At 47.3% G+C, this 64,333-nt stretch overlaps 3 protein-coding genes and 1 long non-coding RNA gene across 12 annotated transcripts in view; 2 read left to right on the top strand and 2 right to left on the bottom strand.

Annotated features, from left to right (window-relative positions):
- Positions 1–5,975: 5,975 nt before the first annotated feature.
- LOC135249841 (ADP-ribosylation factor-like protein 3) lies at positions 5,976–13,068 on the bottom strand. 3 transcript variants are annotated; one of them, XM_064325463.1, is made up of 6 exons: positions 12,869–13,068; positions 11,153–11,296; positions 8,080–8,196; positions 7,699–7,749; positions 6,969–7,154; positions 5,976–6,533 (listed from the first exon to the last, which is right to left on the bottom strand). In XM_064325463.1, exons 1-6 carry the CDS (start codon positions 12,884–12,886, stop codon positions 6,486–6,488), a joined length of 564 nt encoding a protein of 187 aa, XP_064181533.1. In that variant the 5' UTR covers positions 12,887–13,068; the 3' UTR covers positions 5,976–6,485. The 3 variants fall into 3 exon arrangements, with proteins under 3 accessions (XP_064181533.1, XP_064181535.1, XP_064181534.1); XM_064325465.1 differs by lacking the exons at positions 11,153–11,296; positions 12,869–13,068 and adding an exon at positions 10,139–10,164; XM_064325464.1 differs by lacking the exons at positions 11,153–11,296; positions 12,869–13,068 and adding an exon at positions 9,965–9,982.
- A 1,543-nt stretch (positions 13,069–14,611) lies between these two features.
- On the bottom strand, positions 14,612–19,514 carry LOC135252012 (uncharacterized). Its single transcript, XM_064329913.1, has 12 exons — positions 19,220–19,514; positions 18,417–18,481; positions 17,977–18,084; positions 17,560–17,640; positions 17,390–17,422; positions 17,235–17,258; positions 16,862–16,921; positions 16,567–16,590; positions 16,145–16,408; positions 15,470–15,568; positions 15,270–15,360; positions 14,612–14,945 (listed from the first exon to the last, which is right to left on the bottom strand). Coding segments are annotated over exons 2-12 (834 nt in total). The 5' UTR covers positions 18,466–18,481; positions 19,220–19,514; the 3' UTR covers positions 14,612–14,944.
- Positions 19,515–26,626: 7,112 nt separating this feature from the next.
- LOC135249840 (regulator of G-protein signaling 14-like) lies at positions 26,627–53,835 on the top strand. 6 transcript variants are annotated; one of them, XM_064325460.1, is made up of 16 exons: positions 26,627–26,750; positions 31,359–31,481; positions 39,413–39,434; positions 41,123–41,289; positions 43,510–43,602; positions 44,290–44,433; positions 44,913–45,092; positions 45,621–45,747; positions 46,272–46,375; positions 47,432–47,644; positions 47,937–48,025; positions 48,347–48,473; positions 49,237–49,318; positions 51,193–51,248; positions 51,421–51,535; positions 52,535–53,835. In XM_064325460.1, exons 1-16 carry the CDS (start codon positions 26,646–26,648, stop codon positions 52,885–52,887), a joined length of 2,100 nt encoding a protein of 699 aa, XP_064181530.1. In that variant the 5' UTR covers positions 26,627–26,645; the 3' UTR covers positions 52,888–53,835. The 6 variants fall into 6 exon arrangements, with proteins under 6 accessions (XP_064181530.1, XP_064181528.1, XP_064181527.1 ...); XM_064325458.1 differs by having other exon boundaries at positions 45,618–45,747; XM_064325457.1 differs by having other exon boundaries at positions 45,609–45,747; positions 52,544–53,835.
- Positions 53,836–61,205: 7,370 nt separating this feature from the next.
- LOC135249839 (uncharacterized) overlaps positions 61,206–64,333 on the top strand; it is a 14,028-nt gene continuing 10,900 nt past the window's right edge. For both annotated transcript variants that reach the window (XR_010328796.1, XR_010328797.1), the window contains exon 1: positions 61,206–61,504. This is a non-coding gene — a long non-coding RNA (uncharacterized LOC135249839). The remainder of the gene's footprint in view (positions 61,505–64,333) is intronic.

The following is a 64,333-nucleotide window of genomic DNA, read 5'->3' as shown; positions in this document are numbered from 1 at the left end:
TGGATTCATCGCTGTTTTCAGTGTTGTGGAGGAAGGAGGAAAAAAAATGTGATTTTGTCATTGATGACAGACACACCAGGGTTTCTTGGGAGATTTGGCTCTCTTGCCTCATCGGTGGCTCTTGAAATGTTAAGCTTTTAAGCTCTGTGTATCCATCAAATTCTTTTTCTGCGTTGCCTTTTCTTCTAGAGCTGCGTTAGTTGGCTTTTACCTGCTCTTTAGCTTATCAGACAGAACCACAGCACATGGTGAGGATGTATATTTATAGTACGGTCCAAGGTCTATGATTCAAACATGGTTCACCCAGTATGGATGTAAATACCCGCAAATAAAAGCTGACAGTTTGCACTTTAAGCTCATTGCTTCACTTCAGATCCAATGCGTTGGAGTAGATGGCCAAAACTACAAACGTTGTGTCACAGTCAAAATACCTTTACAGATTGCACTGTATATACTTTATACTTTTTATTTACATAGGACATGTCTTCAAACTCAAAGCACTTTTTAAATAAAATTCAAACTGGTCAGGGAAATATTTGCACAAGGTTTTTCCTGGATTCATTTGCATGTCAGGTCTGTACTTTCCTGCCATCTGATTAGGTGGATCAGGAGCATGCTCAGTGGAATCAAAATAGACTCATCTCATCTCGGCTCCTCCCTGTTTCTAGGGATTCTTATTTTATTATCAGCCTTCCACTAAGTGTCTGTCACCTTCCCCTGTTCTTTCTGCACTTCTGTTTTTGAACCTAGTAACTGAAATAAATGGGCTGTCCACTTCTATTGAAAATTTGTATTCCTTTTTTATTATACTCCCAACTGCTCATTCGTAGCCTGATTGAAAACATCAGGTGTGCATCAGCAGGGAACACAATTTTACTGATGAACACAGTGTGCTAAAACAGAATCTTTAGCCGCTTCTTTAACAATTGACAGAGGGAAGAGAAGATCGACTCCACAAATCACACTTTCAGGACACTCCTATTTATCCAGAATATTCATGAAGAGTAGTAAAGTCATATAAAGCATAATGACATATTGAAAAGGATACTTCCTCGGCAGCTGAACATCAAGTACTGCACTGTCCCTCCATACCTGGAGCTAAGAACCTTCCTCTGTCGTTCCCCTGACAACGCAGGCTATAACAAGAGTGCGACTGTAAATATGATTGATGTTAAGGAACAGTGGCTTTTTTTAGTGCTGGTGCATTTCGCCTTTAGAGGTGTTTTATGGGCTATATAGGCTGGAGTTAATATGTCCGTTAGTTCTGACGCTGAGTCAACAGGTGGATAGCAGCTCATAGTCCAGTGGCTCCCAACCCTGTTCCTGGAGAGCTACTGTAGGTTTTCACTCCAACCCTAACAAAGCTACACCTCATTCAACAGCTAGAGCAGAGCTGCCCATCCCTGTTCCTGGAGATCTACCGTCCTGTAGGTTTTCACTCCAACCCTAACAAATCCACATCTCTTTCACCAACTAGAGCAGGGCTGCCCAACCCTGTTCCTGGAGATCTACCGTCCTGTAGGTTTTCACTCCAACCCTGACAAATCCACAACTTATTATTCAACAGCTAAAATCAAAAGCTGCTGATTAGTAGAATCAGGTGTGTCAAATTAGGGTTGAAATAGAAACCTGCCGGGCGGTAGATCTCCAGGAACAGGGTCGGGAACCAGTGACATGATCATTATCGCCTGGTGCTTTCCTCACCAGTGGGGCTGCAACATTACATTACATTACATTACATTACAGGCATTTAGCAGGCACTCGTATCCAGAGCAACTTACAAAAATGTTTTTATATAGCATTCATACAGCTGGATAATCAATCTGTTAATTTTCCAGGCGAGGCAGTTCAGGTAATCGTTTGTGCAGTGAGTACCTCACTCTCCTTTCTCTTCTCCAAACAGCACAAACTACCTGTCAATAACCAGGGCGTGCGGCTGCCACGGGGAAAAAAAGAGAGAAAAAGATTGCTTATTTGTTCTGAGGTTTAGTAAATGAGCCATCTAGACAGCCAGGGAAAAAGCATTTTAAATGTTGTGAGTGATGTCCTTGTGTGCACAGAAACAGATCAGACGGAAACGCTTTCAATCCACATATTTGCTTTACTGCTGAAGCAAAAAAAAATACAAAACAAAAAAAAGAAAGACATACATAATTGAATAAAAATCCATTACACGTGTAAAACCCACAACAAGCACGCAGGTAGTGGTTCCTTTTATGGACGCCCCTCAGTCGACAAGTATATTGATCCTCCATTTCATGGCGCGCAGTTCACACACCGTGACTCACACGTCTGAGTGACACACGGAACACGTGGACGAAAAACACGCGTGAACCGCGATCGCTGAGCATCAACAGCTGATGCGGGAAGCCACATATAACCAATATGTATATAACCAGAACCATATGACCACGTGTAGTTTGGTGCCTATAAAACTTTCACAACAGCGAAATGCTGGCGCAATACACTTGACCTGGCATTCGATCTCAAAGCATGGTGGGTGTTATCCCTTTATGATTACCATTTATTAGTATTTTTTTGGGGGGGGCGCATGGTGGTTGTCGTCCTGCTCAGATCGAGTTCCCCACCGAGGGGCAGGAGGAGCTCCGGCGGAAGGTGGCTTCCTCCCGGTCCAGGCTGCAGCTGGGGGCGGGGCGTCGCTCTTTGGGGAGGGGCTCCAGGGTGCAGCGGAAGCAGAAGGCATAGAAGAAGGCCACCAGCAGCAGGAAGCACACCACGCTGAAGATGATGACGATGAGGATGGTGTGCACGTGCATGTGCGCGTCGTACGGCGGGAACCCGGGGGGGGCGGTCGCCATGGGCATCGGGGTGGGGGTGGGGGCGGCGGCGGGCGCAGACGAGGTCGGGCCCCCCGAGACCAGGAAAAGGGCATCCGTCATGGCACTGTCCCGTCTCTCCCTCTCAGGGTCGACCCAGATGCACAGAACTCAGCTCTCTGTCCCCAAACTTCAGGCTGTGGAGAGGGAGGATCTGTACAGGAAGTGGAGAGGGAGGATTAGTACAGGAAGTGGAGAGGGAGGATTAGTACAGGAAGTGGAGAGGGAGGACCTGTACAGGAAGTGGAGAGGGAGGATTAGTACAGGAAGTGGAGAGGGAGGATTAGTACAGGAAGTGGAGAGGGAGGATCTGTACAGGAAGTGGAGAGGGTGGATTAGTACAGGAAGTGGAGAGGGTGGAAGTGTGAGAGGATATACTTGATTGATTGCTCCACCATCTGAAATGGAGCATCATTAAACAAACAGACCTCGAGTCGCATTGAGCATGTGTGTCGTTCAAAGCATACTGAAGCCCTAACTTGAGCCCTTCTCTCCAGACAAAGTAGAAACGTTTGCGCTGATGGGGACACTGTGCCCTAGGAGGTGCGGTCTCTAGTTCCTTTGGTGCTCTTCTGTAAACTTTAGTGGGAGGTCGCACTACAGTCCCAGACAGATTATATTACTCTGTACTCCCACCACAGACCCCTGTGAGGATTGATTGTACCTGCCCCCTGCATAGCTTAGCATCTTTGGTCACGGGTTGTTATTTTTGCATGTAAGCCAAGTTCTCAGTTGACCTTCTGGGCTGAATGAAGCTTAATATATGGTGAAGGGAATAACACATGCAAAGAAATTAAGCTTCTGTCATATGTTATGTTAACTGCAGTTAGCTGAAATTTAGAATTAATTACAGTGCATTAAAAATAGCCTGTATATACGCCTGAGCTATATCACAACAGTTAGCAGGCAAATAAATGAGATCCATGGCCTTGCTTGACCATGAAGGGTTTAATAAATATGCTCTATACCTTACATTGTGCCTTTAAAATAATATTGCACTCAACCTTAACCAAGAATGTGATTTTACACAGACCAAAATTAAAAGTCCTACAGATAGGACTACTACTAGCTGCAAGGTAGTTCACCATCAGTTACATTGACAGGCATCATAAACATAGCAATACTTACACTCAAGGACACAACACACAAACAAGCATGCACCCCCCCCCCCCCCCCACACACAAGCACACACACATCCCCACCTCTTTCACACACACACACTCCCCGACAAACACACACACACACTCCTTCACACACACCCCATGCACATCCACACACACACACATCTCTTTCACACACACATGCACAAACACACACACCTCTTTCACACACACACACACACACACCCTCTTTCACACATACCCCACACACACCTCTTTCACACCCACATGCACACACACACACACACACACACACACACACACTCTTTTCTCACCTCGTCTATGCTGTCCCGTCCTCCGGTGTCTCTACTGTGTGGTAAGGAGTCTCCACATCCCAAAGGAGTGGTTCGGTTCCAGAAGAGAAGAGGAGATGAAAGTCAGGGAAAAAAGGAAGTGTGTGTGTGTGTGTGTGAGAGAGAGAGAGAGAGGGGATGGGGGAGGGGGGGGGGTCTGAGAGGCAAGGTTTCCATGGCAACGCTCGCTTAGACTGAAAGTGCAGGGGTGTGACATCAACACTTGATTCTGACGGGCGACTGGGTTTGACAGAGAAATAATGACCAGGAGCTCAGGTGCGAAACTCAGCCCTGTCTCAGCTTGGAGAAGCATTCATAAATTGCTTTTTTTGCATTTGCTTTTTTTTGTTTTTTGCGTGAGGTCGGCCCCTCAGGAGATACATTTCATTTAACAATGAAGAGGGACGGGGGACGGGGGGAGACGGGGGGGGGGGGAGGAACTAAAAGTAGTGAATCAGGTAGCTGACTAACAATAAGGCACTCATTGGCTATTTTAGGAAAAAATGAACAATCCCTTAGTAAATGGTAAATGGACTGCATTTATATAGCACTTTTATCCAAAGCGCTTTACAATTGATGCCTCTCATTCACCCATTCACACTCACACACACACCAACAATGAAAGGCTGCCATGCAATGTACCAATTAGGGGTTATGTGTCTTACTCAGGGACACTTCAACACTCCCAGGGCGGGGGGATCGAACCAGCAACCCTCCGACTGCCAAGCAACCGCTCTTACCTCCTGAGCTATGCCGCCCCTTAGTGAGCGTGATGCCCACGTTTAACCCGCGGTCAGATTTACATGACCTTGTAACATCTGTCTATGATTTCTTCAGTCTCAAAATGCGGTCATCTTTAAATCTACGGTCAGCTTACCCCCAAAACCCACCCAAAAAACAAAAACAAATGATGTCCAGGAAATTTGAGATAAAAAGGATCCTGGTCCAGGATCTGTGCCTGGGTGCCGGATGCAGCTGCAGTCCGACCCCTGCCGATGTGCAGAAGATGTGAAAAGGGCTACCATTCCCTCAGGTTAGATCTGTGCCCCCTTACAGTCTAGAGGCTTGTCTATGCTGCCACCTGCTGGTCCTAAGAGTCAATGCTTTAATTTCTATATAAATGCAAGAAATAAATTTTTTTTTTTTAAAAACACAGCCTATGATTTCAGAAAAAAGTAGTGGCTATGCACGTGCCATGATTTAGAAAACTTGTGCCATGTTAAAAAAAGTGTGTGAAATTCATGCAAAAAAACCCCCAAAAACACAGCCATTCGAATCACCTCCCCAAGCCAATGACTTTGAAAATTGTTTAATTGATGATAAAGTTCATTTCTGACAAATGAAGACCAGTAAAGGCATTTTGATTATTTGTGATCAACCCAACTTGCTTTGCCACTGCAGGAGAGGGTCAAAGTCTGTCATGTGACTCACGAGGATGCAAGGTACCACTGCTGGACCAGAGGGGGGGGGGCTGTAAAACCTCGAACATTAGTGACGGCTCTTGCGTTGATTTGTGTTGTGACTGTTGTGAAACTAAAGCTGACCGTCTGCGCTTAAATCTCACATTCACTGTTTCATTTCAAGTCCAATGTGCTAGGAGTACAGAGCCAAAACAACAAAGAACATCACGCTTCTGGGGAACTGGAAGGGGCTCGGTGAGAAGATCGGAAAATTAAGCAAAAGTCTGTAAAGAAGAACTATTTTATTGTCTCATAAACCAAAAACAACAAAGCACAAACACAGACACGGCACATCTCAGAAATGGCTCTAATTCTGGTCATTCTGGCGGATGTGTGGAGTCATGCAGACTTCTCACCATTTTCTCCTTCACCTTCACAGTTGTTTTACACCAGGGCAGTTTCAAATCACATGGAGTTTGCCTCACTAACGGTCCAGAAATGGCATTACAATTTGCCAACTCTTGATGTGTGTGTGTGTGTGTGTGTTTCTGCATGAGTGTGTGTGTGTGTGTGAGCACCTGATGTTGCATGGTGCCTGATTGGCATTGTTACTTTGAAGCAGTACTCATGGGGGCACCACTCAAAATTGTTTCCATCGTCATGGTGATTAGTTAATTCACAATTACATCACAGTAATGAAATATAACCAGGAAGTGTATAAACCAAGGGGAGAACAAAAATATCTGAGGGGTCTCTTCTTCAAAGCAATGCGGTCGAAGCCGAGGTTGACCAGGCTCATTTTTTCAGATTACAGATGCTGTTACAAATCCAATTCATGCCATCCTGTTACAGAAAAAAAAGAGAGAACAGAATAAGCATGAATCAACAGAAGAGGCTACCTTTACATTTTCTTCTTGTTCTGTAGGTTCAGTCCCGTAGGTTTTCACTCCAATCCAAACAAAGCACCCTTCATTCAAACAACTAGAAGTCTTTCTTGAGCTCCCAATTAGCAGAGTCAGGTGTGCCAAATTAGGGCTGAAATGAAAACCGGCAGGATGGTACATCTCCCCCTCGCCTTGCACTCACCCCTGCCCCCTGGTGGTGGAAGGCGTACCTGCACCCCCTTACCCCCGCCTCACCCTCCCCCTCGCCCCCCTGGTGGTGGATGGTGTACCTGCACCCCCTCGCCCTCGCCTCGCCCTGCCCCTGCTCCGCCCCTGCCCTCACCCCGCCCCTGCCTCCACCCTCCCCCTCGCCCCCTGGTGGTGGACGGCGTACCTGCACCCCCTCCCCGGACAGTGCGGAGCAGGCCTGGATCTGCCACTGGCGGTCGCGGTACGTGTGCAGGCTGAGCCCCTCGGCAATGTCGCTGGCGGCGGAGGCCGTGGCCAGGTCCTGCTTGTTGGCAAAGATGAGGATGGGCACGCCCTGCAGGTTCTCCTCCAGGACCAGCTCGGAGAGCTCCTGCAGGCACAGGCAGAGCCACCGGGGGCAGCACTGAGACCGAGGTCAAAGTGAACAGGTAGTGCAGTTATCATTTAGGCTGGGGCTGCCCAAGCCTGTTCCTGCAGATCTACAGTCCCTTAGGTTTTCATTTCAATCCTAATTTGGTACACCTGGTTCTACTAATCAGCAGCTCAACAAGATCTGAAGCTGTTAAATGTGAGGTGTGCTTTGTTAGAGTTGAAATAAAAACCTACAGGATGGCAGATCTCCAGGATCAGAGTTGGGCAGCCTTGAATTAGGGTACAGATCTTTCCTAGGATACTAGAGAATTTTTCACTTTCTTGTATGCTTTTCATATGCAGTGAGTCTAGCCACGACACAATACTGTTTAATATTCTCAAAATTCAAATCCCACAGACAGTATTCACACCGCACTCTTCAAAACAAGACTGGAGAATTGATGAGAAGCACCAATGTCCTTCTCTGCCCTAGGCTAGTAATAGCACTCTAGAGACAGGAAATTTAAAAAGACGACGCAATCATTTTTTTTTTCCGACTTTACCTGCCCCGTCTCCTCAAACCGCTTCTTGTCGGCACTGTCTATGACGTAGATCTGAAAGGAAACGGCAGACTTCAGCGTTCTTTAACCCTAGCAGGTGTGAATAGAATGCTCTCAACTGAACATTCTAATGCTGATGATGTAACACTCACTAGTGGTAAAGCTACTTGAAAGCAATGTAGTTCTAGAACACTGAGGATTAAAAGAGCACAACTCCTGCATGCACTCTTTCAGTTTGTAGCACACCTAGATGACCACAGTTCCATGACCCCCAGAACTCAGTACAGAGTACTGTACGAGGATTTGACTAAGGTGAGTCAAGTTGAATATTGTTCCGGTTGCAATCATGTAAAAGCTGAGCGAGTGAGCACGCAGAACACTCACCAGCAAATCTGTGTTGTCTAAGTACTTTTTCCAGAAGGAGCGGATCTTCCTCTGCCCCCCGATGTCCCACACGTTCAGCTTCATGCCATTTGAGGCCACACACTTGATGTTAAATCCCTGGACAAAAAAACCAAACAAAAAAACACTTGAAACATTTTAGCCATCTAGCAACCGCACTTAACCAGAGTGCCTTACATAGTGTAAGCCCATAAGGATAGCTATACTGTATCATTTCAATTTATATACCTTAAGCAAGGGCACGGCAGCAGTGTTCCCCTGTGAGTCAAACCTGCAGCCTCTAGGTTATAAAAAACTGTTCCCCACCCTCATTCTTAAGAGTTAACCACAGCGGAATGGCTTGTCACAGACACCTTCTGGATCAACAGCTTGAGCTGCTCTCAAAAATGTTTTTTTTTAAACGTATGATCCATCTTATGGGGTTGCAGAATACGCAGACACAGAGGACCCCATTCACCCGCACGGTATTTCTGAAGTGTTAAATCCCCCTCGCTAATCCTATTCAACCCTCACACGCTTCCCCTACCGTCCTACTTTTCTGTCTTAAATGTCTGTCAAAGCTCACTCCATGCAATCAATGTTTTACGATCCCTGGCCCCCATTTAAAACAGACCCCCCCCTCCCCCCCACCTCTAACTCTTATCCCAGAGAGGCGCTATGCCATCACAAACAAGTTGTGTATTCATAGACATCAATTCAGCTGCTATTCAGATCCACTGAATCTACATGGTAAATGGACTGCATTTATATAGCGCTTTTATCCAAAGCGCTTTACAATTGATGCCTCTCATTCACCAGAGCAGTTAGGGGTTAGGTGTCTTGCTCAAGGACACTTCGACACGCCCAGGTCAGGGTTTGAACCGGCAACCCTCTGACTGCCAGACAAGTGCTCTTACCTCCTGAGCCATGTCGCCCCATGTACCACCTGGATGGGCTGGTAGTGGACACAGATTATCAGATTACCCCATTCATATGTTATAAAGATTAGTGGATCTGCTCTGTGGCTGGAGTTAGGCTGGTTCTCTGTGAAGGGACCCTCAACTACACAAAAAAAACTCAAAAAATACATTTACTGTTCTTGATCTGTATGCCTGTCCCATTGAGAGAGAGAGAGAGCTCTGGCCAAAACACACAGAAGAGCTGGCCAAACACATGGCCCACACACACACTGCAGTTTCCACTGCTAAAATTCCCAGCGGTGTGCGTCTCCGCAAACAGACCGAGGAGCCGAGCCACTATTCTGAGCCAAAATGGCTCCGGGGGACACAGGGTTCAAGAGGCAGGAGAGGATTAAACTGCGTGGTAATGTAACGGGGCCAAGAGCCGCGGTGCGCCAGCACGGATTAAAGCCAAGGGTGGAAAAGGCGAGGCTGTTTACAAACCAGGGGGCATGATGAGGTGGCGGGAGGGTGGGGGGGGGGGGGGGGTAACAGTGGATCCCTGAGATATAGGAACATACACGCCCACACAGTTTTGCTTGTTTTAAATGCTCAGGTTTGTTAGACTGCCTTTCACGCTACGTAGTACATTGTCTAACATTGTCAACACCCCGGGAAAACAGTTTACAAACTCAATGAAAAATATCTAAATATCTGACAAACTCACACCTCAGGCTAACGGCTCTACAGGCAGCAGTAAGAGCAGACTGTTTGGGGGTTCTCTGGGGCCTGTGTATGTTTGGGGGGTCTTTGGGGCTGGTTCCTGTGTGTGTTTGGGGGGTCCTTGGGGCTGGTTCCTGTGTGTGTTTGGGGGCTCTCTGGCCCGGTTCCTGTGTGTGTTTGGGAGTGTCTTTGGGACAGTTCCTGTGCGTGTTTGGGGGGTCTCTTCGGGCCGGTTCCTGTGTATGTTTGGGGGCTCTCTCGCTCACCTGTGTGGGGGTGATGGTGCTGATCTCACCTGTGTGGGGGTGATGGTGCTGATCTCACCTGTGTGGGGGTGATGGTGCTGATCTCACCTGTGTGGGTGTGATGGTGCTGGTCTCACCTGTGTGTGCGTGATGGTGCTGGTCTCACCTGTGTGGGGGTGATGGTGCTGGTCTCACCTGTGTGGGCGTGATGGTGCTGGTCTCACCTGTGTGGGTGGGATGGTGCTGGTCTCACCTGTGTGGGTGTGATGGTGCTGGTCTCACCTGTGTGGGGGTGATGGTGCTGGTCTCACCTGTGTGGGGGTGATGGTGCTGGTCTCACCTGTGTGGGCGTGATGGTGCTGGTCTCACCTGTGTGGGTGTGATGGTGCTGGTCTCACCTGTGTGGGTGTGATGGTGCTGGTCTCACCTGTGTGGGTGTGATGGTGCTGGTCTCACCTGTGTGGGGGTGATGGTGCTGGTCTCACCTGTGTGGGGGTGATGGTGCTGGTCTCACCTGTGTGGGGGTGATGGTGCTGGTCTCACCTGTGTGGGGGTGATGGTGCTGGTCTCACCTGTGTGGGCGTGGTGGTGCTGGTCTCACCTGTGTCGGGGTGATGGTGCTGGTCTCACCTGTGTGGGGGGTGATGGTGCTGGTCTCACCTGTGTGGGGGTGATGGTGCTGGTCTCACCTGTGTGGGGGTGATGGTGCTGGTCTCACCTGTGTGGGGGTGATGGTGCTGGTCTCACCTGTGTGGGTGTGATGGTGCTGGTCTCACCTGTGTGGGGGTGATGGTGCTGGTCTCACCTGTGTGGGGGTGATGGTGCTGGTCTCACCTGTGTGGGCGTGGTGGTGCTGGTCTCACCTGTGTGGGGGTGATGGTGCTGGTCTCACCTGTGTGGGGGTGATGGTGCTGGTCTCACCTGTGTGGGGTGATGGTGCTGGTCTCACCTGTGTGGCGTGATGGTGCTGGTCTCACCTGTGTGGGGGTGATGGTGCTGGTCTCACCTGTGTGGGGGTGATGGTGCTGGTCTCACCTGTGTGGGTGTGATGGTGCTGGTCTCACCTGTGTGGGGATGATGGTGCTGGTCTCACCTGTGTGGGTGTGATGGTGCTGGTCTCACCTGTGTGGGGGTGATGGTGCTGGTCTCACCTGTGTGGGCGTGATGGTGCTGGTCTCACCTGTGTGGGCGTGATGGTGCTGGTCTCACCTGTGTGGGGGTGATGGTGCTGATGTCTTCGGAGGCTAGCTTCTTGAGCAGCGTGGTCTTCCCGGCGTTGTCCAGACCCAGGAGGACGATCCTCACTTCCTGTTCCGCGGCACCCTTCAGCTTCTCTATGACTGAGAAGAGTCCCTGAGCGACACAGGAAGTGTGTCACTGATTCATGTACAAGCCACGCTCATTCATTCACTCATTCATTTACAAGCCACGTTCAGGCATTCATTCATCCAGTGAGATCACAGACGATCGCGTTCGTTTGCTCTTTCTCTTAAACATGCTCACGCAGATGCGTGTGTGTGAGTGCGTGTGTGTGTGTGTGATCAAACGTGCATGCATGTTCATTAAGATGCCGAAAGAAAGATTTTGCGGGTGCACCAATGTTAGATACTTTTTTTTGAGATGACCAACGAACGTCAAAGTAATTTTCTGTCCCAATTGACATGCTTTATTTGGCAGGATCACCACGGTTACAGGTGATTATCTTGATTTGAGGAGTAAAGGCACGGATTTCAGGAAAAACGATTACGCCTGATGAATATTCGTGAATAATTACCTGGTACTTGACAACGGTGTGTTGGCATGCAGCTCGCAGGTGCTGAAAGTTCTAAACGCCAGAGGAGCACTTCACTGCATTTTGTGAAGCAGTTCGTCAGATATTTAAACGAAATTGTAGCCTCTTAAGCTGTTGACCTTAGTAAATTGGCGTTGCGGTCACGGGGAAATCTTTAAAAGGTCAATTGGGAGTCTATTCTGTCTACCTGTTTTTGCAGACTTAAAGTAATCCTTGACTCCATTTAGAATGGCAGAGATGTTTATCTGTGGGCCTGTTCAGGTAATAGACCGCTGATTAATGTAATGAAGTGTTGGCTGCTGGTGAAAGGGCACAGAGGGTTCATCATTTCAAAACCAAAACACAACCGTCGCAGAGCCAATCAAGGAATATGACTAAACGGTTAAATATAAACAGACGGACCAAGATTGGGATTTGTACATTCAGAGCCTGTTCTATGCATAAGAGAAATGGGCAGTCTATGCAAATGAATACACCTTATGATAGTGCATGCATCCATGATAGTTTGCGGCCCCCCCCCGAACACCCCCCCTCCCGGTTTGCAGTCTCGCCTAGGGCAGCAGAAACACTGAGTATATTACTATTCTTAAAGGAAACCCCAGTGTCTTCTGGGTTAGTTCTTTGAAGGCAGAACTAAATGCTAAATGTTAAGCCCAAAAGCTTGTGAAACTTTGCTAGCTTATGGCCCTCCCATGACCCCCCTCCCCCTATATCCTTAGTCCTCAACGAACAGATGGCGTCTCTTAAAAAAAAAGAAAAAAATCAGCAAGCTTCTTCCAAGAGCAGCAGTCAGAAGGTCACACCGATCTTCACCGGTCTCAACTCGCATCAAGAAGAGTTCGTTGTTGTCGTGCAGTGTTCCCGACCCCAGTCCAGGGGGAACGCTAGTGCGTGCTAAATTAAAAATCCTCAAACATCATGTGGAATAGTCATTCTCTGCAACAGGATTGTCTGTTTTTCTTGAATGGGAGGGTAAGTCGTCACTAAGAAGAGTCCCATTTGAAGTGTCGAATGAACAACCACTGGACAGCTCTTTGCATTTCAGGAATTGAATTTACATTTGGAAGGAAAAGCAGCGCACGCAGATGGGTACCCCAGAACCAGGGAGGGGTACCCCGTCTCTAGCAGCTTACCTTCTCAGGTGCTCCCATCTTGTGCAGTGTATTTTGGTCAGCAGGTGGAGAAGGTGCAGCTACATTCTCCAGCAAAGACTGCAGGCGTGTCGCTCTGTAAGGGGTCCCCCCTGCCCCCCCTGTAAACCTGGCGTGGGTTCCTCAGGTTCCGACGGCCTGTTTTCAGTTCAGTGTGCCAGGCTGGGACTGAGGTGTCCGCAGCCTCCACCCCCACCACACCACCACACCCCCCAACCCCCCCCCCAGGGAAAGTGGGCGGGCCTGGGCTGGATTAGGAGGCCAGAATTAGCTCCCGTCTTTTACGTGCACTGACACACCCCCCCCCCCCCCCTCCCCCCACCTCATCTCCTCGCGTGATGAAGATTTACCTGGATTATCCTCACACACCACCTGTCACTCAGCGAAGTGGGCGGGGAAGAACCGTAGCCTACTGCCGCATTCTCAGAATGAAGGACCTCAGTCCCTCATCTTCTTTTCTTCTCATTCCCAGAAGTACTTGAGAAGCCATTTCATCCATCTTCCGTAGTACACTTATACATACACTTACATACACTTTACACATTTAGTATTGAATCTCATTCCAACTGGTGGACTGTTGACCGACCTTTTTTGTGAAGGAGGCTGCGGACGACTAGAAATATTAAACATTCAAATAGCAAATGTTTGTTGTGTGCAATATGTACATTGGGGAGTCTCAAATCTGGCCCTCAAGGCCAGCAGTGCTGCTGGTCTTCATTCCTCCCCTCCAATCAGGGCTGATTTAAACCGGGGACACAAGGTGAGCTAAATCTCTGGCCAATCAGTTGCATTTATAAATGAAGTACCAGGGAGAAAATAAAAATATAGTCTTAGAGCACCCACTTATGTACCTTAGACAACTGGAAGGCTCTGGGGCCTGTATCACAAAGCAGGATTACTGAGTCAGCTGGATAACTGCGCTGAGTAAAACCTGGAGAACCCTCCCAAATCTGGAACATGGACATGGAGGTAAAAAGAGTTGTTCCGGGTTTTCGCTCAGCGCAGTTACCCAGCTAACTCAGTAATCCTGCTTTCGTGACACAGGGCCCTGGAGTGGTCACACTCAGGGTGGGGAGGGGGACGGGGGCAGAAGCTGTGGTTTCAGTCCGCTCACCTGTGAAGCACGTGAGCACTTTTCCCCACTATAAACCGCGGTGTGTTACGGTAAAGCTATAGGGCTACTAGGCCCAGCATGCATCTCACTGGGGTCAACTGATAACCTGCGGGTACCTGCTGAACACATAGGGATCCGTCTGCCAATCACACCTGAACACCGGTGCTCTCAGTAGAACACTGTTTCTGTCACCTGAACACTGCCATAAACCCCTGAACATTATCCCTCTGCTATTCACATCTGAACACCATCTCTCTAAGCAGAACACTGTCCCCATCACCTGAACACTACGTTAAACCCCTGAACCTTTTCCCTCTGCTATTCACGCCTGAACACCATCATCCGAACACTACCTTAAACCCCTGAACATTATCCATCCGCCATTCACACCTAAACACCATCTCTCTAAGCAGAACACGGTTCCTGTCACCTGAACACTACCTTAAACCCTTGAATGTTAACACTCAGCCATTACACCTGAACACCATCCCTTTAGGCAGAATGATATTTTTGTCAAATGAACATTACCTTAAACCCCTGAACATTATTTCCCTGCTATTCACACCTAAACACCATCTCTCTAAGCAGAACACTATCCCATCACCTGAACACTACGTTAAACCCCTGAACCTTTTCCCTCTGCTATTTACGTTCTGAACAGGTGCAATTCAGCTCTCCTTCGTGCTGTTCTGTCTCAGTTGGTGTGCAGGTAATGTTCAGACAGCAGAGAGATTGGAAGAGATTTTATTCACAGCTGGGTTTCTCTATTACCACAAAACCAAAGCCCTACCAAAATACAGTGAGTCAGAGCTACAGGGATAGACATCTGCACAAATTCACAAGCCACTTATGCAGTAACAGGAACTGAGGATAAGAAAGGGAACTTAGAGAAAAATCGGTCCGGATGATGGGAAGCTTTGGTGTCCTCTGTTCCTGTCCCAAAATCTGAGGAGAGAGAAGAAGAAAATACAGTTGGACAGAAATAAAAAAATAATAAAATAAATCACCAGGGAAAGTGGCCGTCTGTTGATAAATAACAAGTATAAACCAGAATGGTAAGGTCAAATTATAAGAACATTTAAAATATGAGAGCAGGTCATTCAATTCATCTAGATTTGTCATTTTGCCCTACGGCCTAAAGAGCCATTCTAAGAGCCAACTGCTAATTCTGAGACACCACAAGCGTCAGTCCGGGCACTCGCGTCACGTGCAAAAGGAAAAACGTTTAAAAGTTTAACTCCGACTCCCCCCCCCCAGCCGCGTGTTCACCAGGAGGCCGAGGTGATGGAGTCCAGGGTGACGGGGTCGTAGATGTTCTCTTCCGTGTGGGTGTCCGGTTCCCTCCTGCTCCTGTTCTGCTCTGGGGACCGGGAAACGCGAGGAGTTCACGGATTTAGATCATGAGAACGCACGCGTGTGCTGCGTGCGTGTGCTGCGTGCGTGCGCGTGTGCTCGTGTGTGTCACTCACCCATCTCCCTCTTCACCATCACCTTCATCCCCAAAGCCAGCAGCAGCAGGATGACCACCGCGGCCACGCCACAGACGATGATGATGAGCGCGCCGCTGTCTTCAGCGGTCAGCGTGAGAAACCAGAGACGTGTGAGTGGAAGATCTTTGCTCAACTGTATGCTCTTGACGTGAGAAAGCTTTAAAAGGTCACCAGGGGTCTCTTCACCAGTAACTGAACAAATTATGCAATTACTGTCAACGTTATTTAAGCTTAAGTTCGTATTTAAGTTTTAATTTAGATGCAGAAGGAAATCAACAATCCAAAAAAAAAAAAAAAACTTAAAAAAAAGTAACAAACCAGTGACAGTGTTTGGTTGGACAATTTAAGGCCAACAACCTTTCAAAGGCTAAAGTCATGTCCTACCAAGCACCACGCTTGGCTTCCTCAGTGAATGTCCGTAGGGGACCTTCTAACACATTTCTAATTCTTTTCTCAGGCGAAGAACTCTACATTATTCTTATAAAGAGTAGCTAACGCTTTTTAAAAAATAGCGTCCATTCATAACGCTGGATGTATACCGAAGCGATACAGGTTGAGTACCACGCTCAAGGGTACGACAGAGACTGAAACCATGTGACCTTCAGGCCACGAGGCCGGGTCGCCGACCGCTCAGCAAGGAGGGGGCACGTTTACCTTTAACGACGACGAGCTTGCTTTCCGAGAAGAAGAACCCGCAGTCGCTCAGCACGCCGCAGAAGAACGCCGCATCGTCTTTCCTGAAGAGCTTGGGCAGGAACAGGAACTGGCCAAGAGGGTTCTCAAGTAATTCGCCGTTCCGGAACCAGGCGAACTTCACGGACTCGTTGGTCTGGGAGGACAGGTTGTAGCTGCAGGTCAGGTTTAGGCTGGCGCCCTCGTCCACAGTGAAGGAACCTGTGGTCACCTCCACCAGGAAATCTGAAGTGGAGGAGAACGGGGGGGTCTCGAAACCAGTGGCAACTCAGGGGGAGGGGGGTGGTGGCCCATACCATCTGCCTTTTGGCAGACGAGTTTTATTTTATCTTTTTAAAGCACAGGTGCCCCAGGTCCATGATTGATAAGGGAATATTGCATACCTTTAATGCAATCAGGAGTCAGTTCTGAAAAGAGAAGAAACATCTTGTGGTTACACAACTGAATGTTTTTGTGCATGCACCAAGCTATTTTACACTTTTATGATTTTTTATATTTTTTTCAATTTAAATCAAGGACAATTTACAGTTGAGAGGCAGAACATGACTACTAGATACAGCTCCTTAATGGTACCTACTAACACACACTAGGATAGGCATTTCAATGCATTGCTTGACACACTGCTATGAATCCATTTTGATCATACAGGAACTTTCAATAGTGAGGCGTAGTACTGACCTTTGGTGCATTTTGTTTCGTTGCTGTCCTGTCGTGCATTCTCACACAGTTCGCACCCCTCTGAAACAATTTTAAAAAACAGCTCAGTTTATCAATTTTAAAACATGCATTTAAGCTGAGATATTTGTGACGTTTAAGACAATAACTAAATAAATAAGACAATTAATTTGTTGGAAAGCGAATAACTAACTCTGTCGAAACTCATTTAACTAAACTGCGATTTCGGCTTTACAGAGCTTACCGGACTTAAAACTAGTACATGTATCCATTATACAGCTGAATATACTGCTGGGCTTCAATACAACATGCGAAACTAGATGTACTGCATTGTATTTTGTTTATTTTTAAAAAAGAGAGAAAAAAATCTGAATACCTTTTAGGCAGCTATTTTGAATTACTGGGGAGGAGAATGGCATAGTGTTAGAGTGCAAAACATTTCTTGAGCGCTATACTTCCACTAGCATGGCTAATCGTATTAGCATTACGATACCTTATAGCAAAAACAGCAATGCAGTAGGACAAACTCACCAGATTTGCAAGTATCTTGCTGTTGGCAACCAACTGTATTAATTTAAAAATAAATAAATAAATAAATAAGAGAATACAGTAAAATATATATATAAATGAATAAGGGAGCAGTGAGCTACAGTGAACAGTGCATAAATGAATGAATGAATGAATGAATGTCAATGTGGTACCTTTCTGTTCAGCACAGTAAGGAAAGCAGAAGCGATTCCCTGTGACAAGTGTACAATTTCCGGCTGAACCAGTCATTGGCCCTGTATGTAAAAGTTTATTAAACATCTCAAGACATTTTGTTTTAAGAGATTAAGAGTGTTGACCCAGCCTGGCAACATAATCATGGCGACCAAATGAACACATGAACGCATGAATGAACGCATGAATGAATGAATGAATGAATGAACGGATGAATGAATGAATGAATGAATGAATGAATGAATGAACGGATGAATGAATGAATGAGCGAATGGATGAATGAATGAATGAATGGGCGGATGAATGAATGAATGAATGAATGAATGGATGGATGAATGAATGAATGAATGAATGAATGAATGAATGAATGAATGAATGAATGAATGGCGATTTAGTACCTTGCTGTTGTTCGCAGTGCGGAAGGCAGGATTTGTGGCCTTTGATGGATTGACATACGTCGGCTGAGCTCGTTTTATCGGGTACCACCTGCTCTTCAGTGACCAGCCCTGTATGTGGGTTTTAATTAAACATCACAAGACTTTTTTTGAGAGAGTTGGAGTCTTAACACCAGTCTGCGATGTGTTATGTTGTGATGTGACGTAACATATCGTGTAAGGTAACATGTAAGTTAATGTAATGCAATGCGACCTAACATGACATAACATGATATTGTTTGATTACAGATCTAAAATTGTGGAATACAATCAAGAAATCTGTGCCATTATGGAGGGCACTGTATGAACTTACTGTATGCACATACATACATACATCCTGTACATACAGACATGCATACACAGATACATACATACAAAATCATTGAGATGAAATGATTCCTTACATAGAGAAAGGCCGGCAATAAGATAAATGTAAAGTCCAGTGGCTGTCATGCTTCACAGGAGAAATCTGCCAGGCTCAAACAGAAGAAATGAGCATTCAGATGGAACACAAGTACTCACTTAGTCTAGTCCTCTGTACCCCGACGTTACTGTAATGTATCGCATTTCAGAAACAGCCAGCACTGTTTAAATACTTTCAGGGAGTGTGATATGGAATTAAATTAATAAATTAATGAGTCATAAGAACTTACAAGTAAACGAGCACTGCAGCTGAACAGCAAACAGGCGAATCACAGGAAACGACAACATGACAATAGTCAAAAAGCTGAGTGGAAATGTAAAGACAGTCTGATAAACCTGATCACAGCGTGTGTGTCGTATCATTTACTGGCAATGCATCAGTCAAAAATACATTTACTAAGAAACCAGCCTCGTCACAGATTATACATTAAACACACACTCAGATACACAATTAGACAACATTTTCGCCATTGGTGTGTACTTGCACTTAAACACCAGAAAGATTCCCTATAAACTGCATCTTTTTTACCTTTCAAAATCCTCGTGCACTACACTACAGGCTCCATGAAGCAGGTATGGGTGGCAACTGTCCGAGAACAGGGGAGCTTTGTTCTCTAAAGGAAATCGAGTGGCTATACAGACCAAGATACTGATGCAAATCAGTGTCCAATAATAACCGATAGCGTGAATATTCCTCCCTGCCTCCTGTACAGTCTTTGATTATGGATTTGTAGGCATGTATATGTATATATACACACATATATAAATATATATACATACTCACCCGCCAATTTATTTGGTTACCTCTCTGGTACCGGGTAGGACCCCCTTTCGACCTTGGAACAGCCATGGGTTCAGCAAGGTGCTGGAATCATTCCGGAAGGAATTTGGTCAGTGCTGATAGCATCACACAGTTCCTGGTGATTCTTCGTTGGCTGCACATTCGCGGTGTCAATTGCTCACAAAGGCCGTCTGTCGGACTGAGATCTGGGGTGACCTTGCAGGCTGATGGAGGGACCTGAAGTCACTGTCATATTCATGGACCCAGCCGGAGATGACGCACGCTTTCTGACACGGCACCAGACCTAGGGGAAAATACGCATTTGTTTAGGATTGGAACACTTTTCTGTGCTCTGTTGATCTTGCCTGTGTGTAACTGAGCCTGCCTATATGGCCAGAAGGCGGGGTTTGCTCTTCTTTTTCCAGAGTATTTCATTGGTTCCAATACACCAGACAAGATCAGTAAAGCGTACAAAAAGTAGTTGAATCCAAAACAAGTACGTATTTGGCCCAGGACTGCATGGCACATTATCCTGCAGGGAAGTTCCATTTGGGGAAGAAAAGGGCTGACTGGTGGCCATAAAGGGGACGTACATGATCAGCAATGATTAGGTATGCTGTGGCATTCAAAACGGTGCTCAAAGGGCCTGTCCCCACACCATTACACCACCACCACCGTCAGCCTGCATTGTTGACAATGCTCTACGAACATCTGCAGACTGCTTGGCTCTCATTGCAAAGAGAGGACAGAATAGAAGCTTCATTGTCCATTGGTGATGCGCAAATTTGCATTTGGCTTGACAACAGCCGTCAACATTAATTCCGTAAACAGACAATAAAGGAACATGAAGCATCCATCCATCACCACTATCTTAAACCCTTTGAAGAGCAGGCCTTTTTGGAACGTTTTTTTCCTTTTCTTTCTTTTTGTTTTTTGAAAGTCAGTGTTCTAGAACCCCATTGCTTTCAGTCACCAGTTGTCATTATTACATCAGCATTAGAGCGTTCAGTTCAGAACATTCTCATATCGCGTGCTTTTCATCTTTTTGTGATCTTGCACTTTAAAGGGTTAATATCAGCAATCTATCTGCTAATTGCAGAATCATTGGAATGAAAGATTTCGTAACAATGTGACGCTTTTCCAGCAGTCTAGTTTAAAAAAAACATCTTTCGGATGATAGTTTTTTTTTCCAAATTGACAGGAAAGTGGATTGGAAAGGTCATTTATACTGTTCAGTGATTTCTGTCATGTAGTTGCTACATTCCATAGGCATGTTCTTTAGCTGCATCTGTGGCATCTTGTTGGCTGTGTCTGGCAATTTGCCAGAGGAACCTGCACAGAATGGGGGGGGTGAGATTATGATCTCAGACCAGGGCACTATTGCTGTCCTGGTCTCCGGTTTTTTGTTATTTTTGATGTTGTATCGGACCCCCAGAAGCTCAGGGGTGGTGCTGCTCCTAGACCATAGGTTTTTGTAACAGTAAGAGTGTTAAAAGATAGGACTGCTCTCCACAACACGCTTGCACACAGTTTCCAAAGTGCCTTGACTCACAGGGAAAGTTACTTAGCCTCCTGAGAAGTTGTAAGTGCTGGATGGACTTCTGAAAATAAGTAACCTGTGACACTGAGGGCCAGGTTTTAACGACACAGAATAAGTTTAGTCCTGGACCACATTTAGTTTTGTATGGAGAATCTCCATTCAAAACTGAATTTAGTCTTGGACTGGACTTAATCTGTGTCTGTGAAACCCGCCCTTCGATGGTAAGTATCAAGTCATGTGATGGTAAGGTAGAGCCAATGTATTTATAATTTGTTATCCCAGCATGGTGACTGGGTGTGACCAGCTGCTATAGATCAGTGACACTTTTGTTACGCGTTCTGTGACCACGTGGTGATCTCGTCCCTACCAAAACGTCAGTATTCTCCTGTTGTCCACTAGATGGTGCTGTAGGCTCAGAAAGGAAAAGCTGTTAAAAAATCACAGGCCACAGCCAGGTAGCTGTCGAACACTTGCAATCGAAGTAATTTCACCCTCAGTTTCTGTTCTGTAACGCTGAAAGCTTTCACTTTCCATGTCTTTTTGTTGTGTCAGCAACATGTACTACATATTGATTTATTCATTTTCGTAGATTTTAAAATCAAGTGTTTGAATAATGGCAAAATTTTGTCCCACTCTGTAAAACAGTTTTTCTGATTTGGAATTGCAATATAATTCCCATCAAGCTTTTCACCAGTGGCTCATAGACATCATAGACAAGGACTGTACCATGAACTATGCAAGCATGACGCGTGGGAATCAAAAATAGATTCACACACCATCTTTCATGATTAAATAAAAATGATATCAACATAATAGGTTACATTGTTTCTGGTGCAGTTTAGGAGCTTAGAACTTTTTTTTGGAGCTTTTAGAAATTAATACAATGAATAAATTTTAAAAAAAACGCACACACACACGTGACGTCCCATCATTTCAATTTCACAAGTGAACGTCGAAATAAATAGGATTCATAGCCGACTACTCGTATGAGTTTAGCCAGTTGGCCGGGGTATTTTCTCTGAGACAGCACTGCCTACATAAACGAAGGCCCCGCCCCCGAAAACCAATGTCGTCACGTTCAATACAGAATATGAAGTCAGTCTGAGAAGTTGGATCTGAGCTAAACATGCGAATTGAGCATTACCTTTTGAACGTTGACATGTCAACTTGTTTGATTAACTGATGCCAAGTACCCACACGTGTACGCACATGTGATTGATATCGAAGTTACAAAAATAGGCATAAAATGTCACATCAAGCGCGAGTGCCGATTTACGCGCACTTTTCATTTTCAAGAGGAGTTCTACAGATTCCGAAGATTGCGTCGGATAAACCCTTTTATCCTCTTGCGTGGGATTAGATGACGCACTAATTGCATCGCAGTTGAGGTGCTGAGATAGCAGGCAGTTTTCCCGTTAGCATTTGGTTGAATGGTTTGGGCATCCAGAGTGAATGTGTCATTGCAGTGCAGTAAAAAAAAATAAATAAAGAAAGAAAACGCCGTGATGCACATGCCAACGCTGCCAGCCAGGCTTGGCTGTATATCTGCCGCTCAACGAGGCCGGATTGCACAAGCGTGACGTGATTAACGTTTATGGCTAACCCTGACAGGCTGTGCGGGTCTTTGCGTAATGTTCTGTGTCTGAAATTAGGCACCGACGCCGCCCGTGCGTTTTAAGCGCCTCTGACGACGATGTGGAGGAAGCCGGCTGTCAGGCGTTTTGAGGTAGGTCTACCCTACAGGAAACCCACTAATATATAAAAACCCGCCCCTCTGTCTCTATTTTGTAGGTCTTGTGGATGGCACATTGGATTGTAGCTTTCCTTATAAAAGGGGCAGCTACACATTTCACTTGTAAAAAGGTCACGAAAGCACACCTGCTCAGTGCACGTGTGAGCCAAACAAACGGAAAATTTACAGGTTGCACTGTAGGTCTGATTGAAAAAAAAAATAGAAGCATATCTTTATTTTTTAAATGGATTTACCGCGTACAGAATTGTCACTGCCCTGAATTAATATTACAAAGTAAGTTAGTAAAAAGCAAAAATCATAGGCTAAGTAAGTTAATGTTCCGTGGACACGAACAATGTCTTCGCGATACATTTAAAATCGGATTATATGACTGAAGGACACGCCGGTTCCATGGCTAATAGCTGAAAAGAAGTGTTTTGAAGACCAGCGCCAGCAGTTCATCGCAGTGAATAGCAGTGCTCGGGGCCATTGCTAGTGGGATGAAAGGCGGACACGCGCCTCAGTTCTCCGAACGAGAAAAATAATTAAAATCAGGTAGCCTACGTAGGTTAACAAATCAGTTAATCCGGGAGCTCCTCCGCGGGAGGAATTTGAGGGGCGAGCGACGGCTGGGGCTTATTAATTGAATGTCCTGCAATAAAAATAAAAAAAAACTCTCTCCGGCTTTCAGAATCTCGCCTGCTCCACTTTCTGCCCTAGCGGTCTCTCTCTCTCTCTCGCTCGCTCACGCGGGTCATTAGCTGTGGGCGGCGACGGGGGCGACTGCCAACTGTGAAGGACAGGCCCTTTCTGCGGTGACGTCACCTGACATTTCACTTTCACCGGGAAACACGTCCGTCCACTGCCTGAGGCCCAAAGAATTTTAGGTACGGCTGTAAGGCTTTCACTAAAACGTGAGGCTGCGTTGAGACATACAGTGGCAGTACAATTGGTCCACAGTCCTAGGCTTGGTGTTGGGGGGGGGGGGCTGTCTGTGGGTGTGTGTCCCAATACTTGAAAAATGCCACCTCATCTCTTCCGTGCCCCGAAAATGATCTTAGTGTCCTCCCTCCCGCCAGTGTCCCAGTATTGGAGGAGACGAGTGGGAAGCTCACAGAACTGCACTGGCGAAGCGGCTTCAGACTTGTCTCCTCCCCTCCTTTCCTCTCCATACTTCAGGGTAGGACATGAGTGGAAGTGGGGGAGCGGAAGAAAGGAGGGGAGAAGAGGAGTGGAAGTGGGGGAGTGGAGGAAAGGAGGGGAGGAGAGGAGTGGAAGTTGGCGAGTGGAGGAAAAGAGGGTAGGAGAGATGTGGAAGTGGGGGAGTGGAGGAAAGGAGGGTAGGAGAGATGTGGAAGTGGGGGAGTGGAGGAAAGGAGGGTAGGAGAGGAGTGGAAGTGGGGGAGTGGAGGAAAGGAGGGGAGGAGAGAAAAGTAACGGGACGCGCCCAGGTAGATCGAGTCCACATCAAGGCTGCGTTTCTGAAGCTCGCTTCCTGGCCTTGTTGGGAGACGTTGCTCACTAGCGCCAGTGCGTTTGGCTCCAGTATGGGTGACTTTGTCCATGTTTTTACAGTCTACGGCACCACCATGGACTCCAATCCCCCTGTTTTTTAAATCAAACAGGATTTACTGCAACTTCACCAACGGCTCATCAGCTGCCTCGGCTGAAGGAGAATTTTAATATCAGGCGCAGAGAGCAGAAGTTTACTTTGAATTTCAAGGGAAAACATTAGCGGGCACTATACTTATGACAGTTTATTGTTTCGTGCTTGAAACTGCGCGGGGTAGTATTTTAGACTGATGAAGCCATTGTGTTGTAATAACACAGCACTGACTCACGGTCTGTTGACTGACATGCGCTCGCTCTCTCGCGTAATTGTGCGTCTCTTCTGAGCTGGGTGAGTCATCGAAGTGATCCCTTTTAAAATAACATCCCTCTGGGGGGGGCGGGAAACGAACACTGAGCTGAATGGCGAATCCCTGGTGAGGCAAACCTGCAGATGCTGACATGGAGAGTGTAAAATGCCCCCCCCAAAATATACCATGTAGGAGCCATTATGTTGGTTTATAAACAAAAGGACAGAAACTGAACCTATTTTTACCACTACACACTATGTGGGACTGGGGCTGTTTTTCATGATTTGGGCTAAGCCCCTTAGTGCCAGCGAAGGCAAATCTTAATGCAATAATGTGCTGGACGATTCTGTGCTTCCAACTTTGTTGCAGCAGTTTTGGGTAGGCCCTTCCCTTTCTGTCTTTCAGTATGACAATGCCCCTGGGCGCACAGCAAGGTGCATATAGAAACGGTCGAGATCGGTGTGGAAGAACTTGACTGGCCTGCGCAGAGCCCTGACCTCAACCCCATCCAACACCTTTGGGATCAATTGGAAAGCCAGCTGCGAGCCAGGCCTAATCGCCCAATCAGTGCCCGACCTCACCAATTCACTCTTCTGGCTGAATGGAAGCAAATCCCTGCACAATGCTCCAACATCTTTAGTATAAATCCTTCCCATAAGAGTGCAGGTTGTTATAGCAGCAAAGGGTGGACCAACTCCGTATAAATGCCCATAATATTGGATGAGACTTTGATGTCAGGGGTCCACACACTTTTGGCCATGTAGTGTACTGTAGACTAGATGTGGCGAAACGGTCAGGTGATCTGACTTGTCACGTTTCAAGCTCACCCAAAACGCTTCGAATTGGAGCAAACTTATCTGACCGATAACGACACCCGCGTCCACACAGTACTGGCCGGCCTGCAGCGAAGCTTGTTTAATATCCTGAGGTAAACGCACTGTACTAACATTAAGCTGTCAAGCTATACAAGACCTAGGGTCTGGCCCTCATTGTGAGTGGACAGAACTTGGGTCATCTGCAGTTCACACCTGTCAATCAACTTTATGCCAGAACATCAAAAAGAGAAGAAAGGTGAAAATTATTCTTGATGAATCTGTTTTTCTGAATTAAATTTTGAAAAAAACCAGAAACTCTCAACTCTCTGGGACACTGTGAAGAATTAATGAAAGATGAGGGCTTAAATGAATAAAATCTCCTTTCATAACATATAAAAGTCTAAAAAGACAGCTTAAATCTCTCTGTAAAACTAATTTACATTTTCAAAAAGGTCACCATCAAAAGTACTACAAATGAAAGAGATAGTAAAAACTAAAAAACACATATAAAATGTTTAAATGCAACTTGGGATATGATCAGAAATGAATATTGCTGAATATTTAATTTAAAGCACCCATGTGCTTTAGGCCCATAATCAATTTATCAATCCATGCAGGCATATAGAAAATATTGCAGGCACAATACATCATATAAAACACAATACAAGTGCTATCAGACTGGATATAAAATGAACAAAAAGGGTTTCTTCACATTACACACTTCGTCTCTATTACAGGTTGAGGTACAGTTTAGTCATGTAGCAGAGGCTTTTAGCCAAAGCAACTTACACAAGTGCATTTTACAAGGTACGCAAACACCACAAGAGCTAGAGCTTTGTCCTGCTTCTCCATCGTACATAACAGATAAAACAAACATTTCTAGCTAACAAAGAAAATGAAATGCATTTCTTTTCATAATATTTTAATATGATTATGAACTTGTTTAAATGTTTTGACACTATTGTGTTAATAAGAGAGGTTCTGTATGAAAAGTGAATGCGTGTGTGTATGTGTCTGTGTGTGCTTTTGTGTGTATCTGTATGCGTGTATGTGTGTGTGTGTGCGTGTGTATCTGTATGTGTGTGTGTGTGTGTGTGTGTGTGTGGGTGTGTTGGGGGGGGGGGGGGGAATGGTTCCCATGCGGCGCCGTGGTGCACCAGCTAAATATTTCTGCCCCCTTCTTCCTCCCCCTCCCCTCCCTCCCCTCCCCCTCCCTCCCAGGCCAGTGTCAATGTTTGACCAGTAAATTGCCGTAATCTCCAGCGGGGGCCGCGGCGCGTTTATGGCGCTGCCGTGTTTGCTCAGCGACGGGTCGCTGCCGGGTGCGCCGCACTGCTACTCCCGCTACACCCGCCCCCCCCTCCAGCGCTCGGAATCCGGCTCTCACGCCGCACCACGCTACGCCACGCCACATCTCCGGGCGCTCCTCCGTCGGCGCGGACGCTCCTGACCTGGGGACGGGACCACAGGACGACGGGACGGGATGACGGGACGCCCGGCCGACGCTCGAAAATCCGCCATGGAGACCGCTCCGCCCCAGCACCATCGGTGGCTGAGCCGAAAACCTGCGGGGGAACCCAGGGAGAAGGTACTCACCCTGCCTCTGGACGGCTGTCCTGTGCCTAAATCTACTGCAGAAAATTAAAGAGGTGCTATTGTTTTAATCTGTAGACCTCTTTAATGTTCTGCTATGCTGTGATCTGAACTTGTCACTATCAAATTGGATGCATTTCTGCATCGTGTTTTGAGTTTTGGAGGCACAGCAGTGTATAAATGAAAGTATGAGTATTAGCTTTTTATTGTTCTCTGCCATGAGTCATTGGAGGAAACTCATCGCGATCGCTGCAGCAGTCTGTACTCATAAGCGGAACTACGGAATGGGGAACTAAATTTTGGAAAGGGGGTACAATTTATAAGCCGGATCTTCAGGTCAAATCTGATTGGTTATTGCTCCGCGATGTTGTCCCGCCTCAGGGTTGAAGTTCATCGGGCATCGTCACACCTTGTAATGCCTCCGGCCTGCCCCGGGCCACCAGCTATCCCAGCATGCATTGTGGCCATGGCCACATGCCTCATGTCTGGGGTTAGACTGCATGATACTTATATATCCTGCTCAACCATCATCTTGCGTAAAATCCTTTCAGTGTTAACACTCAGGCTGCTGCTGGGGGTCTCACCCCGTTAAGGCACCGATTCGGTACACGGATGGGCCCGCTGGTTTTGGTATGTGAGCCGGTCCGTGCCAGCGCCACCCGACTCCAGCAGGCTCACTGCCATTGCCCAGGGGTGGGACGGTTTCCATGACGACAGCATGTCATCCTTGCACCCCAGCGACCCCTGCTGGTTGATTGGGCGTCCAACAGTCGGTGTGTCGAGCTGCAGTGAAGCATCTTTCTGACTGTAAGCCTGATGCTGTGCTGTGATGAGAAACAGTCGCTTAACTGCGCATGCTTGCCTGCGGTTTCCTAAATTAGCGGTTCTCACACTCGGTCCTGGGGGACCCCTGTGAACGATGGTTTTCATTCCATCCCCAATTGCAATGCCAGAATTAAAACAAACTGTTCACTTTTTATTAATTACACTCTCCATGTTTTGAGGGATTATTTACTGAGTTTGAGAACCACTGAACTGAACTGATAGTGGATGTTCAGGCAAGGAGCGTGGATAAAATACTAATTTCTTTCTCCAGTTTCTCCAGAACTCAGGAGAAAAAGCATTTAAAAAATAATAAAAGTAATAAAAAGCAGGGCATGCGGAGACAAACTGTGCCTTTTATAACAATCTGCTAGACCAGGGGTGCACAACAAGGGCCAATCCACTTCAGGATTTTGTGCCAAATTAAATCATTAAATGATTGCGCTCTTATTCATTTAATTAGCTCACAGCTTGATCTGGCATTTTGTATAAGCACCAGCTACAGCTGCAGACTGCAAGTTGTATCCTAAAGACTTTACTGTGCTCCAGTACAGGAGTGACTCGGCGTAGTTTATAGAGCCGTCAGAAAGCTAAAACAAAGGTAATTAGTTGCAATCGCTGTTCGTCCCAGTGGTTCTCAAACTCAGTCCTTGGGGGGTCCTCTGTGTGCATGCTGGTTTTTGTTGTAGCCAAAATCTTAATTAATCAAGGTGGTTGAAGAAATGTGTTTGAATTCTTTCTGAATTTTTCTCAGTCTTATTAACAGAATGCAGGTTTGGCTTTGTCTTTGGGTTCTTCATTTTCTACAAAATTGTTACCAGGTGTCCGCACTTTCACCAAACAGGAGCCTATTGATTCACCTCAATCTTTAATTTGATCCCTTCATTTTTAAACCTCATTTAGTCTAATCATTTGCAGTATAGCACAATAAGCACAATGTGAATATGGGAAGTTTCATTCTTCATGGCATGAATAGCTATTTCTGAAATAATGTGGCTTTAGAGAGGGTAAATGGTCCCCCTAAACAGAGTGTAATTAAGAAAAATGTATTTATAACAGTGTGTGATAATTGCAATTGTGGTTGGAACTGAAACCAGTGCACACAGGGGTCCCCCAGGACCAAGTCTGAGAACCTCTGGTCTATGACATCACAATGCTTGTTCTGTCGAACACTTGTGTTGCATAGCGACAGCAGTTGCTCTGATTCCTGCATTCTCTGGTCTCCACAGAGACCAGCCTTTTGGCTTTTTATTTTTTCATTTTTAAACTACAGGTTCAGAGTCATTCAAGCTTAATTTACAGGTGATACATCTTCCCAGGAGGACAGAAGTATTGTTATTAACCAGAGAGAACGAGGAAAAATGTGTAGAGAGTTGTAATTAACCTCCTGGTGCATCCAATCAGATTATTAATTTATAAAGCCACTTTATATGAAAGCGAGATATTTTCTCATCACCGTTTAGGTTTAGTGTCTTGCTTAGTAGCACTGCTGTGAGTGACTTGTCTAATACCTGAGCCTCCAGCCCAGGGGTTAGATGGCTTAGCCACCGTATCACTTGCAGTTGACACCAGACTGTTGTTTTGACATGTCCATCGCATTGCCAAGGGAGGTGCTGAACTCATTTCTCCTTACTTAAACAGCTGTCTGGAGTTATTTGGGTTCAGTGCTAACCGTGTGATAACAATCAATAAAGAGGCCATGATTTCAAAAGGACAGTTCCAAAGGACCAAATGCGCAAGGAAATGCTTTACTTCAGCTGTAAATATGTGGGAATCGTGCTCGCTGAAATGTTGTGCTGAATTATTCCAATGAAATTACCGCCTGCCACAGAAATGTACTGTGTATAAAACACGTCGCGCACACAGTTAATGGAGACTAATGGAAGTTATGTTATATGGTTGGAAAGGTGGAACATCACTCCCTAACATTCGGTTCCAAATGCCTGGATTTTCAATTAACAATTCATCAGCCAGGACCTAGAGCGAATTAGTGAAATCAGCTGGCTGAGTTAATGGGTGGAAGAAAGTACATGGCAGGACTTGTACCAGTGGTCTCCAACCCTGGTCCTGGAGAGCTACAGGGTCTGCTGGTTTTCATAGTGACTCTGCACTTCATGAATCAATTAGAGCAATTGATTGCACAGTTAACTCAACTCACCTGGCGTCTTGGGTCTCAATTGGGTGCTGATTTTAAGGTGAAAACAAAAACCAGCAGAACCTGTAGCTCTCCAGGACCAGGGTTGGAGACCACTGCCTTATACTTTTCTGAGCCCTGGACTTTCCACCTCTGCTTGAAAACCACATACCTTTAATGCACTTTGCTGTGGTGAAGGAAAACATACCCATAAACATGTCAATTTGCAGACTTAATTCTGAGTCGTTATGCAGAAGCCTTTGTTGCAACAGTTCCCCACCGTTACAATTTATTTCCCCTAAAACGGAATCGGTTTAAGCATACACATTACGTAAATACTAAACCGATATCCAAATATGTTCTACATTTAGCAATACATCGACGTTGTTCCCAAGAGGGGCGTCTTCCACTCGGCCTACTCTCCAAAGGATGACAAGAAATCGTGTAGCTTTGCGTTCAACGCGCACACCAGAGCTAAACGGACATACGCGCGCACGCGACCTCTATGCCTTGGACATTAGTTGATGATCTGCGCAGTGCGCCGTCGAGTCACTCAGTGGAACACGCTGTCGTTCTGTTGCACATTTTAATCAGGCATTTCTCTGCGTCTTGTTGGAACACGCAATTTTTTTTATCGACTAATGCATTTGGCTACATTTAATTAAATGATAGGTTACGCGCAAACCTGGAAATAAGGAAGTTGTTTATTATGCCTTCAAAAATAACGAAAACGGAGGCTTAATTTAGAAACTTAGAAATACGGCGATTAATTACCCCCATGAACGACTTTGCCTGCCGTAGATTCGTCATCCTCCATTGTCTTATTACCTCCGATTTTAGGTATCGAAATTATTTCTGGTTTCTTTTCTGGGAAAGTGAAAAATGTGTCAATAGTAAAATTTGAAAAGTCCGGCTCCCAAATAGTTTCTGTGAAACGTCCAAATCCGTTCGACCAGCTTAGATTTTCTAAATCTATTTGAGATGCAGCTGTTAAAACGGATTATCCAGGTAAGATTTTCCAAAATAAATAAATATAAATGTTAATGCAGTCGGAATTGTCGTTTATAATTACATTTGAATTTTGTCGTGACTAATGGATCATTGAAATGGGACCAATTACAGCGGATGTATGTATGAGTGAGTCATCCTCGCACAATTAGGCCCTATTTCCTCCTTTAGAAAAGAATCCATGAGTATATATTTTTTTTAAAACTGAGATTGTATACAGGTATTGTTGATATAATTGCCTTTGAATTCCCATTTTCAAAGCCCACATCGCTCCCTTGTAATTGTCGTTGAGGGGGCACTGCAGTAGGGTCTTTGTGGCGATCATCTCATGAGAGCAGGGGTGTCCAGTCTTATCCAGAAGGGGCCGGTGTGGGTGCGTTTGCTTCAGCCCAGCATTATGACACCTGATTCAACTAATTAAACTAATTAACTAATCATGGTCTTCAATCAAGACCTTGATAAGTAGAATCAGGTGTCATAGTGCTCGGCAAGAACGAAAACCTGCACCCACACCCAGCCCTTTTTTTTTCTTCGATAAAAGTGGACACCCCTGCATCGGAGAATCTCTGTCCTTTGAGACCCCTTGACGAGCCATGGCCGCATCGCTAAATTTGGTGAACTTGTCCTGCCGTTCCTCAGAAGGTCGTGACCTTCCAGGAGCTCTCCAAAGGCCTGTCCCACTTCGCCACGCGGGCGTCCCTTCGCCGGAAATTCGGAAAGTGCCGGAGCTTCGCCGTCAGCCAGCCGCTGAGTCGCACCAAGGTGAGTGGCGCTGCCCGAACTCCACCGCCGGAAAACGCCGCTCTCCTCTCCAATTGGTCAGATACAGTGGATGTCATGAAATGATCGATGACCTTTGACCCCTTGTTTATCAGTAGTGGCCCGCCTGCTTTGTGTTGATGGAGCAGGGCGTGGGGGCTGAGGTGGAGGTGGAAGTTGGTGTTTTGAGGGTGGGTTCATTCAACCAGGCCTGAATCACCATCTCCTCAAAATGGGAGATGGGATGATAACCTGAGGGTGTCGAAAGGAGGAAACTGCAAAACATCGCCCCCACCAAGAGGTGCAAATGACTTCCATGCAAATTATGCGGTGAAGACTAGTCATTATTTAGCCTCTGTTGTTTATTTAGCTGCTTTGGATAGAACATTCATGAAGCAAATTGAACAACAGTCATGTCAATGAGTAAACTACTGCCACCAAAAAAAAAAAAAAAAAAGAAGACAAAGAGGGTTAGCAAATAGTAACCACACTTCCCCTTGGTGGTGTGTTGCTATGGTAAGACTTCCTGTTCTGACAGGAAGTGACAGAGGGTGCAAAATAAGTTTGAGAAAAGCACTGGGCGTAACCTCTTGACGCACACACGCACACACCTCTGTCCTTCTGGGGGTTGTGGGTTTCACGGAGGCTGCGGCCATGTCCAAAAAGATGAAAACCCTTGACGTTCCTGTTTATCCCGTAAGTACAGTTTGGGGACGATGATTGTGTCTTTTTTTGTGTGTCTTTGGGTATTCTGGAGGAAGGGTGGACGTTCGGGGTAAGAAGTTTATGTGCTCCGCACGTTATCATAACCATATCAATGGTAACATTGCTTGGGGTGGATGTTTGTTCTTTAAAATGTACTTCGATCGAAGGTAATTTGATGTCACCACAAAAACATAATTTGGAGGTAGCTTTTGGATTTGAGGAAGCCTTTCAAAGGTTGTTTAGTTTTTTTTTTTTTTAATATATTAACTTATGTTGCATGGAAGAATGCATAATGCCCCTCTCCTCGAATTCCAATAAGTGTTGACTGCCTTAGCCTCTTGTTAATGTTGGGAAGAAATCTTGGGAGGAACCCAGCTATAGAGGGAGAGCCCATCCACCTCTGGCTGGCCTGGTGTGAAGCAGCGGTAGAATGGAATGCTGCAGAAGTGCAATGAGGATGGCTTGAAAGAGTGTGGGAAAATGTAGGCAGCGTTGCTCTGGAGTAAGACTCGTTTAATATCAGTGAAACCTATTGTTGGAAGTGCACTTGTTACTTGGCATCATTTTAATATCAATAATGAATTCCGTTGATTGGTTTTCAGGGATTCTGCTTCTTTTAAATAGACGGATGGAGTTTGTATGCTTTGTGTCTGCGAGTGTGAGCTTTCTTATGTTCAGAAAGTTTTTCTTGAGATGCTTGGTCTTGAGATGCTAGGTTTTTGAGATGCTCGGTCTTAAGACTCTTGGTCTTGAGATGCTAGGTTTTGAGATGCTTGGTCTTAAGACTCTTGGTCTTGAGATGCTAGGTTTTGAGATGCTAGGTTTTGAGATGCTTGGTCTTGAGATGCTTGGTCTTGAGATGCTTGGTCTTGAGATGCTTGGTCTTGAGATGCTTGGTCTTGAGACGCTTGGTCTTGAGACGCTTGGTCTTGAGACGCTTGGTCTTGAGATGCTAGGTTTTGAGATGCTTGGTCTTAAGACTCTTGGTCTTTAGATGCTAGGTCTTGAGATGCTTGGTCTTAAGACTCTTGGTCTTGAGATGCTAGGTCTTGAGACGCTAGGTCAATGACAGGGGTTGCTCTACTGGTCTTTAACAGTGAAGCCTTGCTTCCAGTGGAGCTGGTCAGGAATTACTCGGTCCTTAAGCAAGTGAGTCAGTTTGTGAGCCAATCGTTCAATCACTGTTGTTACATGTTACTTTTGTCATGGATATCGCCTTCCTGCGGTCACAGCCAAAACAACACCAAAGAAAGGGTCTTTTTTTTTACATCTCCTTTATTTTGGTCTTTGGGAAAAGGCCCTCCTGTTGCGTACGGTTTTTTTTCCAGACTCACTTGCGTTTATCGCCATAGCCGTCTCTTCAATGTAATTGAATAAACTACAACACTGCTCTTGTGTATTCCTAATGGGAGAAGAAGAATCGCGGTGTAGTTTGTGGTCTCTGTCCAAAAGGGTGTTAGCCTGAGCTTAGCACTTGTTAGCACTTAGCACTGTGGCCCCCCACAGTCAGATGCTGTGGTGTTTGTAATGGGGTTTGGACTGATGGACGTAGCCAAGAGGTCATATTTGGATGTGCAGTGTTGCTCATATAAATAAATGGTAGCGACAATTAGCAAATCTTCCATTCATTTTGAAGGGCCATGCTATGGATTGTGGGTAATTTTGGTACAAAGGCGTGCTCAATCTTTAACCAACCAAAAAAATAAATAAAAGTGAATGAAAGTCAATTGAGAACTTCATTAAGGGCACCAGATAAACCCTGACTCTTTATGCATGAAGAAAACCTGTCTACCTCAATGTGGCGGTGAATCATGAGGTATGCCAACTAATATTCATCCAGCTTCGGTTTTGACGTCATGTTCCTCTTTTGGCACTGAAACTTTTTGACAGCAGAAGGCCACAGCGCATGGCGCCTCATACTAACCGGTTGGGGACCTGAGCCACCAAGTGCGACAGATGTTGTAAAATGCTACGCTAGCGCTCCTGAATTTTGAGCGCGCCGTCGTACGCTGCATCCGCTCCCGTTGACACGTCTCTCTGCATCGTCGGGGGGTGTGTCCGATGCAGCTCTTCGGGCGTCTCTCGTTGGATGTTGGGGCAGAATTTGGGCCGTCTTCCTTCCTGCCCGATGCAGTGGACTTATTTCCTCTTTCCTTTTTTTTCGGGTGTCCGAGGAGATGACATCTGCGTCCGTGTGGCATCTGCTCATGATGTGGCAGCGTGTGTGACTCACATCAGTGGCGATATCGAGAAAAAAAGCCTTCCTTTTATTTCGCAGAATTTTACGGGGGGTTTTTTTTGGGAGGGGGGGGAGGAGGGTGCGGGGGCGGGCCAGTTGTCCTTATCGATAGTGTTTGTGTCACATCCACCCTAAACTTATTTGAGGAGCTGGTGGTGTTTATTCCGCTCTGTACCTGTCGGTCTTAGAGCTCCGCCCCCATGGAGTGATGTCATAATCACCTGGTCTCTGCAGTACAGTCAGATTATTCAGAGCGTAAAGTCCCGTTTGTGTTGATGAGGTAATGATGTCGGGGCAGGACTATAAGCTGTCTTGAGTGGCGGTCAGAACAGCAGAGAATCTGACTACCTTCAAGCGCAGACTAAAGACTCATCTCTTCAGACTGCACCTCTCCCCACCCCTCCATAGCCTCTAGTTTAGCTCAATGTACATGGTTAGGCTAATGCGATCACGTTAGTTTTGTATTTGGCAGGATTGTTTGTTTGTTTGCTGAACAGGTTACCCTACAGGGTTGGAGTCCTGATCTATGTGGTCACTTCTGGCACTACGATCTTTACTTCACTCTAGTGTGTTTTTCTGCACCTCTGCACCTTGAACTGATGCACTTGTTGTACGTCGCTCTGGATAAGAGCGTCTGCTAAATGCCTGTAATGTAATGTAATGAGTGGAAATTTTGGCTCTGTTCTTTGAGTTAGCCCTGTGTTTCTGCACACACTTGTTGCGAATTTGACCAGGATGTTAGGGAACGTTGTGACAAATTCAATGGCCAAATAGAGGGGGGGGGGGGGGGGGGGGCACATCAGTATTGCTTTGTGCAGCCTATTTGTTTTGAGAAGGTCAAACAGGCCATTTCTTCTTGTGTTGCTCACTGGCATCGTAATTTATGCGATGCATTTTGGTGAGTGCTTAACAAGAAATCTGGAAAACACTTTTGCATTCAGCTGCGAATCCTTTTGAAGGGCAAAAATTTTGATGCAGTCTCCTCCCCCCCCAAACAAACACACACACACACCTCCTGTAGGAGAAGCATTTTGGGGGTGAGAAGAGTTAACCCTAAAGTGTGAGGTCACAAATATGTGATTAGAACATTCTTAACTGAACATTTGAATGCTGATGTACTGTAACAATCACTGCTGGTATTTGAAAGCAATGGAGTTCTAGAATTTTGAAATTTCTTCTTTTTTTTTTTTACCTACTGTTCAAATGTGTAAGGAAACAGAGATTGATGACAGGTTGTGTTGCAGTCTGACCTAGCATGAAAGAACCCAGGTGTCTGTCCATCAGGGCATCTGTTTATGACAGCCTGAATTCTATTTCGAGAGCGCCTTGTTCGTCACTGTCAAGACAATGGAGCCCCATTAAAAGAGATCGAAGTGGTCATGTTGTGCTCAGTCTGCGTCTTGTGATACCAGTAATAACCTCCACATCATTGACACATAACCTATATTGTATTTGTTCCTAAGCTTTAACTTGATCATAATACTCAGTATGTTTTGCCAAAATAATTTACATAACTGTGTTTGCATTGCATTTTGACTCAACTAAAGCCAAACTCTGAACATTATTGCATCGGCCTACTGCCTCTACCTATGTCTTCAAACCCCCTGTCTGCTTACCTGAGCACTTATCACCCACATGCGCTTGCTATGCACCTGCTGCTGTTGTGTTTAGAAATGGAAAAACTACATGAGAAGGTAATTTTTATTATCCTGTTCCTAAATTAATTTTTTTTTATTTTTAAAAAGGTAGCATATGTATTTACATTGTGGCCTAATCAACTGAGCGTGTGTGGGGTGTGTGCATTTCATTTAATCCGTAAACTAATTTTGAAAACAGTGCTCTGAAATTGTTTACTGCTTCATCGTATAAAGGTTTGAAGCAGAAGTAGGTGGGTTGCTGACACAAGTGAAGAAATCTTGCAGCTGAAGGAGAAGCGCAGAAAGGAGATGTACTGTAAGGGTTTGAATGAGAACAGGAGTGTCAGACCCGCCCACATCCTGTTTGAGAAACGGTCTCCCTTGAGCCTTTTGTTGATGAAGCTTTTTCAGAAAAAAAAAACCTAAAATTGCACAGCTGCTGTTTAGTGTGCTCCTTCTTGCATGTCGGCACACTCTGCAACTCGCTGCTGATAATCAGTGTGCTCTGTGTTCGGCTCGTCGGGGCTGAATAGCTAACGCAAAACACTGTCTTCGGATGGTAGGCGCGGCGTCTTGCTTCTCTAAGGTTTTTTTTTTTTTGCACAGTGACAGATTCCTGCAGAAGGAAATGTACAGTACATGACCAGTGCAGAGAAGAGAGAAAAATTTAGGTTGACTCTTTTATTTGGGGGGACAGTTTTAAAGCAAACTCTGACTGAACACAGATCACTGCTTATCACGGCGTTACTTGCCTGCATGCTAACGACTGCTACCAGCATCTCATTTCCAACATATTTTGTTGTGAGTGATGCAGTCTGGTTGTGGTTTATATTTTATGATGGCTGCCCACTTTTTATGATTGTTTATGATTGATTTCTGCTATTATGGGATGTCTTCTGATGGCTCGTTCCATCCTGCCTGGGACTGCAGTTGAAAACTGGCCAGTTGGCTAATGCTGGCACGCTTAATGTTGATTAATGCGTATCGTCTCTGTAAAAATCCATCCATCCATCATCTACACTCGCTTATTCGTGGTCAGGGTCTTTGGAGCCTATCCCAGCATGCACTGGGCAGGAATACACCCAGGACAGGTGGCCAGTCCATCACAGAAGCACACACAACATTCACTCACACACTCATACCTCCTGTACGAGGAATTTAGAGTCTCCAGTTCGCCTGCCTGCACGTCTTTTCGACTGTGGGAGGAAACTGGAGTACCCAGAGGGAACCCACGTGGACACGAGGAGCACATGCAGACTCCACACAGAAAGCCCCCAGGTCGGGATGTGAACCCAGGACCTTCGTGCTGCGAGGCGACCGTGCTACCCATTGCACCACTGTACCACCCCCCTGTAAAAATGCATTTTTAAAATAAAATGAAGATAAAAAAGATGATGTGGCCGTCTTCGGCACCAGTGGGAGGCAGTGCCGTGCGGTATAGTTGCCTGGGAGCTGTGCTTGTGGAGGTTGCAGGTTCGAATCCCAGGTGGCTACCCCTGTTGTACCCTGTTGAGCCTGTGAGCCGGGTGCTTAACCTGAACCGTTTCAGTAGATCTACATCTGTACAAATAGACTGCATGTAAACGTGTGCGAGTCACTCTGGGTAAGAATGACTGCTAAATGCCTAGACACGCAAATAATTTGATTAAAAACAGAACTAAAGTATATTGTATAAGTTGTAATTTGTATATTTTATTGTTTTTTTGAGGGGCCAAGTTTAAAAGCAGACCTATGCCATGTTTAATCCACCCCCACCCCACGTCCCTGACTTGTGGTCAATGTGCGGAATAACCCCCATCAGGTTTCCATATAATGGGAAAAATGCCTGAACGTTTATTTATTCATACAGTGATAAATATTTAAATGATTAGCATCAAGCACTCGCCCACAGCTGTAACCGCATTTTCTGGCATTGGTGTTTGAGTGCTCCATTATGCCTAAGCATACAGACGCCTGCAAGGATAACCTAAGTCACCAAACTGTCTTTGGTTCATTGGCTGAATGGATGCTTTTGTGCTGATCATGTGCATCTGTTATTTAGTTTAAATTTAACGGCTGATTATTTTCGGTCCCAAGTATTCTATCACTGTTGCAGCTGTTCATTATCTGTATCTGTTCGAATATCAGAATGTTGTCATTAGTTGAAGTGTACTGTAGGGAAGAGGATCATGGGATTTGTAGTCTAGGCGGGCGTACCTAGAAAAGGAAGGTATTCGATCCAGGGTTCCCCCCCCCAGTAAAATAGTTTGCAAAGGGGGAAGTGGGTAAGCAGAAGTGGTGTGAAGTGGTGAGCTGTGGTGTTTGCACGGTACAGCCCACACCTGACCTGATGAACACACGACTCCATGATGCCAGTTCTCTTAAACCGCTCCACCATGCCTTTTGGCCCCTTCCATGGAGATCTGAGTCTGAGGTTTTATGGATTTTTTCTCTCATGTTTACAGAGGTGCGGCGTCTCTGTTGTTAACGCCTGGGGGAAGCCCTGTGATCGACTACTTTGGTCTGTTATACAGAGACTAATATATTTATGTACTGTATCAAAGTGCTGTAAGTATTCATGAATAATTAATAAATAATGATTAATTTATGATTTAGCGTGAATTAGAATCAATAGTAAATGCACACATCTAATACCTGACAGTGTGAAATATCTATGTATTTCTTTTCTAATGCTGTTATATCAAATAGTTTTTTATAAATGTGCTGTTAAATGACTGTGAAATGCTTTTGATATGCATTAAATATTAAGGCTTTCCTTTTATTCATGAATATTTCCATTGTATTCAGATCATGATTTGTCACCCCTCAGTCTAAATGGTGCCAATGCAAATCGGCCCTTCTGAGATGAGATTAAATTCAGAAATGACACGGGTTCTGGGTAAGATGACTAGCTGTGCATTTACCGGAAGGAATCCTGATTAAATTTTTTCCCCCCCACTTTTTAAACAAAAATGGCAACTTAGATTTAACTTCAAAGTAGCGCTTAGTGCGATCTTATTTAAACATTAATGATTTTTTTTTTTTGTGTGTGTGTGTGTGTTGGCTTACCATTGCAGTGACTCACGGTCTTTGGTCTTCTTTGCAAACTGTTTTGTTTTGTTATGACCCTAATCAAACACTGTTGACTTTTTGCACTCTCTCGCAAGATGACCCTTTACCATCGTTATGGGGTCACTTTAAGGAATGTCATCAATTTTTTTTTTTTTTTTCAAAATTTGGGTGTTTTTCCACTGCATTTTGACTTGGAAAATTATCAATTTTTTTAATCTGAGCACAACACGGATGCTAATTAACGCACTTCTCTATGTTTCTACCCCCCCCCCCCCCCCCCCCCCCCCCCCCCCGCCCTGCAGGTGCTGGCTGCGTCAGACGGAGGTAAGATGGCCGCCGTCGTCTCTCTGCTGGGAGTGGGCGTGGGTTTGAGGGTGTGGGGGGTGCACACACCCTGCACCCCACTGTTCTGTGTGCAGCATGCTACTGGATGTGCTTTTAAACGCTTTTCCCTCCTTTTTTTTCCGTCATGAATTTGTTATGGAATTCAAACCACATTCACAAAATTACATTGCAGTTCATTAAAAATGACTCATTTGAATCACGATTGCAGCGTTGACCCGTTTTTAGACAAGCCTTTGTTTTAAAGACATAATGGTAATCTTGGATTTTTTTTTTTTTCGAGACAGGGGAGTTCATTGATCCCCGTGCTGCTCAACAGTTGCATGTGCGGGTGCTCGTTTGACCAGTAGAGGTCGCTGTCGTGTGACAAAAATGCTGTCATCCCAGCTAACTGAATTCCTCACCTCATCTGCGGGCCACACCAGCACCAGGTGTGTGTTGGTCAGCAGTGGCACGGTCCAGATTTGGTGCCAGGCTGTGCGGCCCGTCCATTTGCTGGAGTGGCACCTTAACAGAATGAGTCTCCCAGCAGCCAGCTCCATTTCTATAAGGCATCTTAAACTTACGTTCTCGTTCTCTCATTTTAACCCGTTCACCCATATCCGCACTTGCATACAGGCATGTAGACAAAATTCTCAACAAAAAAAAGATTAAAAAAACCCAAAGCCAACAGGGCAGATAAATTCTCTGCAAGACGTTATCTTCAGGGGAAATGATGCCTGATCAGTTTGGGGCATCTTGAGTTCTGCTAGCGTTAGTGTACGCGAGTGTGGCCACAGCTGCTCTCCCGCTGCCCTAATCTGATTCGCTGTGGCTCAACTTCCTCAGCTTCCTCAACTTTTGCTTACTCTGCTCTTCTCTTACGTTGCATGCAGTGTGCAGGACTGAAGATGAGCATCGTTCTGTTATGTGTTGGTTTTTAAGGCCTGTTTTTTTATTGTCCTCACTGTCTCACTTTGTGCAGCTCATTGAAACGGCCACCTCTAGCGAACCGTAGACACAGTGAAAATGTATTTCCCAGCTTCGCTGCAGTGAAGTACAGTGCTGGTTGTCCTGTTTACGTTCATATTGCACTTAGACATATTAAAAACATGCGCGTGCAGCATATGCGCTGTAAGGTGTGGACACACGCATGCACTGTGAGATGTGCTCATGTATGATCAGCTGTAAGGAGCGCACATCAGCCTGGTGAGCAGTGACACTGCTGCAGTTTGCCCTCTGGCTGTGATGTGGTCAGTAGCCTGGGAGGCTGTGATGTGGTCAGTAGCCTGGGGGGCTGTGATGTGGTCAGTAGCCTGGGGGGCTGTGATGTGGTCAGTAGCCTGTGCGTCGCTAATGTGAGGTTTGTTAAAGGCTACAGTTGAAAGTGTGTGTGTGTGTGTGTCTCACCTGGTGTGTATTCTCAGTCGGTGTGTAATCTGTCGGTGTGTAATCTCAGTCAGTGTGTAATCGCACTGGTGTGTAATCTCAGTCGGTGTGTAATCGCAGTCGGTGTGTAATCGCAGTCGGTGTGTAATCGCAGTCGGTGTGTAATCTCAGTCGGTGTGTATTCTCGGTCGGTGTGTAATCTCAGTCGGTGTGTAATCTCGGTCGGTGTGTAATCTCGGTCGGTGTGTAATCTCGGTCGGTGTGTAATCTCAGTCGGTGTGTATTCTCTCTCTGTACATTAGAGCTGAATGTTGCGGAGGCTGAGCACCGGGGCAGCAGCCACAGCCTCAACAGCAACTCCAGCCTTCCCAGCATGCAGTGCGGCCACAACCCCGTGGGCACGGTGGCCAGCTGGGCCGTCAGCTTCGAGAGGCTCCTGGAGGACCCAACCGGTGTGCTCTACTTCACGGTGAGCTGACCCCTCACCCCTGACCCCTGACCCTTCACACCAGTACAGGGATAAACCCACAGGCTGTGTACCAGTGTCTCTACTTTACTCTGATCTACTCTACTCCACTGTACTTTACTCTCATCTACTCTACTTTTACACTACTCTACTATCCTCTCTACCCTATTATACTATACTCTAAGTTACTAACAGAACTTCCCAAATGAGCGTTGCAGTATTCTAGGTTACAGGGTGCTTTTTTCTGTGCTATAACTCAAAAGGTTGTGGGTTTGAATCCCAGGTGGGGGTTTTTCCCACTGCGCCTTTGAGTGAGATATTGAACCGGAATCGCTTCAGTGGAATATCCAGCTGTTTGAATGGATTGCCCTGGATAAGACACCGTGTGAAATGCTAGAATGTGAATGTGAGACGAATTGTGTGCACAAAGGGGCATCGTCCAGCCCGCTGGGAGACGGATCGATTGTGACAATCAATCACAAGCCATTTGTTTGGGCTTTGCACTGTTACGCTGCCCACAACACACGTCAGCCAAAAAAAAATAAATAAATAAATGGGAAAAACAAAAGAAATATTTGGCGTGTGAGTCTTGTACGATAGACTAATGAATAAAGGGGACACGCTGCCCATTTCTGGTTTCCTGGAACGGCGAAAGGAAAATAAACAAAGCTCAATAGAGAGCTTTGGCATTTCTTTCTGCTCGAAACCAATCCTCAGCTGGCCTGCGCCATGTGGATTCTGCTCATGATCATTTTTTGTGTATGTCAGCTTAGAAATGAAGGGGCTGCTTCCCCCCCCCCCCCCCGTCCTCTCTTCCTAAACTCATTGTCGAGTCGACTCCCTCAAGATGAGGGGCATGGCCACAGAGAGGTTGCCAGTGTGAATCATGCACTGCTGTGGCACTGTGTGTGGGCGGCTGTAATTTGTCTGCATTTGTTGGCCGAGGGGTTTGCGGGGTCGGAGGGGGGGGGGGAGGGCTGATGGGGGGCGAGGGGGGGAGGAGGAGATGAGATTTGCGTGTCTTGATTAGGCGGCGCCATGGCGACGGAAACCTGGTTTCCGTACGAGCACGAACTCTGAATTCATTAGTGCCCTGTCATGACTCAACACTTCGATCCGTTTCATTTTACCGTGGTGTAAAAAAAAACATTTAAATACGGCAACTGTTATTAATTCCCTTCAAGTGCAAATGAGCATCAAATATTTAAAGAAACTGTCCCCAGTAAAGCTCACCAATTCAGGCATTTTATTTTTTTAATTATTATTATCATTTGGTTATTTATTATTATTATTATCAGTGGGAGGATGTTAAATTTGTTCATCTGAGTTCCGGAGGGTGAAAAACAATGGTTCTAACACTTAGGCATCCGTTTATGGGTGCGAGAGAAGTCGTCGGCCGGCCTTGTGTGATTTCCTCTTCGGCGCTGTTCAGCGAGACGGCATGCAGCAAAACTGTTGCGTGGCTGCTCTGACGCACCGATGCAAATGCACCATGCAAATGCACCATGCAAAGGCGGGTGGTTTGCGTGGGGCCGGTCGGTTTATCCTTGTCGTAGTTCAGCCACGCTTTGTTACAGATGCAAAACTGCCCGCTGGAGGAAGATCAGTTTGGACCTGCGGAAAGCCGACGTTGGCTGCCGACTGATTTGCGACTGCCGTGGCATTACTGGACAACCTTTGGCTGCCGAGAGATTGGCGGTTATTTATGTCGGCTCGTATAACAGAAAACAACGTGCTAAAATTACCCTCCGGTTGCTTTGCCACCCTTCACGTCCAAAACCGCACCTACCAGCTCACGATAGCTGGCTGGCTTTACATTCTATACAACAATTTATTTAATCATTTTATTAAATTAGCAGACTCTTGTCTGGAGCAACTCACACGGCATACATTGTTTACATGAAATCCATTTGTGCAGCTGAATGTTTTGCTGAAGCAATTCAGGTTAAGTACCTTCGCTCAGGGGTACAGCAGCAGTGCCCCACATGGGAATCAAACCTGCAACCGCTGAGTTGTCAAGCCTAGTTCTCTTATTGTTATGCTACACTGCCACCCCCTGCTCTTATCTGGGACCTTTTGGAAATTGAATCAGGGTGCTTTACGTGTGAGGGGACTGAGTCGATGAGACTTGGCATTCTGGGTGCGCGTGAGCGCGACTCGTCTGGCCGTTTTGGATCGGCTATCGACTGATCGGGTCTGTCCAATTGGTCTGCCGTCCTGCAGGCATTCCTGAAGTCGGAGGTCAGCGCGGAGAACATCCTGTTCTGGCAGGCCTGCGAGAAGTTCCGGCAGATTCCGGCCAATCAGAAAGAGGAGGTATGACGATGCTATCAATGACGCTATCACAGAATTCCAAGAAATTTAAACAGGGTGACCGACATGTAAAGATCTGTGCTTAAATAGATCTTACTTTTGTATAAGATCTGAATTAGATGCTGATAATATTGTACACACACATCAGCAGATGTATTATTAACCGTACACTTCCCTGAGCTTATGCACTGCTTTTTTATTATACAGATATTTTAAGATCAGAAAGGTTGATAGTGTAAATGACGTTATCTATGAATGGTGCTTTAAAAAAATTTAAAAAATTCTAACTTGCGTATCTGGTAATTGATCATTTCCTCTTTGTGACACATAATTCAACAAATTGCCCATTACCCAAATTACCATGACAATAATAGGCTAATAATAAAACGCGAATGGTAATTCTGTTGTTGACAACAACTGGAGTGCTGTCGCTCTGGTTGAATGAATCCGATAGGTCTCTCCGAAACTGACATTTCATAATGAATGTATAATTAGCCTAAAATACACGTTAAAATGTGTGAGCAAGCGACCTAATTTGTAACTAGCTAAGTGAAACTTGAAGCTGAGAAATAAATTAATTAAACTCCTGTCTCTAAAAGTGGCTTGAGCAGTCATGCATGAGCAGAGTTCATGAAAATAACCTCTTTTTTGGTTACTTCCTGGTGGACTTGAACACTTCCTTCCTGTCAGCTGATGCGGGAAGCTCGCTCCATCTACAGTACCTACCTCTCCAGCAGTGCCTCCAGCGCCATCAACATCGATGACACGGCACGGACCGAGGAGGGGGCCCTGGAGGACCCCAAACCCGAAATGTTCAACAAGGCCCAGCAGCAGGTGCTCCCATGGACTGACAGACGGACAGACAGAGACAAATGGACGGACGGCCAGATGGACGGACGGACGGACGGATGGCATTATATGACAGGAAGTGCTAAGAGAGATGGTCTGACAGACAAGTGGACATGTTTTGCTTAGAAATGCGACAGACGGGACTGAGGCAGACAAACAGATGTACTCGTTACGCAAGTCCTGACAGCTGGTAATAAAACTGAGAAGTTGGCTTCAAATCCATTCTATTTTTTTTTCAATTCAAGAAATTCTCCATAATTCTCCCTGGGCATTTTTTCCGTTAATTAATTTAATGTCAGTTAGTTAATTTCCTGAATTGCTGAGGTGCTGCAGCAAAGAAGAAGGAAGTCTGAAAGGGCAGAGTTGGATTGTGGCTTGTTTCCCTTTGAATGAAAAAATAAAATGCGGGAATTCCCCAGTCCTGAGACGCTCTTGTTCTGTGGTTTTTTTTCCCCGATGCGCAGATCTTCAAACTGATGAAGTTCGACAGCTACACCCGATTCGTCCGGTCACAGCTCTACCAGAACTGCATGCTGGCCGACGTGGAGGGCAAGCTGCTGCCGGACCTCGGCACCGGGTTCAAGAGCTCGGCGTACAGGAAGAGCGGCCTGATGGACAGCCCCTCCCCCGGAGACGCCAAGAAGGTAAAGCCGGAAGGTTGCCACGGCAACCGGCCGCTGAAGAAATAATCGCCCACTGCGGACATCTGCAGTTTACTGGCTTAAAAAAAAACAGGCAACTACCGTTAAGTACCATAGATGCTCTTATCCTAAGGAACTTGCACATTTTATATTTTCTTACATACGGTACACTTATAGACTCAGCTGCTTAGTTTACTGAAGGCAGCTCCTTCGCTGGGATTCAAACTTGCGACCGCTAGGTCACAAGTCACAGAAGCTAGAGATCTTTCTCAGCTGCTAATTTAGTAGATTTGGGCGTGCCAAATTAGGGTTGGAGTGAAAACCTAGAATACTGGTTAATAATGGACCGTCCCTGCCCATCTCTGCCTGTCCCTGCCTGTCTGTGCCCGTCTGTCCTCGTCCCTGCCCATCTATGCCCGTCCCTGCCCGTCTGTGCCTGTCTGTGCCCCTCTGTGCCCGTCCCTGCCCATCTGTGCCCCTCTGTGCCCGTCTCTGCCCGTCTGTGCCCGTCCCTGCCAGTTTTCCCAGCAGAAGAAGAAGGCCAGAGCGGGCAAGTCTCTGCCATTCAATGTCGAACCCGGGTCTGACCGCAGGAGGGGTACCCCCGAGGGCAAGGCCGCCCATGACAAGCAGCGCGAGAAGAGAGGATCGTGGGGAGGTATGACATCATAGAGGGCGTGGCTAAATAATGTTCTAACCAATAATGCTAAATCATGGCACTAAATGGGGCTTATGGGGGGGAGCACTGGCTGAGCTGAAATCACACTGATCTCAGCCCTGAAATCACACTGATCTCAGCCCTGAAATCACACTGATCTCAGCCCTGAAATCACACAGATCACATCCCTGAAATCACACACATCTGAGCACTGAAATCACAATGACTCTGCCCTGAAATCATACTGATCTCAGCCCTGAAATCTCACTGATCTGACTCCTGAAATCACAATGATTTGAGGCCTGAAATGACACACATCTGAGCCCTGAAATGACACACATCTGAGCCCTGAAATCACACACATCTAAGCCCTGAAATCACCCAGATCCAAGCCCTGAAATCACAATTGTCTGAACCCTGAAATCAAACCGTGTCACCCTTGCTGTGGTTAGCCTTTGGCGGTCAGGGCAGGCTCTGTGTTGGCGTGTGAGTGTGTTTACGCAGAGCTGCTCTCTGACCCCCAGCGGAGCTGCAGGACCAGCATGTGACCGTCTCCCGGAGAGAGTCCCAGTGCTCCGTCAAATCAACCAGCAGCGTGGAGCTGGGCTACCTCAGCGTGAGAGGGGAGGTGAGGGTCTGAGCGCCTGAGTCACAGTGGGGTGTGTGTGTGTGTGTGTGTGTGTGTGTGTGAGAGAGAGAGAGTGAGTGTGTGTGTGTGTGTGTGTGTGTGTGTGTGAGAGTGTGTGAGAGAGAGAGTGTGTGTGTGTGTGAGAGTGTGCGTGAGTGTGTGTGTGTGTGTGTGTGTGTGTGTGTGTGTGTGTGTGTGTGTGTGTGTGTGTGAGAGAGAGAGTGTGTGTGTGTGTGAGAGAGAGAGAGAGAGAGTGTGTGTGTGTGTGTGTGTGGGTGTGTGTGTGTGTGTGTGTGTGTGTGTGTGTGTGTGTGTGTGTGTGTGTGTGAGAGAGTGTGTGTGTGTGTGTGAGAGAGAGAGAGAGTGTGTGTGTGAGTGTGTGTGTGGGTGTGTGTGTGTGTGAGAGTGTGTGTGAGAGTGTGCGTGAGTGTGTGTGTGTGTGTGTGTGTGTGTGTGTGTGAGAGAGTGTGTGTGTGTGTATGTGTGTGAGCGAGAGTGTGTGTGCGTGTGTGAGAGTGAGAGAGAGTGTGTGTGTGTGTGTGTGTGTGTGTGATTCAGTAGATGATGTGTTTGTCCAGGTTCTTGTAATATTGTTGTCCTTGTTGAAAAGAGCGAGAGTAAGAAACAGAGCAGGAGAAGTGGCAGTGCTCCAAAACCAATTTAGCTCATTTAGCTCCCATTTTCAAGAGCCATTCTTATCATCCTCAAAATATAATAAAATGTCATTTTTGCTGAGCAACCAGAACAAACAACCATCTCTCTCAGCCTCACTCCCTCTCCTTTTCCCCTCTCCCCTCCATTCTATTTCTCTCTCTCCCCCCTTCTCTCTCTCTCTCGCTCCCTCTCCCTCTCCCTCTGTATCTCTCTGCCCCCCTCCCCCCCCTCTCTCTCCCTCTCCCCCCTTCTCTCTCTCTCTCTCCTCTCCCTCTGTATCTCTCTGTCCCCCTCCCCCTCTCTCTCTCACCTCTCCCTCTGTATCTCTCTCCCCTCCCCTCTCTTTCTCTCTTTCTCCCTCTTCCTCTGACTCTCTCCCCCCCCCCCCCCCCCCCCCCGCAGAATGGGCGTTCCAGCCCCCGTTCCCTGGAGCAGGAGCGCGCGGGCGGGGCGGGGCGGGCGGAGAAGTACTGCTGCGTGTTCCTGCCGGACGGGACGGCCTCCCTCACCCCCGCCCGGTCTGGCCTCTCCGTGCGGGACATGCTGGTGGGGCTGTGCGAAAAGAGGGGCTTCCCCCTCAGTGATGTCATCATCTACCTGCAGACCAAGGACAAGGTGAGGATCGCCTGCCACACACACACAAACACACACACATCCCTGTAATCTCCTGCTCACACACACACACACACTTATAGGGACCCTATTCTCCTGTGAACACTCTTATAGGGACCCTATTCTCCTGTGAACACTCTTATAGGGTCCCTATTCTACTGTGAACACTCTTATAGGGACCCTATTCTCCAGTGAACACTCTGATAGGGCCCCTATTCTACTGTGAACACTCTTATAGGGACCCTATTCTCCAGTGAACGCTCTCATAGGGCCCCTCTCCTCTCTCTCTCTCCAGGTCTCTCCCCAGCAGCCCCTCTCTCTGGACCAGGACAGTGCGGTGCTGAGAGACCAGCAGGTGACCCTGGAGCTGCGGGTGACCTTTACGTGAGTCCGCCGGCCAGACCTAGGGCCCTGTTAACGTCTTTATAACGCCTTCATTTCTGTATTCTTTCCTCCTCCTCCGTCCTCTCTGTTTCTCTGCTCTCTCTCCCCGGAGGCTGTGTGGGGGCCAGGCTGGGTTCTGAGACTCTGCCCCGTTTGAATGTCTGATGCTAATCTGAGAGCGGCTTCTCGCTGCCGCTGTGTTTAGCTCCTCCCGCTCGCGGAGGTCACGAAAGGTCGAAGGTTTGACGCTGTCCCGTCAAACGCGTTTTGGGGAAAATGAGTTTTTTTTTAATACGGTGGCGGTCCTGTGCCCCCCTGCAGGCTGGAGGTGGCCCTCACGGGGAAGTCGATGGGCATCATGGCGAAGTCCAGCAAGACGCTGGCGCACACGCTCGCCTCGGTGCTGCAGAAACACCAGCTCCGGCCGCAGGACGCCGTCGTTACCATGGTGAGAGGGAAGTGGGCGGGGATTGGGGGGGGGAGGCAGGGCAGGGCCGGGCGGAGCGGAGAAACTCTTAATTCGTTGTAATTCACTGTTTTCAATTCGCTGTATTTCTACAGCTCTCTTTTTACAGAGACGCTGTCACAAAAAGGCTTTACGGTGGAAATACGAAAAGAAAATTGGTGGGGGGGGGGGGGGGAAAGAAAAAATTGAGGGCAAAAAAACAGCCTTTTTGACAAGCCTTTATTTCAGCATGAGCGAGCGCAGAATTCCCGAGATGAGACTGTCCCCCTTCATGCTCTGTAAGCAGAAATAATGGTAAAAGGATACTCGCTTTGGAACGCAGATGGTTAGACACCTCTGTTGTATTCGTTTTTTTAACATTTGCGACTTGGTCTTTAAGACCCACATGGGAGGTTTGGCTGTTTTGTACTTTTTCAGCGATGTTCCCTTTTTTTTTTTAATACGTACGTCATGTCTGCCGATCGTTAGAACCTATTCCGTTCTGTCTTTCATTCCGATCGCCCCTTCTGGCTTTATCTCTTAACCACACCAAACAATTTTCAGCCTTTTTGATGTTTCAGAACGACTGAAAATATTGGTCGGTCTGGGTTCGGGAAAGGGCAGCGGGAGTTGAAAGGAAAGTGAGATGGAATAAGCTGTGGAGTGACAATGCCGTTTTCACAGACGACCTTTTTTTGCTGGCGCGCGGGTTCCCTGTGTTTCGGCAGCTCCTAACCTTGCTCTCCGTCTGGCTCTTTCACTCCAGAGCGGGAGCAAGGAGCCCCTGAACCTGAGCATGTCCGTGTTCCCTCTGGCCAATAAGAGGCTGGTCCTGGACCGTGCCAAAGGTGAGCCCGCAGCGCCGCGTCCTCAATTATTCAGGCTGTTTACCTGCGTGCAGCTGGCAGCGGGTCGAACCCGAGCCGCGGTCGACCGACGCGCGAAATTAACCTCGTCGATTTTCTTTCCCTCCTCCAGAAGTTAGCTAACCTCGCTCCCGCCAGTAGCAGGGTAGTGAATTGGTGCACTGTGTTACTCTGTGTTGCGCTGTGTTACTCTGTGTTGCGCTGTGTTACTCTGTGTGCGGGGTGGACGCCGGCAAAGACTGGTGCTCAGGGCATAGGCGGCTAGGGCGGTCGAAATAAAAAATAAATAAATAAAAATAAAAATGTTGTGTCCATGATGGCTGGCGAAATAGGGTCCCTATAAGAGTGTTCACAGGAGAATAGGGTCCCTCTAAGAGTGTTCACAGGAGAATAGGATCCCTATAAGAGTGTTCACAGGAGAATAGGATCCCTATAAGAGTGTTCACAGGAGAATAGGATCCCTATAAGAGTGTTCACTGGAGAATAGGATCCCTATAAGGGTGTTCACAGGAGAATAGGGTCCCTATAAGGGTGTTCACAGGAGAATAGGGTCCCTATAAGAGTGTTCACAGGAGAATAGGATCCCTATAAGAGTGTTCACTGGAGAATAGGGTTCCTATAAGAGTGTTCACTGGAGAATAGGGTCCCTATAAGTATGTTCACTGGAGAATAGGGTCCCTATAAGTGTGTTCACAGGAGAATAGGGTCCCTATAAGAGTGTTCACAGGAGAATAGGGTCCCTATAAGGGTGTTCACAGGAGAATAGGGTCCCTATAAGGGTGTTCACAGGAGAATAGGGTCCCTATAAGAGTGTTCACAGGAGAATAGGGTCCCTATAAGGGTGTTCACAGGAGAATAGGGTCCCTATAAGGGTGTACACAGGAGAATAGGGTCCCTGTGAGAGTTTTCACAGGAGTGCATTCAATTTTTAAATTGTGACTTCAGTATAGTTACACTGGGCTTGCACAGTCCAGAGTTGTCAGAGAGCAGTTTGGGATCGATGCCAGCAGACCACAACGACACACAGACAAACGCCGTCACCGTCTGCCTCCCCTGTAGCCTCTGTTGGAATGCTAATGAGAACGGTGACATCAGGTGAACATGAATGCAGAGTGCAGTGTAATTTAAATTTGAACTTTTGAAATGATACGCAGGGGGAATGAATTTGTTTCTGATGCAGCCGTGTTGTTCTTGCTCTGTGGCAATGATCGAAATGCTGGCATCGTTCACTTGGCGGTTGATGCGCGTTGAAGTGCCGAGGATGGCGATGCTGAGCGTGAGCTATTCTTGTCGCGGGCGACCTAATGATTGTAGGAACACTACCCTGTCATCATCATTTGACACATTCTCACTGAGAATAGATTTTACCACAGAAACAAGAGGGGAAACGATCTAATTTGCAACAGGTAGAGTCCCCAGTCTCTGTTAAATTAGGTCCTGGGCTTTAAACAGGGGTGCTGTGGTGGACATCTGAAGGTCATTGAAAGTTCTCTAGGGGGTCCTTAGCCAGACTCGATATGCAATGTAGGTTTGGGAATATATTTCAAAATATAATAACATATTTATATAAAATTCCCCAAACATATAAAATAAAAAATAAAAAATGTAAACCTTTTAACTTATGGTGGGAGTCCCCTGGATTCCTTTGAGTCTGGGTAGAAGTCCCTGGATTGGAAAAGTTTGAAATCTTTTGTGTTTGATTGTCCTCAGGGTATTGAAGGGGTTCATTCCTTCCATTGATAATGCAAGAAGTTACAGTAACAACTGGATTAGGCTGAGCCATCTCAATAATTTCCTATTAGCTGTGGGTGAGTTCTGATTGACTAATTAAGAGATTTTCTGGTTTACTTTTACAGCTAAAGAGCAGGCCAGTTCCCCAAAGCTCACCTCCCAGGCTCTTCCAGCATCTCAGGTGAGTTTGGGGCCACAGGCCACAGGTGGAAACAAAAAGATATATATAAATATATAAATAATAAAACATTTAAAGAAATTAAAAAAACAACAGTCCCCGAGGCTCAGGCCAGGCCAGTCGGCTCTCCCCGTCCGTCTCCATGGTGACGGTGTTTATTTTTAACCCCGCCCAGGAGGGACCGGCGGGTCCAGATGGGGCCGAGAAGCCCCTCCCGTCGGCGGCGGTCAGGAACCGAACCGCATCCAAGTCCAAAAACGCCGCGCTCCGGAGGGCGTGCGACATCGACGGTAGGTTTGGTGAGGCGGGACGTCCGGGTTCGCAGGCCCGCAGGTCCGCGGCTGGCGTCGAGATCGGCCCACACACGCTCAGTCAGGTTTTATTGCCTTACGTAAACGAGCAGCATTTTTTAAACAATCTCCTCTAATTCCCAGCCCCCCCCCCGTCCCCCGCCCCCGGCCCCCGGCCCCCAGTGTCTTGCTCTCCAAAGCAGGAGTAAATGTAGTCGACGATAAAAGATTTGTCTTCCTCTTAAGAGCCCCTGCGTAATTGTGGCTTAACCTTTTGATCCTTCTTCTAAATTCGGTTTGATGCGACGCCTCGGGGAGGGTTGAGCGTCCAGCAGTGCATTGTGGGATTGAGAATCCCACAGCGATGGCTGTCTCTCCAGATCAGTGGATGGGATGGGAGTCCATAAACCAGTGAGATAGAGGATGGAGAAAGCCAGGCCTTCTAATAAAATACTGTTTATCAGGGCTTCATTTTATGGATAATCATGTTGGTCTTTTTTCGTGGAGGGGGTAAACTGAGTATTGACCGCTCTCTCAGTTACTTTTACAATTTTGCACCACAAAAATAACAATCTTCGGTTTATTTGGTAGGACAGTGTGTGCTCATGAACCCCATAATGTTTGTAGCTCCAGTTCATTTCTCATCACTGACTTGCTTGGGCCAATCCAAAACAGCTTTCCCTGTTCCCAGTGAATAACACTGATTGGTTCATACAATAGCTCCTCCCATTTAGGAGTGCGCTTCTTTTAAAAAAATCTTTTTGTAATAGGAAGTCACAAGACAATAGCTTCTCTCATTTTTATTATATTTTATAATATTTAATTTGTGTTTTGTGTGCTTTTATTTCCTCGGGGTTAGATAGTTTTGCCCAGGATTATATTGAGAGGTTTCTCAAAATGAGATGTGAAATCTCTGCCATAAGTGAGAGTCTCCTGAGAAGGGGGAGGAGATAAGACTGTGGTCTGAAGGCTACCTCTCTCCTCTCCCCCCCCGGTAAGGGCTGATAGATCTCATCTCCAAGACGCAGTGCTTCCGCGTGGAAGACCAGCGGGGTTTGCTCCGGAAGGAGGACCTGGTGATCCCGCCATTCCTGATGCAGCCCCGGGACCAGGGCGGGGAGGGGCGGACGGAAAAAAGCCGGGGGGAGACTCCGCCCCCGCAGCCCGCCGAGGCTCCGCCCCCAGCCTGCGCAGACTCCGCCCCCGCGACAGCCGCTACCTCCGAGGACCGGTCAGAGCTGGGGAAGCCGGCGGACGGGGCGGAGAAGACGGTACCGGAGCCGGGAACGACGTCGACGGGTCCGGCTCAACGGACCGGCCCGCCCGTCTGCTCCCGGGAGACGACGGTGTGAGCGCGCCTCACCCGGAACGTTTAAATTCTTCTCCCTGTTTCATCAGCACATCCGGGGGGGGGGCTGGGGGGCTGGGGCTGGGCTCTCAGGCTTATCTGGAGGTAGGCCTCAGGTGACTGCCTTCCACACACCCCTACCCTCGATGGACACCTTTGATCACAGACTATGATCTCCCACCTCCTTTTCTTGAAGAGAAGAAGAAAACTACATTTTGGGCAAAAATGCTAAGTTTATGGAGGACATTGGGTGGGGGGTGGGGGGGGCAGAAAATCTATTTTATAAAGGTATAATTTATTAATCAACTGGTTCAGAGGTCAAAATGTGGTTGTGAATTACAGCCCCATGTCACTATTTATTTGGATCAAAGCTGGTGGTAGGTGCTTGCAGTCCTTCTCCTTTTGCGCGCGTCTGATGTCCTGCAGACGTTTGTTCATTTCCTCACTTCCGTATCGGTAAAGATATTCAGGCTGTTTCTAAACGTGGCGAGAAATCCGCTGTTGAATTGATGTTTGTATCCTATTGCGTATGTAAGGGAATGTGCTGTCGATGCGAATAAGCACCCAGAGGAGATTCTTATGTACAGCGCAAGACCCTGTAGCAAAGAATCATTTTGATAAACACTTGGCTTTCCATTTGCCTTCTATTCTGACAGGACCTACCTGAGAGAGAGGGACAGACCTTGCGAAGATGACTCAGTTTTGATCAGAATTTTTTGTCACTGTGTTTGCTGTTTGGAGTGCATTGCTGTTGCATTTTGGGTTTTTTTGGGGCTGTGTAAATTATCGCACTGTTTGTTAACACTCACGTGGGTGCTGTGATCGAGCGCAGTGGGGTATCCCTCTCTCTGTGTCAGTCTGCTGTCCTAGTCCGACGGGGGCCTCGATGAATTTCATTTCTTCTCTGGCGCTGGATCCAATAAACGGACGCAAAACCTGGAAAAATAAAAAACCTTGTGTACTCTCTGGGGGTGACGCTGAAGGCCTGTGTAAGATGGCCGCCGCCCTCCGTTGTCCCGCAGCGTTTGAAGTTCGGCTATGCCTAATTAACCTGGCCGGCCTCTCTGTAGCGGGACAGGGGGGGGGGCAGCCGGGGATGGGCCTGTGATGTCATCAAAGCGAGACGTTCCTCACTGTGTGTGTGTGTGTGTGTGTGTGTGTGTGTGTGTGTTCCGCTGTTTCCAAGGCAACGCTTTCCCGGCAGATCTCGGCGGGACGGCGAGCCCGTCCGGTGACAGGGGAGGGGGACGGCCGATTCCCCGCGTACGGTAGCAGAATGTTCAACGCTAAGCTGGCGCCCGAAACGGAGCCCCACACGCTGGGGCTCTTCTGACCGGCAGTAACGATTTTGGCGCTCTCGTCTGCCTCCTCACGCTCAGAAAACGTGCGTCGCAGTCACGTCTGATCTCAGCACACGCGCGACCCGTGTGATTAATTCGGCGCAATCAGGTTGAGTTTCTGCGGAAGTGCGGTACATTGGGTTGCCACTGCAGTGGAGGGGGGGAATGGGGGGGGGCAGGCATCTGTTCTTCACAGCAAGAGATGTGATTGTCCTGCCCTGCCAAGCCGAACCGGCGCTTCCCATTATCTCTCGTGACTCCATCAGGGGTGGCGTGGCATTCTGTTGCTGAGGATCGTGGGAAGGTTCAGCGCTCTGAGCTTGTGCTACTTCGAAAGCGGAGCAAGCAGACCGCGATCCCTCGATTGACCAGTGTGGGTCGCTGGTGAGCAGTGAGACGTGGTCGTCCCGGCCAACTGAATCCCAGACCATGGGGCCCATCCACACACTGGAACAGAGCCTTAACAGACACCAGTACACACACACACACACACACACAAAGACCCATACATACATACATGCATCCATATGCCTGATTCAGTCCTTTAGACACCAGTGGGGAAAAAAACAATTTTCACCTGTATTCAGAGAGAAGAAATGGGGGGCGGGTGGAGGGTTGGTGATGGGTGAGGGGGGGGATTGGTGGTGGTGGTGGGTGGGGCGTGGGGGGGGGAGTTGGTGGTGGTGGGCGGTGGTGGTGGAGGAGGACCGCTTGCCGTGCCTGTAAAATTATGAATGGGCTGGAGAGAGAGAGAGAGAGAGAGAGAGAGAGAGAGAGAGAGAGAGAGAGAGAGAGAGAGAGAGAGAGAGAGAGAGAGAGAGAGAGAGAGAGAGAGAGAGAGAGAGAGAGAAGAGAGAGAGAGAGAGAGAGAGAGAGAGAGAGAGAGAGAGAGAGAGAGAGAGAGAGAGAGAGAGAGAGAGAGAGAGAAAACGGGAGGGAGGGGTACAGAGAGAGAGAGAGAGAGAGAGAGAGAGGGAAAGAAGGTGAGGCTTGGTTTTTTTTCCCCGCTCCGCGTGCATTCGTCAGGCTTGCTTCCTTCTCCGGTGGTCGTTGCCGCTACCGCTGCCGTTTCCGCCGCCCAGCCGTCTGCGTGTGACCACCACCATCGGCGCACAGAGCGGAGAGAGAAACGTTCCCGCCATTCCCGCCGCGAGGCTCAGGCACGCACGCGCTCACGCACGCACGCACGCGCTCACACACGCAGCGTTCAGGTACCGCACGCCCAGGTGTTCCAGCGCCACGAGCTCAGAGAGAGAGAGAGAGAGGGAGAGAGAGAGAGAGAGAGAGAGAGAGAGAGAGAGAGAGAGAGAGAGAGAGAGAGAGAGAGAGAGAGAGAGAGAGAGAGAGAGAGAGAGAGAGAGAGAGAGGAGAGAGAGAGACAGAGAGAGAGAGAGAGAGAGAGAAAGAGACTTTGACTTTTAAAACCCCGTTTATTATTAATCACACAGTATTAATCATTTTTCAGCCCCAAAAACAAAACCCCAACCAAACAGAAAAAAAGAAACCAACTCCAGCCCCACACACAGAAAACACTTAAAACTAACACCACTATCCCCGTGTCTCCTATTCACACCTTCAATTCTAGTGTATTGCCCACTACTGCACACAGGACCTGCTGAAAACACCACTTATCCTTGAACACAGGCAAATCATTCATCAGCAGATAATACTCAAACTCCAGCCGTATCCTTGCTCGGAGCAGAAACCGCAACCACATTAACACCTCTGTTGGGCCTGCTCCCCTTAGCTGGTGCTTCCGGGTCACCCATATGGCCAATTTGGCCTGGCCCAACACAAAATTGACCATCTGAATTTTCCCCCTCATATTCTTTGAGTAAATCATACTATAGATAAATAGACATTCCCCAAATTCAACCCCCAGTGAGTGCAGTAAATTCTTTAAAAACTGAAACATTGCTACCAGTCTGGGACAGTCTAGAAATAAATGTTCTACAGTCTCCTCCTGACCACAGAATATACAATTCTGGCTGATACTCGGATCAACTCGGTTCAGGAAACGGCCTGTGGAAACTGTCCTGTGGAGTATTCGCCACTGCAGATCCCCTGACCTCTTCTGCAAAGGAGGCTTGTACAGAGTCCTCCATGCAGGACTCAATTCGCCCGCAACAGCGAACCTTTCTGCCCACTTCGAGGCAGGCAGAGACGCGAGAGAAGCTGCGTGTGTCACTTTCACACACCACTGATACAGCAGCTTCCTCGGCGCCTCCCGGACACAGACCACCCCCCAGGCCCTCCCCCCCAGGAAAGGTCCTTGAGTGGGCTGGACTGAAGGTTGTATCCAAAGTTCAGGACACAAAACTTCTGAGCCAGTCAATCCACCTCTAGCCAGTGCCTCCTCCACCACCTCCCGCACGTGAGGATGAATACAACTGGCCAGGCCGCCCAGCAACCTGTCACATCTCCTAACAGAGTGGACACCCAGATCCCTTGCCAACTCCACAGCAGTTTTCCAGCGCCTGTTCTGAATGTCCAGAAGATGGACGAGTCTTATTACCCCACCTCTAGCAAAGGTGTGGAGGGACAGTCCAGACTGTAACGCCGCTTCAGGAAAGAGGGATTAAAAACAGACACTCCTGGAGCACAGAGTCCCTTGTGACTGCTTCCTCCCGCCCTCTACCTTCAGCAGCCCCCAAGCCTTGAGCATGCTGCAGTAAAAACCAGGGAGCCCCTCTGTGCGGAGCCTGGAAATGTCCATTCTGAAAAGCTGCCAATCACAGCCCAAACCCCCCACCTTCCTCAGGAAAAAGAAGGCTCCTGGCCCCCAGCTCAGCTCAGCAGTATACAGCAGTCTCTTGGCCGCCTGTAGCCTAAAAGCCGCCACTCTGCTGCCGACGTCGACCAGACCCTGCCCCCCCTCCTCCACAGGCAAATACAGTATTGCTGGGCGCAGCCAGTGGTTCCCGCCCCAAAAAAAGGACAGCAACTCTGACTGAATCTCTTTCAGTAGTCCTGGGGGAGGATCCAGGCAGGAAAGTCTATGCCACAGCATGGAGGCCACCAGGTTGTTTATCACCAACACCCTCCCCCTGAATGACATCTGTGGTAGTAACCATCTCCACTTTGTCAGCCGTGCCTTGATCCTGTCCAGCATCCCCTCCCAGTTTTTCAGCATGCTCTGCTTACTCCCTAGGAAGACACCTAGCACCTTCAAGCCTTCCTTGCCCCACTGCAGGGGCTGGGGAAGCAGTGGGGGGGCGACCCCCTCCCACCGCCCTGCCAGGAATGCTTCACATTTCCCCCAGTTCACCTTAGCATTAGAGGCTTTTTGAAAGACCTCTAAACTTTCACCAATGGCATCCACATCCTGTTGGTCTTTTATAAACATTGTGATGTCATCAGCGTAAGCGGACACCTGTACCCTGTGTGCAGGCTGAACAGCAGTGAAAACCATGCCGGTAATTTTCCGTCTTACCATGCACAGCAAGGGCTCGATTGCTAGGGTATAAAGCATCCCTGACAGTGGACAGCCCTGGCGAATCCCTCGCAAAATTGTTATGGGATTGCTAAGAGCATTGTTCACCTTCACCAGGCTTGTTATTTTATTATACATGACCTTTATTAGATCCATAAAAGAAGGTCCAAAGCCAAAAGCAGCCAAGGTCTGGAACAGGTACCCATGATGCACTCGGTCAAATGCTTTCTCTTGATCGATGGAGAGTGCCCCAGATTGATGTTGAGAGCCTCACATAGAGACAACACATCTCTGATTAAAAAATGTTATCGCAGATCATCCTGCCCGGTACAGAGTAGGACTGATCCTTGTGTACTATGTAGGATAAACTCTCACTGAGCCTATTTGCAATGGCTCTGGATAAAATCTTATAATCGGTGCATAACAATGCTACCGGACGCCAGTTCTTTAGGTCTTTTAAGTCCCCTTTCTTTGGCAAGAGTGTAATTACTGCTCTCCTGCAACTCTGAGGCAGCTCGTGGTCGCTTACAGACTCTCTTACCACCTCAAAAAAATCAGGCCCAATCACCGACCACAATCTTTTAAAAATTCCGCAGGCAAGCCATCCAGTCCAGGAGTTTTTCCCGGAGACATCTGCCCTACAGCCCGAGTAAGCTCCTCCAAAGTCAATGGAGCTTCCAGGAGAGAAGCCTGCTCTTCGGGCAACACCGGGAGATCCCTGTGAAGCCTGGCAGCCTCACTCTGCCCACTGAGTTCCGGAGTAAACAGGTGGCTATAGAAATTAAAAGCCGCCTCCAGCATCTCACGTTGGTCATGCACCTCCTTCCCGTCAGCCAGCCTCAAACAGAGCATTCTCCTGCTGCCCAATGACTTCCTCTCCAAATTGAAAAAAACTTTGTAGGACCATCCATGTCCTTATATTGAATGATCCGGGCACGAACCATGGCTCCCTTAGCCTGCTCCTCCATAATTTTGCCCAAAATGTCTCTCTTCTCTCTCAAACCATCCACTGTCTGGGCATTATTCCCCAGGCTTAAAACACTCTCCATACTCAAGATCTCTCTCTCCAGCTCACCCACCCGTTTTTTCAAATCCCCAGTGCTATTTTGTGTATATGCCTGACAAAACAATTTAATGTGCACCTTTCCTAACTCCCACCATTGCCCCAAACTCTTATAACGTGGTTTCTCTGACTGCCATGCTTCCCAAAAAAATTAAAATTTTCCAAAAACTTACAATCATCTAGCAATTTTACATTAAAATGCCAGTATGATTTCCCAGGAACACCACCTGTGCCCCCCAAAAATAAAGAAATACAAAAATGGTCTGAAAACATAACTGGAGTTATCCAGCTTCTGAGTATTTGATTACTAAAAGATTCTGTACAGTACCACCTGTCGATCCTGGCCATTGAGACCTGATTTTGATTAATTTTCCTCCAGGTGTACTGGCGTGCCACCGGATGCTGTGCTCTCCATATATCAACCAATTCCTGAGCTTGTACAACTCTAGTCAAATTGGTTGCTGAGCGTGAATGGGGCTCCCCGTGATTTCTATCAATTGCAAAATTCTCTGTACAATTAAAATCTCCCCCCACTATAACCATTCTAGTTGAGTCACAATCCGCCACCACTTCCTCCAATTTATTAAAGAATACAATCTTCTCTCGATCTCCGTTGGGTGCATAAACATTTATCAAAACCACCTCCTGTTCATCTATCTTAGCTACAACTTTTAACAATCGCCCTGGGACAAACTCGTCTGATGACACCGTTGTGATATTGTTCCCCGATATCAACACTGCTACCCCAGCACTTGTGTTACTCCCATGGCTAAAAACACTAACCCCTTTCCACTCATTCCGCCACTCACACTCATTCATACCGTCTGCGTGTGTCTCTTGAATAAAAGCAATGTTTATTCTTTTTGGTTCGATTAACCCAAACAGTTGCGTTCTCTTAGAAGAGTTTCTGCAGCCGTTTACATTTAAAGAAGCTACATGAATCCCCGCACTCATTGATATAAAAAAGCAAAGTGCCGCAAGCAGTAAACGAAACGAGAGAAAGTGGGCCATGTCTACTAGTCTATACTGATCTTCCTTTTCTTCAACAATTTCTTAGCCGCAACTATATGTTTCTTTAGTCTGTATCGCTTTCTATTATCAAGTTCTTCAAGCGTCGCCCTTTTCAACGCGGTTTGAGAAGACATGACAAACCGTGCAACATCGGAAAAATGCTTTTCCAAAACGACGCTCTTTCCTTTCGTTTCATCTAAAACGACACCAGCCGCTCTACAGAAATTAGTTTCCCCTTACCTCTTAGAGCAGACCCAACCTCGTCCGCCTGGGAGGATTCAGAAAAAAGATCCTCGTCATCTAGGGACATCTCCTCGTCCGGGTCAGCCTCTGTCCCTTCCCTACTCCATTCGCCCTCCTCGGCCGCAGCGGCCACTTCCACCGGCGGATCGAGTCCACCAACAGGCCCACCACCAGCCTCGCCGCTTTCCACCCTAAACATGCTCTGTTCATTTAACAGCGGAGCATCACACCCCTCGGAAACCGGGGTTTCCAGCGGAACCTCCGCTCCTGGCCCTGATACGTCACCTCGTTCCGGGTCGCCAGTCCCGCTAGCTTCCCCTTCACCCTTCCCCACAGTCCCCTGTTGAGCCTCAGCTCCTTGTGGATCATTCCCAGCCCGTTCCCCTGTCCCAGCAGTGGACGGGCCCGGTTCAGGCTCAGGGCCGGCCCGCTCATCTCCTCCCTGCCTCGCTTCCTGCTCCCTAGTACCTGCTGCCTCCCTCTGCGGGCACGCACGTCTTACATGCCCATAGGAACCGCACTGAAAGCACTTCATTGACTCAGTGCTAGCAAACACAACGTGATTTATCCCGTCAATTGATAGATTCCACGCGACATCTATAGCGGAACCAGGTTTATTTAAAATCAGAAACACCTGTCTCCTAAAAGACATTACGTGTTTGACTTTTTCGTTTTTACATCCTAACGGGATGGGTTTAATTGCGCTCATAACTTTACCATACCTTGACAAGGCATTTAAAAGCACTTGATCTTCAACATATGGCGGAACATTTGATAAGATCACTTTCGTTACCGGCGAAGACAACGGCAACGCCTCCACAAAACTACCATTTATTGATAAACCCTCTGTAACCACTTGGTGTACGAGGGTCTCAGTTGTAAGAAATACGACAACCGCTTTATTCATCCTGGACGCGGTTTTTATATTCCCATGGCCCACCTTTTCTCCTATCGCAAGCAGACAGTCTTCTACCGACGCAGAATTGTTTGGGAAACACTTAAAACCCTGACTCCTACTAAGCAACCCCATTTTCACCCGAAACGAGAGAGAGAGAGAGAGAGAGAGAGAGGGCTGCGCCTGTGGAATTTAGAACACTAAACCGCCCAGCAGTGCATCCAGAGAGAGAGAGAGAGGGGAGGGAGGGAGAGTGAGGGAGGGAGAGGGAGAAAAACGGGAGGGAGGGGTACAGAGAGAGAGAGAGAATGAGAGAGAGAGAGAGGGACAGAGAGAGAGAGAGAGAGAGAGAGGGAAAGAAGGTGAGGCTTGGTTTTTTTTTCCCCCCCTCCGCGTGCATTCGTCAGGCTTGCTTCCTTCTCCGGTGGTCGTTGCCGCTGCCGCTGCCGTTGCCGCCGCCCAGCCGTCTGCGTGTGACCATCCCGCCATCGGCGCACGGAGCGGAGAGAGAAACCGCTGTGAGCTCGCTGTTCCCGCCATTCCCGCCGCGAGGCTCACGCACGCGCTCACGCACGCAGCGTTCAGGTACCGCACGCCCAGGTGTTCCAGCGCCACGAGCTCAGAGAAACTGGAAAGGTAAGGCGACTGTCCGCTGCTTCACGTGAGGGCTGTGATGATGATGATGATGATGATGATGATGGCGGTTGTGATTTTATTTATAATGATATAATTATAATTTTCACTGATACATTCACCTAAGAAAATTGAGATCACCTTCCATCTCTTGCGCTCTTACTCTGATCGTATTTGAAACTTTTATCTTGTCAAGTAGTGCCTCCTCAAAATTTGTTTAAAAAAAAAAAAAAAAGAATACATGTACTGTGACCATAGACAGTAGCGTTATCGTGTGTGCAGACAGGTGAGCTTGTAAGAGCAGTGTGTTGCTGGGAAGGGCTAAATGACTGTGGTGTGAAGCAGGTATTAAATAACATGAAGGATGTCCTTGGGGTTTCCACATTGATAAAATGAGCTGTGTGTGTGTGTGTGTGTGTGTGTGTGTGTGCGCGCGCGCATTTGTGAGTGTGTGTGTACATGTGAAGTAAGCTTTTGACTTGTAATAGCTGTTAAGGGTTAATTTTGTCGATGCCTCTAATCATAAATCCTTTCCTGTCACATCAAGCCCCCCTCCCACACACACACACGCACACGCACACACTCGCACACACACACACACACACACTCGCGCACACACACACACACACGTACATTTTCACACACACACACACACACACACACACATAACATCCTGGGCACCTGCCAGGTATGCCTTCAGAGGAGATGTCTGTGAGTATTTTTACTCACGAATGTGTCATTTTTTAAAATGAAATGCGTTCCACAGGTGTTGAAAAGCTCCTCTGGCTAAACCCGTGTCCCGCCATCAATTCCCCACAATGATGTACTCGTCAAACACAACCAGCAGGTGGCGCACAGCCAGTCCAGTCACGTGCTCAGATTTTAGAATTAAGAAAGGGACGTCGCGTGCCTCTTGTGGATTAATATTTCTCAGATCGCCGCTCGCTCGGTCAGGGATAAAGAACGTTTTGAAAGCGGGCGTGATTTCCTCCGGTCTCCTCGCCAGCGGCGCCGCGTGCGATGTTTTTGAGGAATGCGCACGGCTGTCCGTCGCTGCTGCCCCTCGCCGTGGCGACGAGCGTGTCCGCCGCGTGCATCCGCGTCCCGCACGCTGTGGAAGAGAGAGGGGAGGGATGGAGGGATGAGGTGGAGGAGAAGGGAAGGGGAAGGGGGAAGGATGGAGTGGGGTTGAAGAGAAGGGGGAAGGGGATGGAGCGATGGGGTGGGGTAGAAGAGAGGGGGGGATGGAGCGATGGGGTGGGGTAGAAGAGAAGGGGGAGGGTGGGAGGATGGAGTGGGATGGAAGAGATGGGGTATGGAGGGATGGGGTGGAAGAAAAGGAGGAGAGAGATGGAGGAATGGGGTGGGGTGGTACAAGAAGGAGAGAGGGATGAAGGGATGAGGTGGAGTACAAGAGAATGGGAGGGGGAATGGGAGGGGTGGGGATGAGTTTGGGTGGAAGAGAAGGGAAGGATGGAGGAATGATCTGAGGGAGAAAGAGAGGGAGGGGTTCCTGAGACTTGACAGGTAGCACACAGTGCTAGCTTTACGCACCTGTGAATAGCCGCATTCTGCATTGTACTGCGCTTATCCATGTAATTAATAACTGATTGTTCCAGTAATAACGACGATGATGATGATGATGATGGCCCCAATGCCAACGAGCGAAAAAGAAGCATTTACAAAGGCTGTTCACACGTGTTTATATCTGCGATAAAATTAACTGTCAAAATAAAAATGCGGTCTCGTTACACTTGAACGTGTTTACTTGGAAATAAAGTAAACACACGCAAGCTCGTTAAACGCACAATCGCCTCTGAGCCACTGAACGGCGCAGCAGCAACAGCAGGGTGTCGAGAAACAGATCTCCGTTCACAGGTGGTAATGAATTTTCTGGTCCGAAGGCGCTGGGGGAAAAAAAAAATTGTCAAGAATTACAGCCGTAAGTCTAGTGTACGCTGCGGCCATATTTCTGTTTGCGCTTTGTTTGGCAGCAGTAAAAAGAGCTTTGCTCTTAAGGTGTGTGCGTGTGTGTGTGTGTGCGCGTGCGTGCGTGCGTGCGTGCGTGCGCTGCTGAACTCAAATCCTCGGCATCAGCAGAGAAAAGACGATTCTTTTATTCCTTTATTGGCCTCCTCCACCTCGTACTTGATGGCGACTAGGAGAGCTAAAGACCACTAAAAAGCAATTTAAAATAAACGGCTTCTTTATTAACGCATCGTCTTGAACGCTGGCGATGTGATTGAATTTGTGCGGATATATCCCAGAGATGGCGGGGGATTCAGTCCATCAGGATGACAGTCTCATTTCACACCGAGCAATGACCCCCCCTTCACCCCAACCCCCCCCCCCTCCCCGATCAGGGGCTGCAAGTCCGCCTGTTGAGCTGCACATAAAGTGCCTTCCTCTGACTCAGGTCTGTGTGAGCCTGACTGGCTGACTGTGGTGTGATAAGTAGGGGTTTAACAATACAAATTGATCGCAATACGATACAGAAGTGACACTTCAAACAGTGATAAGATGCAGTACGATTCCTCTTAAGTTATAATGACATGATACGGTTAATAACGATTAATCACGATGCAATTAGCTGTGATGTGAGCGGTATGAGCTATCGAACAAGTCTGCATTCAATTCAGTTTTACCCGAGCAGTGCTTTTTTACTGAGATGCTATCCCGAAAACTGCTTTGCAGAAAAAAAAACTGGATATAAGAAAAATTTGGGCTGGGCTTAAAAAAAAAACAAAAAAAAAAAACACTCAAACAGCGGTGGAGAAATAACTCTCCAGTGGGAAGACATCTTGGGATGCTATAGAGAGTAAGCCTGTCCTC

This window comes from Anguilla rostrata, chromosome 3 (assembly GCF_018555375.3).
Source record: "Anguilla rostrata isolate EN2019 chromosome 3, ASM1855537v3, whole genome shotgun sequence".
Taxonomy (NCBI): Eukaryota; Metazoa; Chordata; class Actinopteri; order Anguilliformes; family Anguillidae; genus Anguilla; species Anguilla rostrata.
This window is presented reverse-complemented; position numbering and strand designations above follow the sequence as displayed.

Coding starts and splice junctions, on each gene's coding strand:
- LOC135249840 (XM_064325456.1), top strand. CDS start 26,646: ATGACGGGACGCCCGGCCGACGCTCGAAAATCCGCCATGGAGACCGCT. Junction 48,026..48,346: donor GAGCTGCGGGTGACCTTTAC/GTGAGTCCGCCG, acceptor GCCCCCCTGCAG/GCTGGAGGTGGCCCTCACGG. Junction 49,319..51,192: donor GGTCCTGGACCGTGCCAAAG/GTGAGCCCGCAG, acceptor TTACTTTTACAG/CTAAAGAGCAGGCCAGTTCC.
- LOC135249841 (XM_064325463.1), bottom strand. Junction 8,197..11,152: donor GCACCATCACCCCCACACAG/GTGAGACCAGCA, acceptor TTTTTTGTCCAG/GGATTTAACATCAAGTGTGT. Junction 7,750..8,079: donor TAGACAACACAGATTTGCTG/GTGAGTGTTCTG, acceptor GTTTCCTTTCAG/ATCTACGTCATAGACAGTGC.
- LOC135252012 (XM_064329913.1), bottom strand. CDS start 18,465: ATGACAGCCACTGGACTTTACATTTATCTTATTGCCGGCCTTTCTCTA. Junction 17,641..17,976: donor GCACTGCGAACAACAGCAAG/GTACTAAATCGC, acceptor TTTTACATACAG/GGCCAATGACTGGTTCAGCC. Junction 16,591..16,861: donor CGAAACAAAATGCACCAAAG/GTCAGTACTACG, acceptor TTCTCTTTTCAG/AACTGACTCCTGATTGCATT.